The 72089-nt window shown below is 36.1% G+C and overlaps 1 protein-coding gene across 1 annotated transcript; it reads right to left on the minus strand.

Annotated features, from left to right (window-relative positions):
- Positions 1-27049: 27049 nt before the first annotated feature.
- On the minus strand, positions 27050-57748 carry LOC150105682 (polyprenal reductase). Its single transcript, XM_090395008.1, has 5 exons — positions 57231-57748; positions 33849-33997; positions 29658-29849; positions 28190-28327; positions 27050-28077 (listed from the first exon to the last, which is right to left on the minus strand). Exons 1-5 carry the CDS (start codon positions 57413-57415, stop codon positions 27815-27817), a joined length of 927 nt encoding a protein of 308 aa, XP_090251134.1. The 5' UTR covers positions 57416-57748; the 3' UTR covers positions 27050-27814.
- Positions 57749-72089: the final 14341 nt, after the last annotated feature.

A 72089-nucleotide genomic window follows, 5' to 3' on the forward strand; every position in this document is an offset into this window, starting at 1 on the left:
AATTCGATTTAAATCAAAATGGCTAAAAACACATAGAATTGAAAATTCTTACCAACCAAATTTCTTGATTACAGGATCCCCAAGTTAGACAGCAATATCAAAAATGCACAAACTTAAAAACGGAAACCACACATGAATCAAGTGACATAGGAGATGAATGGGAAATTTTGAAACAAATTCTCACAAAAGCAGCAACAGAAACCTTAGGAATAAAGCACAAATGGATTAGGAAAAGAGGACTACGAGACTGGAACAAATAAATAGAAAATATAATAAAAACCAAAAAGGACAGTTACCAGAAATGGCTAAATTCCGAAACAATAGAAGCAGAAATAGAGTATAAAAGAAAACGAGTACAATTGCAAAACGATAAGTAAGGAAAAAGATAGAGAGAGAGAGAGAGAGAGAGAGAGAGATGGAACAATTTCGTAACAGAACTAGAAAAGGATTTATTTAAGCCACAACCCAATACCTTTAAAGTAATGAAATGCATGAATAAAGAAATAAAAGAAAAGATCAAAATACAAACAATAGATTTAGAAAAATGGGTGACTCATTTCCAAAATCTCTGGACAGATGAGAACAACGAATTAAAATTTTAATCACCTATTAGAAAATATCACAATGTTAGAACTGAAAAATAGGAACACATCAGGACAAGACAATATAAATATAGAACTATACAAAAATGCAGGTGAAAAATTTAATGAAAGACTTCTGAAATTTTTTAATATGATTTGGATGTCCGGAAAAACTTCCAACTTTTGGAAAAAAGCACTGGTTATCCCACTCTATAAAAAAGGAAATAAAGACGATTGCATTAACAAAAGGGAATTAGTCTGCTAAATACAGGATATAAAATATATGCAGGAATATTAAAAGAGAAACTAAACAGCATTGTAGAAGGCAAACTACTAGAAGAACAAAATGATTTTCGGAAGGGCCGATCCAATTTTTAGTTTAAAATTATTAATAGAGAAGAGAAGAGAATTTCAAAAAGAAACACACGTGGCCTTTATTGATTATGAAAAAGCTTTTGACAAAATTAGTAGACAAAAATTGTTTAAAATATTAACCGATTTAAACATACCAAACCAACTTTTACAATCTATTCAAGAAAATTCTACACAGGAAATAAAATAGCAGTTAAATTAGAACACATCTCAGAATGGAAAGGGGAGTACGACAAGGATGCGCCCTCTCACCTCTGCTTTTCTATATATATAAATAAAATTATAACATTCTGGAAACAGCATAACCCATTTGGTATACAAATAACCCCAGAAATAAAGATAGATACACTACTATTTGCAGATAATCAAATAGTATTAGCTACATCAGAAAATGATCTACAAAAGATCATTAAAATCATTAAATAATACCTCAAAGCAATATAATATGACAATATCCAAAGAAAAAACAAAAATAATGGCATTCAAAGGAGAAAACCTAATAAGAAGTAAAATAGTGATAGATAATAAAATATTAGAACAAGTAAACACTTTCAGATACTTGGGATGTGATCTATCATACGAAGAAGAAAAAGACATAGACACTAAAATATCAAACTTTGTTAAAGTAAATGGCATAATAAATAATATATTTAAGCCATCTCCGGTACAAAAACACACTAGAATCAGACTATATAATGTCTTGTCAAAACCAACTCTATTATACGGAAGCGAAACATGGACCATGAAATGGAAAGATGAAAAACGAATTCAAACAGCACAAATGATATTCCTTGGAAAAACAGCTGGTTATACCAAGTAGGACCACAAAACAAATGAAGAAATCTTACAATCCCTGAAAATAAAACCAATTAATTACTACCTAAGACAGTATAAACAAAAATGGCTAGAACATTTAAATCAAATGGACAACAGCAAACCACCAAAAATATTATACAAATACAAAATAAGTGGAAAAAGAAGAATCGGAAGACCAAGAAAGAGATGGCAGGAGACCGGAACAGACCACATGGCCCAAAATCCATGTTAGGAAGAAGAAGAAGAAAGTATCCGGATGAAGTTGAATACTCTGACAAACCACGGAGTATGTAGAATCATACGTAGGCACTTCTTGTTTTGCACTCGTTGCAATTTGAGAATACGCTACAAGCTGGAGAAGCGTATGTAATTATAGGACGAATCACCATCTGGTAGAGAAGCAGTTTGTTTCTTGTGTTTAATTTACTGTTCCTATTAATTAGGGGTAGAGCTGGGCGATGACTTTAGATCCCTTTACACACAAAACATTCATGTAATGGTTGAAGGATAGTCTTCTATACAGCAATACACTAAGATATTTGGCTTCTGTTTTCCTGGAAATCTTAATATTAAACAGGAAGATGTCCACATTAGGAGATGCCGTTCTTCTGATGAAGAGCATAGCTATGCTCCTCTGTGGGTTTACTTGTAATCTCCATTTGGAGAACCATTGCTCTAGTATTAGTAAGTTTTGTTGAGGTTTTTTTGGTGACGATGTGTGGCTGAAGAGATCTGGTTAGCATCGCTGTATCATCTGTGTAAAAGACTATGATGGATGAATGGGTTGTCCGGAATGTCTGCTATATATATCAAGAACAGGATTGGGGTCAGTAAGGATCCCTATGGAACTCTTGCCAGGATACGACGCTGGGTGGGTATCGTGCCATTTATCTTGACCTGCAACTGCCCCATTTCCAGTGATATGTGTGCAGCGATAAGTTTGTACAGCAGTCCTTGGTGCCAGATCTGGTCAAAAGCCTTGGCTGTATCCAGAAATACAGCTCCTGTGTTGATGCCAAGTGATGATTGTTGGCAATTGATGCCAATTGATCTGTGAATTTGTTGGGTAGTGCTGTGAAATTCGTGGAATAAAAATTGTTCTTTTGGATGAAGGCTTGACTTGTTTACTATGGCTTGAAGTCTGGAGAGATTACTTTTTCTGCAGTTTTTCCTAAATTTGAGATCAGACTAGTAGGACGATAATTTTGAGATAGATGTGAATCTTTTCCAGGCTTATGAATTGCAATTATGTCGGCGATTTTCCATGATGATGGAAAATATTGTAGCCTGATGATTGCATTGATTTTAGTGATGCGATGCACAACAGCTCTGCTGTTGTGCATCGCATCACTTTGGACAAACTTACCAACAGATCACAACAGTTTTATGACTTTTTGTGATGCCATCAGGGCCAGGAGCTTTTTTTGTTCGTTAAGTTCTTGATGGTGCCATATATCCGCTGGTGAGGCAGGCGTGGTTTGACTACTACAGGTACCAGAAAGTTTTAATGAGTATCTGACATGGCGATGAATTTTACATATGTGGGTATAGTTTAGGTTTTCATATGTTGGTCTGCATTGCTTTTCTAGGTTCCTAGTTATGGCTTCCGCTTTTTCAGTGTCTGTATGTGCAAGGCCCAGATCTCATTAAATGGGGGAAGCGATTTACTCCTGCCTCTGAGATCCCTCAGGAGACTCCAGATGGAATGATCAGTATGTGCGACAGAAGTCAATTTATTCTTCCATTGTTTGTCTCTGTGTAAGTTAAGCACTTCTCTGACTGACTGGTTTAGTTTGTTAAGGATTTTCTTGTCTCGTGGAGCACACGTGTTGCGTGTGCTCCACGTGTTTGGTGAGGTTTTTCACACTTAATTCAATTTTATCTTTGGATTTGATATGAGGCACAGGGCCAGTGTGTTCTGGGAGTATCTTGAATAGCTTCTCCCAAGATGTGAAGGAGTGGAGGGTGAGAGAGCTGCTTTAGTTTTCCAAGTTGGAGAAAAATTGGACTGTGTTTTGACGATAGTTCATACAGAGATCTGAGATCGAATTGAAGTTTGACATTCTGTAGTGTGGCAATATCAAGAATATCGGCGGTGCCTATGGAACTGTGATGAGTTGGTTCGGTGGGGCCTGCCACGACAGCGTTGCTGGATCCCGTATAGTTGAAAAGGATACGGCCGTTTTTGTTGGTGGTTCTGCTATTCCAGGAAGGATGCTTTGAGTTAAGATTTCCAGTGATAATGACTGGCTTCCTGACGCCAAGTATAGCGTCCAGATCTGCAAACAATAATGTTTTTGACGGTGGGTTGCAGGCAGCATAGATCTTAAATTTGCCAGCTTTGTTTGTGAAGACTTCTATTCCAGTAATCTCGAGATTACTCGTTGAATGGTTGGTTAAAGCGTGATGCCTTACGTAATTTTTAATGAAGATGGCCGTGCCACCGCCTCTGTAATTAAGCCTGTCATTTCTATATAGCTGTCCTCTTAATCTAGGGTTGTCCGCTGCTCTGAGATGGGTTCGTTAATTAAAATGATAAGTGGATGAAATCTTTGTGTGAATTCTTGGAGTTCCAGAATTTTGTTTTTGAGTCTGTTTGGATTCCATGAGATCATCTGAAGTGAGTCAGGGATAATTTTATTCCTGTTAATTGGTGAGTGCATTTAGGATGGATTTGGTTTCATGCAAGAATCTTTTTGTAAAGCTCAATGATCGGTTGAATTTAGTGAAATCTTGGAGCATGTTTGCCAGAGGAAGCAGTAAGATACAAACATACAAATATATCCACTGCACTACTCAGGCCAGCGGTAAAAATTATGTATTATTTCTGGGAAAATTTCCATGTTACTCCTCTAAGATATACTATTACCAGGGTTGCTTGAAATTTTTGGTAAAAAAATAAGTTAAACACATGTTTTTGGACAAACTTACCTTTATTTCTAAATAGAGTGTCCATTGAGGTCCACACCTTTGATCCCGCGAGTTTCCAATGTTTTCATCCCATCCAAAAAGTAAGATTTGTAAAATAGTAAAATGGTCATTGACAACCTTAATGACATCCTCGTTCGAAGAACATTTTTTCCCACCGAGCCAAATTTTTAAGTTTGGGAACAAGAAGAAGTTATACGGGACCAATTTCTGAGAATACGGTGGATGTGGAACCAATTCGAATCTCAATTCGTGCTATTTTGCCATTGTGACGGCCGATGTGTAGGACGGTGCACTGTCTTGATGAAAGAGCATTTTTTTGCGCGCTACTCTTGGCCGTTTTTTCTTCAGTTCTTCTTTTAAATGGTCCAACAAAGACGCATCATAGACTCCTGTTATTGTGTTACCCTTTTCCAAATAGTCCATCATGGTGATTCCTTGAAATCCCTAAACACAGCAGCCATCACCTTCCCAGCTGACAAAACGGTGTTCGCTTTTTTTCGGTGCTCTTTCACCGGTATTGTCCAATGTTTTGACTACTGCTTGGGTTCGGGTGTGTATTAGTGATCCAAGTTTCGTCTATAGTCACGAATTAACGCAAAAAATCCTGTGTCTGTGAATTGCGATTGAACATCGCCAAACACCGCTTTGAAATATCTTTTCGCGTGCGTTTTTGATCGACAGTCAACAATCGCGGCACCCAATGTGCACTCAGCTTTTTCACGCGCACTTTTTCGTGCAGGATATTATACACCCATTCAGCTGAGATGCCTCTCAGCCGTCTCACGCACTTTCACTCGGCGGTCTTCCATAACGATACCATGGATTTTGTCAGTCATTTAATTCGTAATGACCTCAGTCTGGTGTCTGGAGCGCGCTTCGCCTTCGATGGACTTACGACCACGTTTCAACTCATTTATCCAAAAATAAATAGTCTTTAATGGTGGTACAGAGTCCCCATGAACTGCATCTAACTCGGCTTTGATCTACGCGGCCGTCCACTTCTTCAAATAAAAGGGTTTTATCACTGCACGAAACTCGTTTTTCTTCATTTTCATGAAAAATTCGAACACGGTCATTTTAAATATTCGCCAAGCGAGAACTAAGCGTCGCACGTGGCTAAACGTTTTGCCAGGGTTTGTGAAAACGATTATACGTGCCGACAATGGTATACACGAACGAAATATGTCGCTGTCTATTGGAAATGTACCAAACTTTTCAAACAACCCTCGTATTTGTTTGGCTAATATAGCCTACTTTCATTTAAAAAAAAAAAAAAATTTCGTAAGGGAAGCAGTAATGACTGCTGTTTGATTCGACTGTGACTTTGATTGGTTGTGTTCTGATGTCGTTCCTTTTCAGCGAGCCACTTCAGAATAAGTCCCTGTCTGAAAGGGAGGACCCATTTTCCTGGACACCTCTGTCTGCAGGGGTTGAACATCTGGGAGTAGTTTCCTAACAGCAGGAAACTGAGTTTCTGCAGATCGCGGAGAAAATAGGTTGTCTGGTCGACTCAACCAATCTATTTTTTGAATGGTGTGTGCATCCTCTGTAATTGGCAGGGTGAGGGCCACTGCAGTTTGCACACATAGCCCGTGGATTTTGGCTTAGTGTAGGTGTTAATTGGGTTGCTCTCACCGCATTTCAAACATTTGTACTCGGCTTTGCACAACTTCTGGGCATGACCGAATTTCTGGTACTGCCCAGGAGAAGCCTTTTCCTGAGAGGTTCTGGAGTTATCTTGAGTGCACATACGGACGTTAAATCATAAATGTTTTTGTATGCCTTATGAATCTCTATCAGGATCAGGACTAATGACATGGGGCTCTTTTCAGCTAGCTCTGAACATTCTGTTGTCCTTGATTGGTGGCAGGTCTTGAGGAGCGGAGATCGGCAGCTATTTCCTCAGGTTCTCTAACACACCTCGGAGCACTGCCTTCTAGTTTTTCCCCGACCAGCTGATTTAATTAAAATGTTTCAACTTTCAACTTTATTGGCTTAAAGGGTGAAGCAGATGCTTTTCATATTCCCCGCTGTCTGATGAGGAAAACTGTGAGAGGGAAAATATTAATGAGCCTGTTGCTCGCCCAGAGTGGGCCTGAGGATTAATCATTGAGGATGCAGTTTAAAATATCTTTTGGTCTGGAAATACTTTTATTGAGATTATATTGATCAAGTGCATATAACAACAACTAAGTTATACCAACTAGTTTCACCAACTAAGTCTGTGGGCATCGGCAGGGTACATAACTGATGTAAGGCACTAAAAAGTAAAAAAACTGTTACAAACTAAAATCAACCGATTCCAATTATATTGAACAAAGAACAGAGCGCGTACAATACATTCATAGTGCGTGCATGATATCACTTGTTGTTATTTAGGAACGTTCTATAGTTGGCACTGTAATTCAGTTCTGGCGAGTTGAAGGATCTGATAAGGGTCTTCCAGATCACGGGCAAGATTAGTCCTTGGTTCCTGTTAAGGTTTTGTGTACAGCGGGCAACTGTTGTGGCCTCCTTAAAAATTCGGGAGCGGAAGTCCTCCTCCATGTAAGGAATTGTGCTTCTATCCCACTCTATGGCATGGTTCGTTCTTGAGAAATGAAAAGCTAACCCGATTTTTCTTCTCTGTTATTATTGACGTCACCTATATGTTCTTTTTGCCTAATTTCAAGGCTCCTTGAAGTTTGTCCGATGTAATTCAAGCCGCACGAGCAGGTTATGTTATAACCTTCAACATATTTGGAGAAAGGGTGGCTATCTTTTGGAGATCTTAAGAATTGTCTAATCGTTTCTGTGAGTTTAAAGGCCACTCTTATTTTATGTGGTCTAAGGAGTCTAGCAATCTTATCGGAAACTGTCCCTAAGTATGGAATGACGATGGTAGAAATATAACGTACATCATCTTGCTGTCTTTGTCGGGGTTCAGAGAAAAGTATCTTGTGGACGAGTCTTCGAGGAAATCCATTCATGGTAAGGTTGGTGGATATCAGGGATACTTCTTCCTGGAGGTCTTGTTGATTTGTTGTAAGGAGAGAGGCACGGTTCTTCAACATGTGTACAATACTAAGTTTCTGAGAAATGTGGTGTGAGGAAGTGAAATGTAAATAACGTCCTGTATTGGTAGGTTTGCGGTAAACTGAGAGGTTGATACCACCATTCGGAAGCTTCTTAATTAAAGTGTCCAGAAATGATAATTGGTTATCTTCTTCAAGTTCTAGAGTGAATTTGATTGTGTGGTGTAGAGAGTTGATTTTGTTAAGAAAGTCGAACAGGTCCTTTTTTGTGTGGTTCCAAACGATAAAGATATCGTCCACGTATCTCCACCATACTGTGGGTTTAGGGTCTGTTTGGGTTAAGATTTTACTTTCAAAATCCTCCATAAAGAGATCAGCACAAGATGGACAGAGGGAGCTACCCATTGCAAGGCCAGTCAATTGCTGATATATGGTTTTATTCCATAAGAAATCCATGGGGAAACCAAAAGAAAGGTACGCCGTTTTGAATTCCTTAAATGTAAAAAAGCCAAACTATTAAATCACCTCACTTTTTTGAAAAGATGTAGAGATAACAAGATGATTCCAAAGTTTCTATTTTTAAAAGAACAATTACATTCAAGACGAGCGAAACATGTTTATTTTAAAACATCTTTGCCACTTCTACTTGGACGGATACAGCATACCAGATTTCTTTTAAGCCAAATAGATTTAGACTGTTATCAGATTTATGACGATATTTCTAGTACTTTAGATCAAGGCATATGGTCGCATTTGGACAGAATGGTTACTACTAGCTATGATAAAGCCTTTACAACAAGCAAACGAAACCAAATAAAAAAATTTAACGATCTTTATACAAAACGTTTTAAGTCAAAACCTTCTCTACCAGACAGCAAAGTTATTTTTAATTTATCGGATCATGTATTAACAAAACCAGAGATCAATATACTTAAAAAAGGGTTCAATTTTGCGATAACACCTCATAATGTCCCTAAAGTGGATATCATTTGTAATATAGAAAAGGCAGTCTCGTCGCTACCGGAACCCATAGCTAATGATATTAGATTAAAAAGTAGTATCATCCTCTCATCTTCCAGAACTGCTAACAAAAACATCACTATTCTGAAAAAAGAACATTGTATAGTTTGAAGAAAAAGAAAGACATTATCATATTGAAGGCAGATAAGGGAAATTCAGCAGTGATTTTAAATTCACTAGTGATTACGAAGATAAGATTAACAACTTATTGTCGGATACATCAACCTACCGTGTCCTAGTCACAGACCCAACACTAAAGAACCACAATGATACCAACGATTTAATACGTCACATGGTGAACTGGTCTATAGACTTAAAACGAAGATTGAAATCCATGCATCCACTAATACCAAGACTATATGGCACTCCTAAGGTACACAAAAATGGAACACCACTACGCCCGATTGTGGATGGAATCAATTCGCCAACTTATCTGTTATCTAAACACCTGGCAGGCCTCCTCAAACCACACATCCATAATTCGGATACTTATATACGAAATTCGCAACATTTCGTTGAGAACCTGAGCAACATCTTTATCTCCAATACGGGTTTACTCGCCAGCCTGGATGTTACATCTCTATTCACTAACATCCCTGTGGAGGAAGTCATCAACATTTTAGGAAGTTTGCTCCCACAAGACATCACTTCTCTGTTCCGTCACTGTTTAACATCAAACTTTTTCTTATGGAATAAAACCACATATCAACAATTGACTGGCCTTGCAATGGGTAGCCCCCTCTCTCCATCTTGTGCTGATCTCTTTATGGAGGATTTTGAAAGTAAAATCTTAACCCAAACAGACCCTAAACCCACAGTATGGTGGAGATACGTGGACGATATCTTTATCGTTTGGAACCACACAAAAAAGGACCTGTTCGACTTTCTTAACAAAATCAACTCTCTACACCACACAATCAAATTCACTCTAGAACTTGAAGAAGATAACCAATTATCATTTCTGGACACTTTAATTAAGAAGCTTCCGAATGGTGGTATCAACCTCTCAGTTTACCGCAAACCTACCAATACAGGACGTTATTTACATTTCTCTTCCTGCCACCACATTTCTCAGAAACTTAGTATTGTACACATGTTGAAGAACCGTGCCTCTCTCCTTACAACAGATCAACAAGACCTCCAGGAAGAAGTATCACTGATATCCACCAACCGTACCATGAATGGATTTCCTCGAAGACTCGTCCACAAGATACTTTTCTCTGAACCCCGACAAAGACAGCAAGATGATGTACGTTATATTTCTACCATCGTCATTCCATACTTAGGGACAGTTTCCGATAAGATTGCTAGACTCCTTAGACCACATAAAATAAGAGTGGCCTTTAAACCCACAGAAACCATTAGACAATTCTTAAGATCTCCAAAAGATGGCCCTCCTTTCTCCAAATATGCTGGAGTTTATAACATACCCTGCTCGTGCGGTTTGAGTTACATCGGCCAAACTTCAAGGAACCTTGAAATTAGGCAAAAAGAACACACAGGTGACGTCAATAATAACAGAGAAGAAAAATCGGAGTTAACTTTTCATTTCTCAAGAACGAACCATACCATAGTGTGGGAAAGAAGCACAATTCCTTACATGGAGGAGGACTTCCGCTCCCGAATTTTTAAGGAGGCCACAACAGTTGCCCGCTGTATACAAAACCTTAACAGGGACTAATCTTGCCCGTGATCTGAAATACCCTTATCAGATCCTTCAACTCGCCAGAACTGAATTATAGTGCCAACTATAGAACGTTCCTGAATAACAACAAGTGAGATCATCCACGCTCTATGAATGCATTGTACGCGCTCTGTTCTTTGTTTAATATAATTGGAATCGGTTGATTATAGTTTGTAACAGTTTTTTACTTTTTAGTGCCTTACATCAGTTATGTACCCTGAAGATGCCAACAGACTTAGTTGGTGAAACTAGTTGGTATAACTTAGTTGTTGTTATAATGCACTTGATCAATATAATCCCAATAAAAGTATTTCAAGAGTTTTTTGGTCAAGAAAATTAAACATTTTTTTAATATCTTTTGGTCTTTTGTACTTTGAAATCTGTTTCGTCGTAATTTGCAGCTAGTTGAATTAGATTATTAGGATGTACAGATGCTATTGAAAAGAACTTAGTTGCTATAGTCTGCGTGAAGGTATAAATATAGGGGACTTCTCTGTCCCGGTGAAGTTGTACAGTGCGTATGAACCATGGAGCGTTCAGGATTATTCTGAGACTTTTATTCTGCACGCGTTGTAGATTGAGGATATTAGTATTAGCAGTATGACTCCAAGCCGGAGAAGCGTAGATGAGTATAGGACGAATTATCATCAATTTATATTTATATCAATTTATAATTATACGACATAATCAAGGAGCTTAAAAACAAAAAGGCTCCTGGACCTGATGGAATCACAAACAGGGTGATAAAACTAGTACCCCACACAGCTATTGTGCATCTGACTAACATTATAAACTCCATCTTACACTACAAATATTTTCCTTCCCACTGGTGGTCAATTTGCTGCTTCTGTTTATTAGAGGATAGAGCTGTGCAATGCTTTTTGATGTCTTTAAACATTGAGACTTGATACGGGACCTGAAAGTCGACTTTCTATCTAACAATATGCCAAGATATTTGATCTCAGACTGCCAAGGGATTTCTGTGTTAAACAGGGGAACGTGTCCAGTAGGAAGCTTTGATCTTCTGGCGAACAGTACGGCTACGCGTTTCTGAGGATTTATTTTGAGTCGCCATTTGGTGAAATATTGTTCAATTATCAGTAGATTTTCCTGCAGTCTTTTGATTGCGAGGTGCGGTTTTAAAGATCTGGCTAATATCGCTGTATTATCTGCATATAAAGCTTTGATAGATGACAGTGGGTTGTGCGGAATATCACACATTTATATGTGTGATATTTCGCACAACAAAATAAATATCACACGTATAGTTTTGAGGTGATCGAGGGTCTTTTCCAGGTTTACGGATTGGGATTACATCTGCTAGTTTCCAGTGGGAAGGAAAATATTTGTAGTGTAAGATAGAGTTTATAATGTTAGTCAGATGCTCAATAGCTGTGTGGGGTAGTAGTTTTATCATCCTGTTTGTGATTCCATCAGGTCCAGGAGCCTTTTTTGTTTTTAAGCTTCTTGATTATGTCGTATAATTCTACAGGTGATGTGGGTGCAATTTGACTAGAGCATGTGACAGAAAGGTTGAGCGAAGATTTGACATGTCGATGAACCTTGTATATGTGATCGAAGTCGAGATGGTCATATGAGGGTTTGCATTGCTTTTCTAGAGATGTTACTATTGCCTCGGCTTTGTAATTAATTAATTAATTAAAATGTTAGTCCTTATAAGGACTGGCTTAAAGGGGCGAAGCAAGAATGCTTTTCATCTTCCCCGTTATCTGTAGAGAACAGTGTAGGGATAAGGTGTTATTGAGCAATTAAAGCTCTGATCATGGCAGGAGGGTAACAGCAATAGCCAAGCCTCAGTTAGAACTTCATTAACTACAGCATTGCCATACATTACCTTCCAAAGGTATCAATCACCGCATTTCACCAACTCTAATTAAAATGCAACTCTAATCAAAATGTTGCTTGTTTGATAATATTTAATAACCACGCTATTAAAATAAATAATTGGTGTAGTTATATTGAAATCGCAATTATTAAAATTTCTTAATATTCATAAATAATAAGTTATTGTTAAATAAAATATAAAATATTATTCTCATTTTATATTACAAAGTTAAATTGTTTAATATTATTGAATTTTGTAATTTTTTTTCATAGTAACAGTCATAACAATTTGGTTGAAGGAGCTAATAATGTATGAAAAATGTCGCAGAGTTAAAAAAATATCCGTCAAATAGCGTCACGATGTAATTTACATCTAACCTTAATCTTTATTTCATTATGTCGCAAAAAATGAACTATTCAAAACAGTATTACATTTTTTCCCCTTAAATCGTAATGTTGAATCTGTAAGAAAAACTGATGCACTTATCCATTGAGTATTATAAACTGGAATGGAATGCTCCGCCATCTCTTGTCAGTGTTTAGTACTACTCTATGAAATAAATCTTTCTTTTTGGTTTTGGTTTTCAGTCTCCTTTTTCCTATAATTCTTTCAGTACTAAAAATGAGCCATAATTAAAAAAAAAAAAAAAAAAAAATTCAATCTGCCCTGCCTTTTTTTCACACTTGTGTGTATGAAATCGGCATCTTCAAATAAAACTAAATTATTCATTCATAAATAATACCCGTAAATAATACAAGTAAATAAATATTCCTTGACTTTAATTTAAAATTTTACGAATTCGTTTTATGAAAGCAGTTTTTATTAATCCTAAAAGATAACGGAGTGATATAAAATAGGACACCTAAGTCTTAAAATGAAAAAGAGTTTAAGAAAACAAACTTTATATTAGGAAAGTAAGGTAAACGGTTTTGATAAATTTTAAAAATGATGATAATGATTGGCATAAGACGAGAAAGAGTTTCTGGTAGAATGTGAAACTGAAAATATTTCAATCGCTGTCTAGTTTTATACGCAGATTTGAGATTTCATATTTGGCTCTGAGATCAACAAATATTTTCTAAAATATCAGTCAGATTTTAACCCGAGTGTGAGGAATATCGCACAGCATTTTCTCGTGAATGGCGAGTTGTAATTTCGTGATATCTTGCAAGTGTAGTCATCACTTGGATTAACAAGGACCATCCCTTCTCAACTCTGTGTCCGCTAGCACTAAAACGGAGTCAATGGAAGAACCATTGTAATTTATTTTTTACTTCTCTTTGTCATGCTCCGATTATTCCTCCCACTCTTTCCGTCTATAAGGAAGATTGTCCAGGAGGTGCAAGAAACATTTTAGCTGTTTGTAGTAAAAACTTCAATTTCCCTTTCACTGAAGCTCGTAACAACTTCCGCTCCTTTCTGAGTCTACCGTCCGCATCTATCTTTTGCATCCAGGTGGCTGCACATTGTAAGAAAACCCAAAGAGAACTGACCTCCACTCTCTATGGACTCCTGCACAAATGACCTCCTGTGCTTCTGGCATTCTGTTGCATGCCGCAGCCTTTTATTGAAAAGACATTGGAAGAATCTTAAGTAGTTCGAGTATCAACAAGTCTTTCGATTCTCGTAGTATTCCATAAGTTGTTTTTTCTCAAAATGCATACTCCATAATTTAAGCGTCTCCTGTATTGTTGTCTCTACTTCCTCATCCACCGCCAATCTTTAGCTTAAGCAAACCTTTATTCAGTTCGCTCCGAAAGAAGAGAAAAAAGTCGACCACCAAATTAATGTGTTATTTAGCTAGTTTAATTCTTTTTCTTCTCCATTCTATGTGTTAGGCCTACTGGCCTGTTACAGAGCTGACTTGAGCTCTCCTAAGTCGTGCCGGTCCCGAGGATAAGGTGACTAGCCCTATTGTTGTAGCTGCGTGTGTTCACAGGGCCAATTTGCCTGCTTGCGGCAAATTGGCTCAGTTTATGAGGGAGAAAAATATCCCACATAAACTGAGGAGAAAAACCCTGCTTATTAACTACTTTAATATTTTCGGTAAACTTTAATGTTATTAAGAATGACATCCTGGATCTCCTAGCCCTTATTACTCACCTTTGATAAACCACCATTATTCCAGATCGTTTGTAAAATTTTATGTAACATCTGCCATCCCCCAAGAAATAAACCGAAAGCTTGAAGCTCTTGTTTCAAATCGCGTAAGGTCTCCGACGAGTAAATTGATCGTCTCAAGCGAGCGATAATTGATAGTTGGAGGATTCAAATTTTCATTTGAATCCTCCAACCGGTTGGTTGGAATGCTCTGTTATTCAACTAACAAGCTGGATATTCGAATCCATTTGATCAACAAGTGTTCTGTCAGGATGAAAGGTTTCTGCTTTTCAAATTTCCTCACCAATAATGGAAAAAGAATCATTAAATAGGGTGATTTTGCTCATTCACTTACTCCCTTATATAAACGATCTTCGCTCATGACTATAGAATCAGTTTTGCTGAGACTCCTTTAACAAACCTTTAAACGATTAAGCAACTTAATATTGAAGATCATCAGGGTCCAATGCCTTATAGGTTCAACATCAGTGCAGATAAAAGGTATTTTATCGTCTTCCGCAAGCAAAGATGAGATATTTCTTCTGGAGTAGAGGGTACACCTCTAGCTTTTCCTAACACAAACTGCAGTGTCCTTATTTAAATAATTTAAAAAAAGTGTGGCCTTCCTGAAGACAGGAGGAGTAAATCTCCTCCTCTTGAACTCAGTAGGAGGATGACATAATACTTGTCATGTTTCTCTGTACAACTACTTCTTCATCTTCCATAGTACTTCTCATTTGTACAAATTTAACACTACGCATATCCCCAGTCCACCTAACTTTAGAATATTGTTCTCACATTATGATAAAAATTTTTGCTCCATAAACTTCAGTAAATATAGAAGACCCCTCCACCCCTGATAACCTCCTCTTTTCAATCTCTCTCTCTCCCTCCTCTCTCTCAGTCGAAGACTGTCACTACATTATGGAGTTTTATAAGCATTTTAATGCGCACTGCTCCCCTGAAACTGAAGCAGCGCACAAATTTACGTTAAAGGAGAAAAAAAAAACCGGCTGCTGGTCAACAGCCATCCACAGTTCAGCTTCAAACTTATCAAATAAACTTGTCTTTCATTTCATCTGCCTCCGTTCTTTTGAACAATTATAAGGTTTTCCACACTGACTAGGATTTCCAGATGTTTAAAATAATAATAAGAAATAAATAAATAATTTGCCGTTGCATGGCGCTAATGTTCTATAGGTTCAGTTCTAACATTAATCTTCTGATTGAGTCTATTTTTAATATATATATATATATATGTTAAAGATTCCAAGCTATTTTAAAGTTGGTTTTCTTTAACATTTAAATTTTAAACTTTGTTAAAGTAGATTCAATGCCAAAAGAAATTCTTTCGAAATTCATAAAAGTTTTATGGGCAATCTTCTCCTTTGTTTTCGACAATTAAGAAATGGGCTGTCGAGTTTAAACGCGGCCGTACCAGCCTTGAATATGATCCACGTGAAGGACGTACAAAAAGTGTAACGACTCCAGAAATCATTGATCAAGTGCACGATATGGTATTGGAAGACCGGCGAGTCAAAGTGCGTGAAATTGCTGAGACTATAGGCATTTCAAAAGAACCTGTAGGATATAATATTTTGCATGAAGAATCGCAAACGAAAAAGCTTTGAGCAAGAAGGGTGCCGCACTTGCTCACAGCAGATCAAAAACGCACTCGCATGAAAATCTCTGAACAGTGCTTGGAGCGTTTTAACAAGAATAAAACTGATTTTGTGCGTCGATTTATTAGTATGGATGAGACTTGGATTCACCATTACACGCCAGAATCCAAACAGCAGTCAAAACAGTGGACAGAAACTGGTTGTTCAGCGTCAAAGAAGACAAAGTCGGTTCCAGCAGCAGGAAAGGTCATGGGATCAGTGTTTTGGGATGATAAAGGCATTTGGTTTATTAATTCTCTTGAAAAGGGTAAAACAACAACCGGAGAATATTATTACGATCTTTTAACCAGACTGGATGAAAAAATTCGTGAAAAAAGACCCGGTTTTCAGAAGAAAAAAATCATCTTTCAGAAGACAATGCACCCCAACAAAGGTGCTTTGGCAATGGGAAAATTAAGGGATTTGCACTATGAATTGTTGGAACATCCACTCTATTCCCCAGATTTGGCTCCCTCTGACTTCTGTCTCTTCCCAAAACTAAAACTCTTCCTCACTGGTCAGCGTTTTTCTTCGAATTAAGAGGTGAGTGAAGCTGTAGAGGAGTATTTTGTAGATCTTACTGAGAACGACTACGGGGACGGGATAGTGGTGCTGGAGCATCGCTAGAATAAATGTGTTAGTCTTAAGGGAAATTATGTTGTGTGTGTGTGTGTGTGTGTATATATATATTTATTTATTTATTTATATTTGGATCAAAAGCACAGATAGATTTTTCTGTGTGATTTGTTTTAGGATTCTGGTTTCTGTCCTCTGAAAATTTCACAAACTTTATGGCTTTGATCGTTCGTATTTTAAGTGAATAAATAAATCCTTGAGTCTAAAATTTTCTCTTCCTGGTGAATTTCTAAGGCCACTTTAGAGAAGCAATTGTTGTAGCAATTCACCTTTTTTATAGCATGGCATTTTTCACATTATACCACGAGATGGCAGCACTGTATTTTACTCTATGATCATCTCTTGCTTTTTATTATTACTTGACAAGAAACTATATTCTTATTTTAATATTTTACTCAAACGTAAGCAAAGGTAAAATAAGAATATAATTTTTTGTCAAGTATAATATACTTTGTAACTCTGTCGTTAAAACTTCACATCTCTTGTTCTGTGTGATGATACAAGTAACAAATACATTCTTTCAACCTCTGCTGTATCTATATGTAAACCGTGATCATTTTATGAAAATAAAACATGATTATGTGTGGTCATTAAGTGACGCTGCACCTTTTAAAAGCATATTCTTTTTCAGTTTAATTTAACGTGGAAACTTAATCAAACCCGATTAATAAATAAGGATATATCCAGCTGTTCAATAGTCAATAGTTCTAAATAGATGACTTATTAATTTTTTTTCTCCAGACTAATGATTAATGGTCATATTTATACTAAGTAAATTGCCGATAATGGTTGATAATAATATAGTTAGCTATGGATACAGCAGATGGCGCCACGTCTACCATTGGAAAGGAAGAACAGAAATGAAGCCTTACGACGATCCGTTCATACGACGATTTTCAATTATGAACAATTATGATTGGTTGACGTGTTCCCTTAAGGCTTTAGCTATTCAGATCTTTATCGTTTGCGAACTTACTGCTTAAAACGTTATATCCATCTACAAGTATGGAAAAAAAAAAAAATGTGATTCGCTATACGACGAAATTCGTTATACGACATAGCACAGAACCTAAGTCGTATAACCGGGGTATGCCTGTACCTATAACAAAGTGCCATTTGGTCTATAACTAGCTCTAAATAATTAACAAACTTAGCCTTACCATTATTTACGGGCATCTAAAGGCAATCGAAAAATTATTTTTTAGTTTTTAAAACAGATTTTATTCCAGCTGAACGAAATAAAATAACTATTTTGTGTAAGTGTCTATCCACTGCCGATACTGCTCGAAAACATTTATTGAATACAAAAATTCTATTTTATTTTTTTTTTTAAAGTTGACATTGAGATCCCAAACACATATTGAAACACTTATAAAAACAGAAATAAGATGCCTTGAGGCCCGATGTGTGGTGAAGCGAATTCTACTTGCATTGCACAACGTGTCCTCTATACGACCAGATATGAACGTGTTAAAAATAACTCCGATGGTCCAAGTTTACACTACATCTACCACTAAATCGTCCACTTATATATGATTTTCTTCTTCCAAAAATATCACGTAAGATGACGCTACCGAACAGAAAAAAAAAAAAAAAAAAAAAAAAAAAAAAAAAAAAAAAACCAGCGAGGAAGTTTATGTTAAATTTAAAGATTAACCAAAAAGATCAAAATGAAATTTCACTGCGCGACCAACAAAACAAAATTCTGAATATGTGAAATGTTTCAGTTTACTTTGTTCCGATTTTTAATACACTCCTCTAGCTGTAAACAGTAAGCTACTAAGTGGACGGTCTGTAGACGCGAAAGGAATCATGGGATTTGTTACTTGTAACGAAATATACCACCGCTTTGGTCCTGCAGTAATGGCTATTTAAAAATTAGAAATATAAAATAATTTGTTTTCCGCAAACTGTGATATTTAAAATCTGTTTTGAAGGCTTTTTTAAATTAAAACTGCTGAGTTAATTAACTGTAGTATGTTAATCTTTTTTTCAACGTTATAAACGATCTCTGCTTCGCCGCTAGAGGGAGCCATCACACTATTGAGAACTGCGTAAAGTGGACTATTGCGCATGCGCGAAAAGATGCATGATGGGTATTTGCAGCAAAGAACTAGATATATTATTATTATAATTATTATTATTATAAAGGTGTCTCATGGAGTCAAAAGACTCATCTCGGGAGACTCCACATTGACATACTAACCATTATTAACACAATACCTATCACACTTCTTAAATTCATTCACAACCACCTCCGGCAACGCATTTCATCCATTCACAACCCTCCAAGCCAAGAATCTAGTCCTAATGCCCTTGTTAACCACACTCTTACATAATCTCCAGGGATGGCCGCTCGTTCTCTCCCTTCCTGCACTTAAAAATATCATCAATATCAAACCTATAAAACCCTTTGATAATTTATATGCCTCTATCATACTCCTCTCTTATGCCTATCAACTAGTTTTTGCAGCCCAAAGGTCTTCAATCTATCCTCGTAGGGAACATCCCACAGACCTACAACAATTTTAGTAACTCGCCTCTGAATCCTCTCCACGATTTCTTAAGTCCAAATGCGGTCTTATTAATGCCTTATAGAGTGGAGCAATAACTTCCTTATCCCTGCTTGTTAGTGTGTTCCTCAACAACCATGCAATTTGATGCGATGTTTTGGCAATCTTTGCAATATGCCCTTTAAACTTAAGTTCTCTGTCCACAATGACGCCCAAGTCCCTTACCTCGTCAACTTCCTGCAGTTCAGTTCCGTTAATATAGTAAACAGCATGTGATCTCATCCTCCCGAAGTGCATCACCTTACACTTAACCACGTTAAACTGACAGCCATTTACCTCAGTCCATACCGTCAGCCTATTTAAGTCATCCTGTAAGATATCGACATCATCTGAATCAGCTATCGCTCTTTCTAATTTTGCATCATCAGCAAAAAAAAGTGGATATTTCCTTTCAAAATATTCCCAATATCATTAATGTGCAAATAAAAAACAGAGGACCAAGCACTGAGCCCTGAGGTACACCACTAGTCACCTGTCTTCTCCTGGACTCAGCCCCTCCATAAACCACTCTTTGATATCTATCCACCAGCCACTCTCTATTCAATAATGCTGACTCACAGAATACCGAAGTTAAGCGTATAGTCTAATGAAATTTATTTTAGCTTTGAGAACATTGAACTATTCTCTGAAATCATTGAACGAAATATTTTCAGTGTAACTTAAGATGTCCGAAGGATATTTAGTAGTTAAAATGTTATGAAACAGCTCTGCTTCGCCGCTAGAGGCAGCCATTACACTATTCAGAACTGCGGCAATGTCACTACTGCGCGTGCGCGAAAAGATGCATGATGGGTATTTGCAGCGAAGAATTACTAAATATATTCAATAAAGTTGACTTCACAGAATAGCGAAGATAATAGTCTAATGAAATTTGCTTTAGCCTTGAGCACATCGAACTATTCTCTGAAATTCAGTGTAACTTAAGATGCCCGAAGGATATTTATTAGTTGAAATATGATTATAGAAAGCATTCTTCACAGCTGTAGCTCATGAAATAGGAATTTTTATGCACAGAGGCCAAAGGGGGTATGAATAATATTACCCGTTAGTCAATAATACTAAAAAAAAAAAAAAAAAAGTTGGCTATCATACGAAACACGAAAATGTTATTGCAATGCATTCAGGTTCCTTTTTATGAAGCAGTTTTTCTGCATTAAATACTAAAATTAATTATTAAAAATCCTAAATGATGTTATGAAAGATGTTCTATTGTCAGTGAAGGGGTAGACCCGATTTTTTTTTCCTTTTTATTAAAGTACGTGGCAAATATAATATACAATAATAAAAAAATATAAATGTGAAATTATATAAAAAAATAGCGTATTTAGTTCAGAAAATCCATGTACTGTAAGAGTGAAAAATACAAAAAAAAATCTAAAAATTAATAAAAACGTAAAAAAAGCGATAAAAAAAGAACGAAAGTGGAAGACTGCACATGTGTATGTGTGTGTGAGAGAGAGAGAGAGAGACAGACAGACAGAGAGAGCATACGATTAATCTATTGCTAAGCAAATAAAATGGGTTATATTTTACGATGTGTAAAGCTATTAAACAGCAGTGGGCTGTGATTTCAGACGATTTTTCCTTCTTCGAGATTTCTCGTTTTCCTTTTTTTAAACACAACATTTCTGTAGGTCTACAGTCTACTCGGTACTGCAAACAATCTTCTCCGATATCGTATCCCGAAGAGTTTTCTCGTGTTAAACTGAAAGTCGAGTTGTCTTCTTCCCCACTTTAGCAGCCCTCCCACCCTTCTAGGAAATGGATAAGTAAATAAGACGCGGGTAAACGGCAGCGGGGTGTACATACCGCTCGTGGTTAGCGGTCAAGAAGACGTCCTATCTCCATGACGCTGGTGACAGATTGCAGGAAACTGGCCATCTGTCACTGTCAGAGGTGGTTATCAGCAAGCTACTAGACGTGCGATTGGAAGCGAATTTTCTGTTGACTTCACCGCGTTCTTTTCCCTCCCTCCCCTCATTTATTCACTCCCCTTCGGGGTTCTGACCGACCTTCTAACAATAGATGGCTACAGCAGCGGGGATTTGTGTCTCGATGTAAGCTGCCTTCTTTGATATTAATTATTCCGAGAGAAAGAATAAAAAAAAAAAACCGAGTCTATCCTGTGTCAGAAGGGCTCCCGGAGTTTGTCTACTTTGCAGAGAACTTAAAGGATTACGCTTAGATTGGTTAATAACGAGGAAAAGGGTGTGTTGTATTCATTACCTAAAGACCTACAGGGATGGAAGGATTTAAACAGTTTCAGGGATGTCAACGAAGGCAAGAAAAAAACACGAAGCCTTTGCGGTGAACTTAATGAAGAATAATGAACAGCGTTGGTAGAAAAATGTACCGCGATTAACCAAGTAACGCTATGAAGTGGCCCATCTAAGACAGGAAAAAAAGACAGACGATGGACAACAATACTAACCCATCAAGTGGACTTCTATTTATTACAGCAGCTTTCAGATAGTTGTAAACGTTTGTGAAACAGCCGGAATTACTGGATATGAATCAAATGGGGTACACAGCCATCAATTAGAGTGTTGATTAATTTACTGGAAGCTCAAAAGCATGGTTGAAATGACGCTAACAGCCTTTAAATGATTGGCCATCAAAAGCTAGCATCACTTGTTGGTATGATTTATGAAGTTACAAAATGCTTATTTTCCGCCCACCAGAGGGCACACCACTGCGACAGAACATTAATTTTTAAAGCGAACGTTAAAGATGAAGGCTCTCACAAGACAACCGAGTGGTTGAAGGTACGTAATCGAGGGTTATCCTGCAGAATGTGGCGGTTCATCATCATCCATTCATAGAAGAGGGCAATTCTTTCTCAAATTCATTATCCAATCAGTGACATTTAAGCAGGATTCGCCTACAAAATCAACAAAATCTCATCTATCAATTAAGAACCTCTACCGTTTCGCATAATAATTAAACTATTAATAAATAGTTCACCAATTGTATAAAACATTGTTGTAATTGAAAAACAAAAGAAAAGGTAATGAAAATAAAAAAATATTATACTAATTATAACAAACGTTTTATGCTAAGACCTCGTACACCTATAAAAAAATAGAACATATGAATTATTAGTTTATGACTTCAAGTAAGAACTGCGTGTAAAATGGTCGTATCCTTTCTAGCTACACAGGATTAAACCATGCTGTTGTGGCTGGACCTACCGAACCAACTCATCTCAGTACATCTGGCACTGCTGACATCTTGGATATAGCCATCCTGCAAGACATTAAACTACAGTACAGCCTTACATCACTAAACGAGCTGTCGTCGGATCACAACCCAATTCTACTGCAATTGGGAGAACAAGAATGCCTGTCTCCTCCTCATTCAGGCATATCGTGGGAGAGATTGTCTAAAGCACTTCGGGATCAAATAGGACCCGTCCCACACATATGCACACCAGAAGATGTGGATTCTGCAGTGACTAGCCTCACCCAACAGATTAAGTCCGCTATAATGGTTGCAACCTTCCAGAAACCTGTTCCCAAGCCTGATCGTTTGCCTGAGGACATTATGGACCTGATCAGAGAGAAGAACAGAGCTAGGAAGAGATTTCGTAACACTCGCGCTCCTCAGGATAAGACAGTGCTTAATAGATTGAATGGAGCAGTAAGAGATGCACTTAAAACGCATAGAAACGAAGTTTGGGATAAAAAGTTAGCCTCTATCTCACCTATTGATCACTCTATCTGGGGCCTACTGAGAAACATCAAAAACAAAAACAGATCCCTCCCCCCTATAATCTCAAACCAGGGCCTAATCCACACAGATGCAGATAAGGCAGAAGCCATACTTAAAAATCTTGAGGATCAGTGCAAACCATCTTATAACAACATTGATTTCAATCATCTGTATAAAATCCACAGACAGGTTAGACATGCACTAAACCTCCCGGATACCAGTGCTGATCATATTGCACCCGCATCACCTGTTGAATTATATGATATTATTAAAAAACTTAAGAACAATAAAGCTCCTGGACCAGACAGCATCTCAAACAGGGTGATCAAGCTGCTGCCTCGAAAAGCTATAGTGCATCTGACCAGTATAATAAATGCAATCTTAAGACTTCACTATTTTCCTTCCACCTGGAAACTGGCTGATGTGATTCCTATACATAAGCCAGGCAAAGACCCACACTTACCGCAGAATTATCGTCCAATCAGTCTCATCTCCAACCTGGGTAAGATTGCAGAGAAGGTCATCCTCTCACGACTCCAAACCTCAATAAATGACCTAAACATCCTCCCTAAAGAACAGTTTGGTTTTCGGCAACACCATAGTACTACCCAGCAAATCCATAGAATTGTGGAATATATCATCACCAGCTACAACTGGTGCCAGTACACAGGAGCTGTTTTCCTAGACCTATCTAAAGCATTTGATAAAATCTGGCATTTTGGACTCCTGCACAAACTCATCTCAGCCGGCATCTCACTAAAAATGGTTCATCTAATCCGTTCATATCTTCAGAATAGATCAATGCAAGTTAAAATTAACGGTTCTATATCGTCCCAGCGCCATATCTTTGCTGGAGTGCCACAGGGATCTCTACTGGCTCCATTGCTGTTTTCTGTATACATGTCAGACATCCCTCACAATCCGATGACTTCCATTTTAGCGCTGTATGCGGACGATACGGCAATACTAACCAGATCCCTCAGACCCCACTTCGTTACTAGAAAGCTTCAAGAAAACATTCTAAAGCTGGAGGGTTGGTTCTCTAGGTGGAGATTGGAAGTCAACCCCCTGAAAAGCTCAGCGGTTCTTTTCTCAAAAAGGCCAATGTCTCCTGCAGGAGATGTGTTACTATTCAATACTAAAATTCCCTGGCAGACAGAAACAAATTACCTGGGTGTAATTCTCGACAAAAAGCTATCTTTCAACCAACATATCAAGTCTGCATGTGCAAAAGCATCTAAAGCCATAGCTCAGATTTACCCGCTAATTAATAGAAATAGCAAGCTCAGCAACAGAATCAAATTGCAACTTTACCAGATGACGATTCGTCCCATAATCACCTATGCCTCTCCAGCCTGGAGCCACACCTCTAACGCTAACATTATCAAGATTCAGCGTGTGCAGAACAAGTGCTTGAGAATGATTCTGAACGCCCCGTGGTATGTTAGAAACAGCCAGCTCCATAGAGACACAAATATTCCATATATTCTCTCTTATCTACAATCCTTAGCTTCCAAGTTTTTTCTAAAGACGTCCACACACCCCAATGATTTGATTCAACAAGCTGCAGCATATGAGCCAACGGACATATTCAAATATAGAAGACCAAAAACTATATTAGCCTCCTATAACGATGCATAATCTCCATGCCCATTCAGGGCGAGCAAACTGCTCGTAAATTTTACCCTCACTGTAACCACGACAGATAGCGGGGAATATGAAAAGCATCTTGCTTCACCCTTAAAGACATAAATGTCAATTGTCAATTGAACTGCGTGTATATGTATATTTCATTACATATTTAAATATAGTTCATATTTTTATTTTTTTTTTAAACCTGAAGATGTTAGTTTAAAAAAAACACTGTTAGGGGGTGTTTTGATCATCCCTAGGGAATATTGATATTGATATGCGGATTAAGAGTTAAATAATATAATACAGAAATCATTTCAGAATATTAATAAAATAGCTATCTTGCAATCATGTTACATTTATAATTAAAGAGAGTTCCCAATAAAGTGTCCTGGTCAATGTCTTTACCCAATAATACTAGACTCTTCTTTTTTTTTTAATTTTTATTTTATTTTTTTTTAACTTCTGCAGTGGTCTCAAAGACTATTCATTCAAGAAGTTCGGAGATCTAAAACTTCTAAGAGACGTTCGCACGTAAAGAAAAATCTATAAATGGTGAAAAGAGGTCTACCCAGATCTTCACAATAGCTGAAGAGATTTGGAAAGTTAAAGAAACCAACATAAACATTACGGAGTTTCTTTGTTTGGCTTCCGAAGCCATTTAAGCATCTTTGGGCTGTTTCGTTTGTTTTTATTTGAAGTTGCGATAGTTTTGCGAATGGAATATCTTGCGAGGGGGGGGGGAGGAAGACACAATTCCTATTCCTAACATTACCAGAGGCATTCAAAAAGTCTCAAAAAGAGAAGAGGGTTATTAAGAAAGTACGTAGGCACTTGGTTTTGAAAGGATCGGATAATTGTCTGCCATCCGCACACGGTCGTTAAGAGGGGAATTTCAATTGCATCAAAAGAATCAGATTTAATTGTAAAACTCTGCTGAAAAGCTTACTAAAAAATTACTGCCTTTTGTCGGGACCAGAGGGACAATGGTCCTGTCAAAGACACGACTCCATATCAGCGTACACTAAGAAGGGAAATTTGCAAACCTATACCAATCTTAATTACCGTGTTTATTAGAAAGGTAGGGTAATTTAACAGAAACTGCTTCACTGGTCTTTGTTTCAAACTAGACAGTCAAGTATCTTACGCACAATGCTCTTCGGGAGCTTTTGCTAACAAGATAAAGCTATTCTGAAGTATGGTGCTGCCATCTCGTAACGGATGGTTGAACTAAGGAAAGACTTTAGTTCCGATTGATTCTTATTTTCGAATTGTTCGAACACGTCCCATATATCTAGAGTAGCATTCATGAAATATCTAACCCTTAATCCACCCGCTGTAATAATGTTCTATTTCAGTGCGAACTCATTTCTTCCACTTACCCACGTGCGAACATCACCACATCTAAATCTAAAAGCAATTGCTAGGAATCAATACTACCAGCGCCTTTGTTATTCGTTTGATGGTTGAGATGACATTCTTTCCAATCGACAGGCGAGAGAAACAAATTCATTCATTAACCAATGAAAACAAATTACGTTTTTATATGATTAATTCCTATTGGCTGGTGGGCGTGGCTACTAAATACCTACTTTTTTTTTCTTAACTCAATTGATGCACGTATTATTGTCAACATTATTAAATTTATTTTGCATGTAGATGATTATCAAAAATGACTTTAATTTTTTTTTCTTTTCACAGATTTGATTTCTTTAAGTTTTCTATAGTTACGCTATTTACAATTGTCTTTATTCTAAAAAATTTATACTAATATAACTTCCCCATTTTTATATATTACTCTTAAAAAAAATCTGCTAAACCTCATCCCCCGAGGAAGTAGGCGGTATTCTTTTAACTTTTTTTTTTTTTTTTTTTTTTTTGAAATCAACATGCAGTCAGTTTCCACCTCTCACCATAGCCAAGGCTGAATGCATTCCCACAGCTAACTAAATAAATAAAATAAAATAAAAAATGGTTAATTTTCACCAACATTTGTTTGCATGTCTATTGCAAACAAACATTAATTAATTAATAAATACGGACTAAAATAAAATAATCATGTATAGTAAGAGTTCTTTTATTAATTTCAAATTTTATTTATCTTTTACTGGGCTGAAGAATGTGGGTGATCCGGGAATATTTTTCTTGCGAAATGCACAAGAAAATTTGGCATTGCAACTCAAACACGCGATTTCCTAACACTTTTAACTCTTTGATGTTTTGAAAACAGAAAATTCTTGGAAGATTCTAGAGCACTAATTTTGATAAATTTGTTTACATACAAATTTATCAAAATTGACACTTGCGTCTTATAAGCAAGCAAAAATATTGTCGGGAAGAAAAACCGAAATAAAAAATAAATAACAATTTGAGCAATTCAGCAATATCGCAGTGGTTCATTTTTTTTAAATGTCCTTTTAAAATGTTTTAAATTTAAAAAAAAAAAAAGGTAAATAAGAAATGCAAACAACATAAAACAAAACTGTTTTTTTTATTTTTCATCATATAAATAAACATACAGTGGAATAACTTCTATTTAGTTATTGTCCCATTTATAAATATCTTCCTCCATAACTTTTAGAAGCCTTACATTCAATAATAATAAATAAAAGCATTAAAAAAAATGTTTTGCTGCAACATGAGCAGATGAGAAAGATGCGACTAAGCACTGACATCCCGGGATTACTGTCAACACATAGAGAATGAAAGCAAAAGAAAAACTGCCTTTAACTGTATTATTTCGCATCTTTTGTTTCCATTCTCCCATCAAAAACGCATTTTTGTATAGGATTACTATCATCATCAGGAGAAGAAAAAAATACCTTCATTTCTCTTCCGTATGTACCTACTAGCGTTATCATACGTGTCCAAACTAGCATAGAAAGAAAGCAATTGCAAGCTATAGCTTTTGAGCATCTCCCATTATTATAAGGATATTTATCAGGGTATTGCACGCGTATGTTTAAAATTGTTCCCCCATAAAACGCTTATTCAAATAAAAGAATGGAGCTGCCATCTTGTGACGATGTCCTAAATGAAATAAATTAACTGAAAAAAAAAAAAATGTTTGTATATTATTTCAAGCTGCTATAAACAAATACTTAGCAAAAAACAGTTCGACAGAACTCGAATTAACAGATTAATTAATTAATGTGGATATTTCTTTGGTAAATAAAGAGCACCTATATCACAGTATTGAAGCATACAACATAAATCTATATATACAATGAAAGTTGTTTACAAAATGAAGGGTATTACAGCATGACGATGCTTGGGATAGTCTTTGAATGTCTTTTGATACCACTGATGGGACAGAAGTCCCGATATCGTCTGATTTGACATCGTCCACAAACACACCAACCACCAGGTGATGTTACGTCCTCCAAAGATGAGACTGGCTGCTAAGTACATCAAAATTTCGGCCATGTAATGAGGACAAGACACAACATCGAACCATCCTCCTTCGGGTAGGGCATGCTTCAGTGTTACCACTAAATGACCTTAAAAAAGAAATACAATTTTAAGAAGAAATTGTATCACGTAATATATCATTGTAATTATGTTTAAGGTCGGAGAGGGTCGGTAATTCACGCTATTCTGATCGGTACTTACTTTTAGGGTCTTTACGTAAGTTGGCCAGGATGGCGTGACTCTGGAACTGAACTTTAAGCGCCCAAAGGAAAACAGCGACTCCAAGAACTTGATTCCAGCAAAACCAGCTGCTTGTAAAGTGTACCCTATGAGGAGCACCTAAGATATCAAAATGAACAGTGAATTTTGGCATACAATCAAATACGCATTGCCATGTTTTAAAAAATTTCGTACAGTCAAAAAAAAAAAAAAAAAAAAGAAGAAGAAGAATAAAATAAGCCGACGTCCTTTTTATTCCCGTAGGCGAGGCCGTTTTAGCCCTATCTAACTTTTGGAGACTGAGTGGACAGTTCAATCTCCACTGGCAGCCAATCAGAGATAGCTGGGCCCAAGGCTATCTCTGATTAAGCAGCCCAAAGTGAAGATACGACTCCACAAGTACCGCCATCTCGTGGTCCCTAACCAGGGCCGGATTTAGACTTGCTGAGGCCCTAAGCTATACAAAACCCAGAGGCCTCCTACTGTTTTAAATTACATCAGCTGGTCTCAGAAAAATTTAAAATATATACGCCTTTTTAATATATGAAAATATATTGTCTTTTAATTTTTATTAAAAAATAATAAAGTATGCGTTTATTTTCTAAATAATGATTTTAAAAATTAATTAGGTATTAAAGATAAAAATTTTAATTAATACGTTTTTGAGAGGGAAAAAAACTTCTTTTGTTATATTTTGTATATTTAAAATTATTTAGAAATTATCATCGTGATATGTCTGACTTCATTTGAATGATTTTTCTAGGAATATTTTTTTAATCAATTTTTATATTTTTTTGTTTTTTTTATTTTTTTGTTTTATTTATTTGAGACCCCGGCAGATTGCGAGGGCCTAAGCTGTAGCTTTTTTAGCTTATACGTAAATCCGGCGCTGTCCCTAACACAATATTTTTCATGTCTGAAATAGTGTAGGTTCTACAGTCGATTTTTTTGAGTTTACGGGACGAAAAACTGCGTTTCCGGGAGAAAAAACCCGCTTGCCCGTACCAGAGATCGACTAACTCGAGAACACGTCGAAAAAAAGGCTTAGTAAAAGTTCCTCCAGTCGGCGACTAGACTTGAACTAAGTCTATCTTCGGGCAGTTTAGCGCCCAGGAGCGGAAACACCACTTCTATCATACAGGATATGTAATAAATCTAGAAACTTGTTTTGTTGAAAACAGTATTTCTGAATTAATAACTTATTACATCCTCATTGATACAAAAACTAAACAGCTGGTTTTACAAAATAATAATGTACAAATAACCAGTTAAATAATTATTATACTGAGCTTTGGTGCAAGTACATTGCGGATTGAATCAGTCATTTTAAAAATATATATATATATATCATAGAACAAGATTATCATTTTAAATGAAAAAAGGCATTTTTTTAAAAAAAGTTATCTTTTTTCGTGCATTTAAAAATTGACTTCGGTTAGACGAAACTTACCTGTATGTTCGAAACCAGGAGCTTCGGCTAAAATAGACAGACTCATTCCAAAGTAAAAGGTCATCCCCATTACATAATGGAAAATGTTGATCCTCGCATTAGAATACACACTCACACTGCAACATTCGTAAAGTCTTTTGTATATCTGGAAAAGCAGCAACACCATCACTAAAGTTGTCGATTCTGCAGAAACTGCAAAGAACGTAAACAAAACCTGAACAAGAAAAATAAGTGTAATACGTTGCCGCTTATTTCTAGTAAAAATTACAAAGCAAGATATCGCCCCGCCCGCGCCATCTCAAATAACAGCATTAATCTGATAACCATATTAAAATCTTTCATTAGCGATGTAATCCACGGAAAAGCTGAGTTGAAAATTTGCAGAAATTCTCAGTTTTGAATGTCGTCGCCAACCTTGCTTCTCTTCAGTGATAACTTAAATGTCGAAAGAAAAAAAAAAGAAAAAAAAAAAAAAGAAAGAAAGAAAAATCGCATGGTGCTAGATCCAGGTAGTAAGAGCTCCATGCTAACGGTCGTAATATTTTAAGCCAAAAATTCCTACAGTATCATAATGAGCGGAAGCATTGTCGTGGTAGAAAATCCAGCCTTCACAGCGCGTTTTTTCCCCTCCCCACAGAACATCTGAAAATAAATGTCGCTTCACACCTTGAATTTGGGGATAGGAATTCGTTCCCTGTATTCAAAACATCGCCATACATTCCACTTCTGAACTTTGAAAGTGAAGCAAATAGACATTTCATAGGCCAGGGGTGTTCAACCCGTCGATCGCGGAGCGATGTTTGGTCGATCTTTTGTGTATTCCTCCTTACAAGTTTAATTAAAACTGGAAACATAATATTTTATTTATCATTATTTTGTATTATTTTTAATTCGCTTTAAGTGTATTACTATTGTTTATTTATTTTTCGTTAAAATTGTCAAATCAGTAATTTTCTTATAAGTCCGGGTAAATGAATTAATTTGGATCAGTGGAAGTCAAACACCGAGACAAGTGAATACAATTATGAGCGAAGTGTAAAAACTCGATTGTAGCTTAAATATTAAATATTCCAAAGCACATTACATCGATTTTTTACTTAGGTTAAGTCCCATGTGAATATTGTAAAAAAATAAACTTTGTTTGTCTCGGTTTGTATAGTTTGTATTAGATGTTTTTGTAAATTACTCTTTTGAAGCTAACTGTGTATACTGCTTTAAATGTTAGAGTGTTAAAAACAAAGGCAATGTTTTTGTCGACAAAGCTGTACATGGCGGCATTAGAAAGATTGTTATTGAAACTTGTATGTATGAGAAAGGCTTGCAGGCTCTAAGTGTAAACATCTCCGAAGTCAGTCAGAAAGAGTTCAAAACAACTTTCCGACGACGGCCGGCAACTTACAATCAAAAGAAAGCGGAGGAGAACAAAAGGCGTGCCGAACATGAAACTTAAGATGAAAGACTCATACCGATTCTTTGGGGGTTGCCAAACTTCATGCGAGGTCTCAGAGGAGGCCTAATAAAAAGGGACTGAAGCAAGCAGAAGGGGTCCCGGTTCCAGAACTGCTGTCAGAGAGGAGGCCGACCGGTCCACAGTCGCCGTCAGAGAGGCTGCCCGGATCCACGTTGCTTGAGAGAGGAGTTTCCCGCTTCCAGAAGGGAGCTTCTCGGTTCGAGACGTCGCAAGAGAGAGACTACTTCTAGGCCGCAGACAAGGTTTCAAATTGCAGAAAGGAAGAGTTCCAATTGCCGGAGAAAAGTTTCCAGGCCAGGTTAATGTCAGACATCCACCAGTGTGTTGCGTTTTCATTACAATTTGATGAATGAAACGACTTCACTGATATTGCTCAGTTAATGGTATTTATTCGCATGGTATTTCAAGATTATTCAAGTAAAGAAGAACTTTTGGAAATTATACCATTATTGGGAAGGACTAGAGGAGAAGACATTTTTTCGGCATTTGATGAATTTGTGAAACAACACAAACTTCCGCTTTTTAAACTTGTGTCTATTACTACTGATGCCGCTCCTGCAATGATAGGTAATAAATCAGGCTTCATTTCATTATGTAAAAACGATGACAAATGTCCAGATTTTTTAACGTACCACTGTATTATTCACCAACAAGTACTGTGTATTAAAAGATTAAACACAAAAGATGTTTTGGATATTACATTTAAAATTGTAAATTCTGTTCGAGGAAAAGCCCTGCAACGGCAGTTATTTAAATTACAGGCAGATGATGATAGGGAACTTCTGTTGTACAATAATGTTCGATGGCTAAACAGAAGTCAATTTTTAGAAAGATTTCTTGTATTAATTAACGATATAAAATTTTTTCTTGATGAAAAAGGAGATATTTATCCACGATTAAGTGATAAAAGATGGTTGTTACACTTATCATTTTTAGTAGATTTTTGTACGAAATTAAGCAATTTAAATTTAGAGTTACAAGGTAGAGAAAAAAAAAAATTGACATACTTTTATTAAAGAAAAATATAAATGACCGCGAATTTGGACATCTCCCATATTTATTAAACTTTTTTGAACAAAATCAAGAAATGCTTCGCTATGATTTAAAAGAATTTATTCGTGAAATAGAATTAGTTGAGGAAGAAATAAATTCAAGATTTAAAGATTTTAATAAAACTGAAATGATTGTATCTTTTATCAATAATCCATTTCAAGAAAACTTGAACGTCACAGAAATTTCAAATAAAATTAGTGGGCTGTTTGATATAAACCAAGCTGAAGTAGAACTTGAGATAATAAACATTCAGAATAGTTTACATTTAAAATCAATAAACAATGAAGTCATTTGGAAGTATGCACATGAAAAATTCCCAACATTAGCTGATATTGCGCGAAAAATTCTGTCGTGTTTCGGATCGACATATGTGTCAAAATCCGCTTTTTCAAATATGACCGTCATAAAGAAATCAATTAAGAAACTAAATTACAAATGATCATTTGGATGATTGTCTGCGATTGGCCACTTCTTCATATCGACTTGACTATAAAAATATTGCGAGGTCCAAACAATGGCAAATTTCACATTAACTTTTTTTTTTTTTTTATCAACGCATTTCCTGTAACTTGTGAGTTTGTAATCAATCTGTTGTTTTTTCTAACTTTGGTTTTCCAAAATAGAGAAATATTTTATTCCAATATATTTTTAGTTGTTTATTTATTTGTGTGTAATCAGATATCAGGTTGGGGGAAACGATCGATATAAGAGAGTAGATCGCCGAATAACTTTTTATATAGAAAAGTAGCTTTAAAAAAAAAAAAAAAAAAAAAAAAAAAAAAGTTGAACGCCAGTGTCATAGGCTACGTGTGGCAATTTTTGTTCCGGACTGAAGCAAAAAAATGATGCATTGATTTCATTATTTTTGATGCGTCAACACAAAAGAAGAGTCAACACAAAATCATACTTTACAAGGTTTTACTCACAGAATGAGAAAATAAAGGTAAAATGTGAATTTTTGGTAAATAAATAAAAATAAGTCATCTAATACCTTTTTATACACCAAAAAGGAAAACTTCTCCTTAAGATACTCTTCTTAGCCTTAAATTTTGAAAACTGATTGGCAAATGGTATCCACCCTTCATCACCATCTTGAGTTTTAAATATTGGCATACAATCAAACACTCATTCCTGGTTAGTTTAAGATGAAGTGGTCATGGAAATACGAAAAACTAGTACTGTCCGACCACAGATACGAGAAGAGTCAATTCATGTTGAAGGGGAGAAAGAAATGAAGGACGTACGAATTGATCGCCAACACGAGAAATCACGTGCTTCATGCGTAAAATTTTCCAACTGTTGAACAAGCCAAATAGTTACCACTTTAAAAACTACAATGATCATAAAAGAGAAGTTAATTATCCGACGTGTAATAATAAACAACTCATCCCATAATACGGGCTGATTACCCTATTATCGGAATGGATTCTCCTCCTTCTGACATGCGCAGAAGTGTCTCGTATCTGTGAGCGTACAGTACTGTCATGTGACGTACCATTATGTGTCAACTAATGGTAATTTGTTTTGAAAACTCAATTAGAATAACAAAAAAATCAATTAAAATTATGTTCGAGTGAGCACAATAAATTCCAATACTGTGTACTGACAATGCATTTGATTCTATAGTTAAATAAGGAAGGAATTATTATACAAAAAATAAATGTTACCTGATGACTCTCTTTGTCTTGTAGCGACGAAATCCAGTAGAGCAATAACAGGGGAAGGAACAGGTTGATGGAGGAAATACACTCTCCACAACGTAAAACTCAAATAAGAGTGGAAAACTGAACCGAAGAGATAGAAGTGGCGGAAATACCTGCAAGAAAAGTCCACACTTGTGAATGTAATATAAAACCGGAAACAACATCCCCAAGTTCCCTTTTTATCAAAAAGAAATTTGGGGATATTCCCAATAGATAAACTTCTTAAAAATCTTTTGTCAAATATTTTAAGACGTTTTTGAAGGTAGGAGGTCTGGGGTAACAAAAATCAATCCGTATAACTAATATGTGATTTGAAATTAAAAAAAAAAATGTCAAAAATTTTATCGTGAAGTCAAAGAAAGCTTACTGAAATACAATGGATTTCCTCTATAAAAACTAATTCTAGAAACGACGAATTTTTTATACTGTAAAATTCTCAAAGATTTTAGTCTTCCCATCAAGGGAGGGTAGAAAGTGTTAATTAGAACCACGGTTGTTGATGTGATGAATATTTATAGAGAAGAGTGTGGCAACATCTTTCCATGGATTTCTACCTTATTATGATCCTGAGAACGATACCCTCATATCTTGTACGTTGGGTTGTTTGAATCAAATTCGAAGTAACATGCTCTAGAAGCCAGTGTATTGTGTCCGTTCTCTAACCGGAAACATCGAAGTCTTCCAAAAGATAAACACTACCATCTCCATTTGAACTAGATCTGTCCAACCAAAGGGAATTATCATTACCGACTGCGAGATTACCCTAAGACGTCAAGGAAGAATCCAGACTAAATGCAATCTATGCCGAAATTAGCAACTGACCAAGCAAAAGAATATAATTTCTATTTCAATAGCTAGAATGATGGGAGATGGTGGAAACAGAACAGAACAGGAATTCCCAATCGTCTTAGTCTCAATGTGCCGATAGAATCAGATTTTCGGGTTGCCGAGTGACGGGCTAACGTTTCCACATTAAAAGTCGTGCACAAGCGTCATCCAAGGGAACAGGACCCGTGAATCTGAAAGCTCTCACTTACAAACCGGCTTGAGATTCGTGTTTGATTCAGTCGTCTAGATTTAGAATGGAGTCCGTCAAGTATTTTGACAGCTGCATTTTGGACATTCTTAGTAGCTCTTTCCTGATCCAATACGTCTACCCCAAATAGGACAGCAGACTAGAATAGGTAACTCCTCACTGAATAACTATTCAGCCAGATTGCCATTCACTGGTTGTAAACAACGTGTTGATGGACAAGAAAGGCAGATTGCTTCTGTTGCCTGTAGAAAAAACGTAATTTTAATATGGCTTCCCTCTCAGAAACTCACCCTGCTGGATATACACAGCTAAGAAGCATGGACGAAGCAACTTCTTTTGGAAAGGTCCCACAGAGAAATAAAATCGGAATGTGATTTGTTTTGCTATTAATAAATGAACTTGAATCAGCTATCTGAAATACTAGCTGGAATCCGTCAGCATCTCATGATTTAACGATCGAAGCAAATTAAAAATCAGCATGCTTCGGCCATCACTGCCTATTTTCTAATACAGTACTAGATACTGATGATGACTCAATAAATATTTTTATGCCTAATTGAACAGCAGGTGCCCAGGTGGCGACTCGATACCCTAGCAGAGAACTACTAGGAAGGAAGGTGTTGAAAATGAAACTCTGTTCTAAAGAAACAAATTCAGGACATCGCGGAAGCTCCCTCAGTCAAGTCATTGAAATTGTCTTGATTATGTCATTGTTCGTGATTGTTAATATTGTTCTTCTAACAAGAGCATAGCCAGTGCTATTGCCTGTTGGAATGATCACCGTCTTATTCGTTCCATAATGGCCATCAAGATTGCAACTAAGAGGAAGACTGAAATTCAAACCGTACAGATAGTTATACTGATACTCTGAAGTCGGTTCCAAACAGTTTCTGAACCACAAATTACTCATTGAGCACTCTGAAAGAACAGCATTGGCTAGTAATTATGCCTGCCATCCTGGTTATCGGCAATGAAACGACTGGCTACCAGGCTAGGAAATATCAAGATAAGTTTCGATAAAAATGGCAGAAAATCCCAGTTTCTGATCGATATGAAAGAGAAAGTTTTCCATGAATGGCAGAAAAGCAGACGTACAAAGAAGAAACTCGTGAAAAATCAGTGGCTGACATCTGAGATTCCCATGGCTTCTTTGGAGTCATCTTTATGAACCTTCTACTCATGGATCGAAGCCCTTACTAGCAAAGATAGATAAACCTTTATCAAGAATACTGTTGCAGTGAATGTTAAGAGAGAAAACTTTAAAAATCTAGTCAATCAGAAGACAACCATTAGTGAAGACTTTCTCCACATTCCTTAAGAGTCAATTAAGAATGACCTGAGTTGCCCGTCTTTAGGCTAAAGTTGGATATGCTATCAAACATCTAAAATCCATCAGACTTCTCGGTCTTGATTACATCTCCGCTGAGAATTCCAAAGAAAGCAGGTTTGAGACTCGACACCCAACATTAGCCTGTCTTTCTGTTCAGATTCCGAATATTGATTTTGAAGATGTCCTGACTGTAACTTTTCACAAAAAAAAAAAAAAAAAAAAAAACGTGATAAATCAGACTGCGGAAAATATTAGGGAATATCTCTTATTTATGGAAAGGCTTTTTCCTTTGCCTGCATTCCTATTAATGACTTGCGTGATATTTTAACAAATACCAAACAGCACAGAATACTATATAGCTAATTAGAGAATATCCCGTGTTATAATGCACAGAATTATAGTAAATCGATTGCACTTTGAAACCGATGGCTACTTTATCTCTGTAATCTTGATAATGGCCATTATCAACATCTCTCTGTAATCCGGACAGTTTACAAGATAGAAGCATTATCACTAATTCTTTGATGGCTGTCGTTGAGAAAAACTTCGCCACAGTATACCAAAATTCATTTTTTTTTTTTTACCTCCAGAGACACTTTCCAAGTAGATGGGCAAACAAGAGAGTTTGTTTTGAAATCATTCACTGGGATATCCGCTTTCCAAATCCACAACTTTCTCAGCAAACAGTGCTAAGCGATAAAACAAACATTCCATCAAGTTACACATCTCAGTTTTGGACTTCGAACTGCGGATCTACTTGTCTACTTGAAACTCTTAAGCAATTAGCGGAGACTGTTTGTGTGTTGAGGGGGGGGGGGGGAGATCTAAATCCAGAGTAGCTGGTCTTTTTCTCGCTATTATAAAGGAAAATAGCACAGCAAAGATGTTTAGCTTATTCTCAAAAAGCGTTAATGACCAAGTTTTAAATTAAGTAAAATCGACAAATTATTTTACAAATACTAGCTTTAATATATTTATATTATAATACTGAATTAAAAATATTTTACATACATTCTATTTTCGGAATTGTCAAAATTATTTTAAATACTGAATTAAAATGAATACTGAATTGAAAATACTGACCCTGTCCACTAGTAGTGGACAGTAGATGATGCGGTTTGCTGTAGTTATAGGATTGAGACAGAGAGTTGTAGAGTAGGCAGTGGTGCACCCAGAGGGGAAGCCAAGGGGGTCCCCCGAGCTCCCTCCAAAGAAAAAGGAAAAAAAACACTAGAAAATTTTCCAAAATTCTTTTTTTTTTTATTTGAGTTAAGTAGATGATTTGAGAATACACACTATGCATCGCATATGACCGAGCACCCGCAATGATTGCTAATTCATAAGTAGTATAGAAATACTGTAGAAGACACGACATATGAATTAGAGATCATTGCAGATGCTTAGTCATAGGTCGTATGCGATGCATAGCGAAAAAAAAAAAAAAATCAATCCTGAGTGCACCTGAGATTAGGTATCCTCCTTCGATGAGTGTGAAACTCCCTGGAGGTGTCAAGTAATTATAATAAATATATAAATATACAGAGTAATATATCATGTATTTAGTCTCACTCAGTCTACCACCTGCATGATAAATTGAAAATAATAATCATATATACTAACGTCAACATTCACAGAAATCTAAAGATTTATTTGCAGGCTCGGAAACTTCACATTCAAATTCTGAGGTTTCCTCATTTGTAGGTTACTCATATCTGACATTAGCAAATACTATACTGTACTAACAGTACTCAATAACTAAGAATAAATGTAGATATTTCATAGAAGAATTCCTCAATACTTCCAACAGTTTCCTTGTAATGACAAGTGAATTTGAAGTCAAAGTAACACACTGTTACAATCTTCTTTCTTCACAACATAATAAAACTCCATACTTTGACACTAGAAAAATGTGAATGATCCATTGCCACTATACAAATTGCAAAGCATTGTAGAATAATAATAATAATTGTGAGGAACTGACTTGACAAGTCTGATCACACAATTCTCACACACACATCTGAAGGCAGTGATCTCACTGTTTGAGTGGGGTATAATGTCCCACTGGCATCTTAAAATTGTCCATAAAAGATAATTTAGGATGCCATATTAGTTGAAGTCAAGAATTATAGAAATTCATTGAGGCATTGTGAATCGTTTTTAAGACATTGTATTGGTTGCAGTGAGGTATTTTGGATGATATCCAAAGGGGAGAACAAGCTAATTTTGGAAGGGAGTTTTCCGGACAACAGCCTATCAAATAATGAGATGTAATCTGAAAGAAGCCAGCTGATGGTTTCAGTAGAGAATTAATTATAGATAATTTAAACATGCCATATTTATTGAAAGAGATATTGTAGGTAATGAGAATCCATCAGAGGAGTGTGTGTGAGTGTGTGTGTGTGTAGTTGTTGAAAAATGGCAACCCAAGTTTGCCTTAAATAATCTAAATCTAATGGATTTCAGTGATTACAAATTAAAGTCACCTCTAACTTATATTTTTACCTGAAACAATTTCATTCACATCAACTGACAGCACCACACTTATTTCTTATAATGTCTGGATAATTGTTCTATATATAGGAATGGATGGCTGCTTATGAAAGTTTAGATGGCAGATGATTTTTGCTGCCCACTGTGAGATCATTATGTTGCTGTATATATATCTATATATATATATATCTATATCTATATCTATATCTATATATATATATATATAGATAGATAGATAGATATATGTTAAAGATACTAAGAAATTTTATATATTTTGTTTTAATTGGTTTTATATATATATAAGAGTAAGAGAGAGTGAGATTCATTTTTAGTTAATATAGTTAGGCAGAACTGATGTTTCAAATGATTTGCTGAAGTCTAGAAAAAAAAGTCACATTTCTTGTAAGCATAAATTAGTAAATGTCTTTCACTCTGATTTTTGAAAGCTTTTTTAAAAACTAGGCCTAATAAAATTATATCTCTTTTTAATGAATGAACCAACCAATAATAAAAGGTATGACAGGAAAAATAGACGTATGAATGTGAACATGAACAAAATGAAGGATAGAGTGCTGTATGGAGACTCGTTAGTACGAGGTGTGTTAGTAGAGGATTTGACAAAATCGTACCAACCTGGTGCGACCATAAAGGACGTAACTGCGTCTATTAGAGAGCAAAAGGAAAGGGTGAAAGAAATGATTGTTGTGGCAGGTACAAATAATTTGAAAGGAGATAAAATGGAAATGATAAGACCTGAATGAATTGTTTGAGGTAGCAAAAGAAAAGAGTGAGAGAGTTAGAATGATTAGTCTTTTGCCACGGTATGACAGTGAAATGTTTAAAAGGAGGGCTATAATTGCAAATGACTTCATGCGTGGGTTATGTATGACGAGTGGTGTGGAATTTGTGGATGTGTGGAGTGAGTTTGATGGGCGAAAGGATCTATATAAGATGGATGGCTTGCATTTGAATGGTTACGGTGTAAGAAGACTTGAGAAAGTGTTGCTGAATGTAGTGGATGTGCAAATTCAGGGAAACTAGATTTGTTAGGGGGGGGGGAGTAGAGATACAGTCCTTATGGAGGCAGTTGAATGTAAGAATGAATATAATATGTCAGAGCAAATAAGGACAACAAATCTGAGTGGGATAGTTAATATAAGGCATCAAGGTAGGGTTGGGGCTAATGGGGGTCTTAAATTCATGTACACTAACACTAGGAGTATTAGGAACAAGAAGGAAGAGTTTTTGGCCATGGTTGGCACTTCCAGACCACAGGTTATAGGTATTAGTGAAACATGGCTGACTGTAGATGATATAACTAGTGGGATTGAATGTGATGGGTATAGTGTGTTCAGGAATGACAGAGAGAATAAAATGGGGGAGGAGTATTGTTGATGATAGCTGATGAGCTCCAGCCAAGGAGAATAGAAGTTGAATTACAGGATAGAGAAAAGAGCACATTTGAGGCCATTTGGTGTGAGATTGTGGCTAGCAGAACTAAATATACAATTGGGTGCTGCTGTAGACCAGGTGAGGGAAAAGATGGTGGTGACAGTATGCACAAGCAAATAAAAGAAATGGGTGTAAGGAGGGTGATTATTATGGGAGATTTCAACTATGGTCGCATTGATTGGAGTGAGGAGAGGACACATGGGAGGAAGGAACTGGATTTTATGCGGTTATTAAGGGATAACTATCTGCAACAGCATGTAATGGAAAATACTAGGGGTCAGCGAGTGCTTGACCTAGTAATTACATCTGAGGATTTGGCTGTAACAAATATGACCACATTGCCACCAATCGGCGAGAGTGATCATAGGGTCTTAACTTGGGAGGTGGCTAAAGGTGCAGAATTTTCAATTAAGACAGGGTACATGTGGAATTATCGGTTTGGAAAGTATGACAAGCTTAGGAATTTGATTGGTTCAGTGCCATGGCATGTACAACTGCAAGGACTAGAAGTTGATAGTGCATGGGAGGTAGTTAAGAAGTGCTTGCATGAAGCAATGGCTGACTGTATACCTAGAGTCCGAATAATAAATCAAGTAGGGGTTAAATGGATGAATAACACCATTAAGCTTGAGGTTGCAAAAAAAGAAACAACTATGGAGGGAATTTAAGGAGAAGGGTGACCGGCAGGCACATGAACGGTATAAAGTGCAGGCCAGAAGGGTGACGAGTGTGGTAAGAAAAGCAAAAAAGGATTACGAAAGAACATTGGCCATGCAGGCTAAAGAGAATCCTAAACAGTTTTTTAGATATGTAGCAAGTAAAAGGAAAAATGTACATGGCAGATTGATTTTAAAGAATGCCGATGGTAGGGAGGTAACTGAATCAGTTGAGATAGTTGAGTTACTGAGTGAGCACTTTGCAAAAGTATATCATCCAGGTGGTGACATTGCAGAAACGAATAAACTAGTAGATTATACGGGAATTGTGGTTAATGAAGTGGAGGTGAGTAGTCTATTGCATAACCTCAATGTCAATACATCTGTGGGATTGGATGGTATACCAGCTCGTGTTGTACGAGAAGCAGCTAAAGAATTGTCAGTACCCTTGACCATTTTGTTTAATTTGAGTCTCGAGTCTGGGTTAGTCCTGAGCGGGTGGAAAGAGGGGAAAATAGTTCCACTGCATAAAGGTGGTTCCAAGACTGCTGTTGTAAATTACCGACCGATTAGCATATCAGGAATCATTGTCAAGGTCTTAGAGAAAATAGTCAAGAGGAAAATACAAGATTGGATAGAAGAAAATGGGATACTGTATCGGGGACAGCATGGTTTTTGTGAAGGGTAGGTCATGCCTCAGTAACTTGCTCACGTATTATAACACAGTGACGGCTGAACTGGATAAGGGTAATGGGTTTACGGTGATTCTACTGGACCTTGCCAAGGCCTTTGACAGGATTCCACATGGAATTCTAATCAGTAAATTGCAGCATATGGGAATGGACATAGGGTTGGTGAGATGGATAGGAGGGTGGTTGACGGAGAGATATCAGAGAGTGGTTTACTCGGGAGTAGAGTCCACAAGACGGCCTGTGACTAGTGGTGTGCCACAAGGATCTGTTCTTGGACCACTGCTGTTTAATTTGTTCATAAATGATATAGGAAATGATCTGAGAGGAACAGTTCATTTGTTTGCGGATGATGCGAAGTTGGGTAGGGCAATAGTGAATGCAGATGACGTCAAAATTTTGCAGGATGATTTGGATAGATTGGAGGTCTGGGCTTAGGAGAATGGATGTCAGTTTAATGTGGCAAAATGTAAGGTTATGCATTTTGGGGTGAAAAGATTGGCGGCAGTTTACTGTATTGGTGGAACCATGCTCCAGGAAATTGATGAGGCACGAGATTTAGGAGTGTTGGTAGATAAGGAATTGAAATTTAGGGGACACATTGCAAAAGTGACCAAAACAGCTCATCAAATCACTTGGTTGCTGAAGAATACGTTGACAAGCAGAGACAAGCAGGTTATTGTTCCTCTGTATCGAGCCTTGATAAGACCCCATCTAGACTACTGTGCTCAGATTTGGTCACCTAGGTTTCTTCTTGATGGGGAGGAGGTGGAGAGGATCCAGAGGCGAGTGACCAAGATGATAGCAGGTCTGTGGAATGAACCGTATGAGAACAGGTTGAGGATTTGTGGGTTGCAAAAATTGGTTGATAGGCGGAGAAGGGGAGATATGATTGAGACATTCAAATTACTGAAGGGTTTCTATAAAATTAATTCAGAAGATATTTTTGAGAACAGGGCTGGTTGTGGGAGGACTAGGGGACATCCATGGAAACTGGGCAAAAGTGTGGTTACTAAAGGTGTTAGAGCTGGGTTCTTTACTTTTAGAGTAGTGAATGAGTGGAATGCGCTCCCTGAGTCTGTGGTGGATGCCGTGACAGTGAATGAGTTTAAGGCGAGGTATGATAGATACTGTATGAATGTCAAATAGTTGTGATGAATATGATTTGGGGCCTCCCTCGATGAGTCTAATTACTCCCTGGAGTTGCCCGTAATAATAGTAATAATAGTAATAATATGATTAAGCAGAATTATGTGATCTATTATTTCAAAAGAATCAAGTTCCAATCAAAATAGTTAAGTATATGTTGTAACCAAAATATTAAGGGCATATTGATGACACACACAAAAACTTATTCATGGTGGATTCTGTTTAGACAGATAATTTATAGATAAGAACACAACATGGCGGGGAAGAAATTCAAAAGATTCTTCAACATCTTAGCTGACCATGTTTTTTTCGCATTTGAAAACTTCAGTGATCAATAATAATAATAATAATGCATGTCTGGTTTGCTCACTGTAACAGTGTTTCCCATATGATGATGCTAAAGAACACAAACATATTTCACTGAACAACGATTACTAAAATTTCAATAACACTTGATACCTGGGAAGAGAAAAACTATCCATGGGAAAGTTGGAATATTATTATAATCCTAATATAGTGGGTAACTTTGGCAGTATCAAAACTTTACAAAAGCATACCAAGCTCCCACACTGAACTGAGAACATCTAGTTGGCAACAGAGAATAAATACTTATGTCAGACAATAAATCCACAAGAAAAAAAATTTAAATGCATTCAAATTAAAATCCCAACATCTCTAAACATATTTCACTTGGGACTTGTAAGAGTCAACCCATAAAAGAGAATAGGGATCTGTTTTTGTCTTATTTACATTGAACTATTTTTTTTTTACAATGTGTGGGTTCAAACTCTGCAGGGGGGGATCACATTTGAGTTAATTTTTATAGATGTGCCAAATTACATGAATACAGGTCAAGGAATGGATTTTTGCAATAAGAAATTTTATGCATTATTAAAGAAATATAATATTTATTTCTACTCACAGTTAGATAAAAGCAGCTGTTGCAGAAAGATTTCTCAGAACACTGAAAAGAAAGATCTCCAAATGGATAACATATACTAAGAACAAAATTATGTACACGTATTGGTATGTCCTATCCAAATTTATAATTTCATTCCACATCACTCAATTGGAATGGCTGTTTCTAAAATTAACCTACACAATCAATATAAATTGTTTATAATATTATATCCAGTTATGGGATTTAGATTATACAGATTGCGAATACGTGGATTGCAGACTTGGGTTAACAGGAGAAAGAGGGGTGATATGATAGATGTCTATCAACTTTTGAATGAATGTTATAGGATATTATTGATGGAATTGAGCCTCTATAGCTCAGTCGGTATAGATGAAGCCCTTTGGTTGGAAAGACCTGGGTTTGATTTCCATCAGTGTTGTGAGGAACCTTTATCTGGTCTCTTTCAATGAAAGAGCCAGTCTCATACAGAAGTAGGAGGGGGGGGGTCACCCAGAAACTCAGGTTTCCCCTGGAGCAGGCAAACTGGGCCCATGAACACACACAGATTACAGTCAAGAATACTTAAGATGATCCCTCCAGCCATAGGTCTGATTCATCAGATATGCTGGTCCCAAGCCCAGATAAAAATAGGGGAGGACTGAGATGGTGCCATACCTCCCCCGTAAAAGGGGCTCACAGCCATTGTATCACCATATGAAATAAAATAAATTTGATGAAATTAAATTGTATTTTCCAAAATTCACATTCCTGGAGAATGTAATGACATTGATTGCGGCTAGAATGAGTTTCAATCTGATATATAGGGATTAAATTAAGTCACACAATCTCTTTATGACATCTATTGATTATTTTGATATCAATGTCTATAATATGTTATTTTATAAATCCTTACCAGTGATGAGAGATACTAAATAGTATTCATCCAAATATTGTGTTTTGGGTTCCACATAAGTGATGAGGGTGGTATATTTCTTTGAAGATAGATGGTGGCAATGAACCATTTACATAGAAATTTGGCACAAACGTGCTTGGCCTTTACAATACATTTGGTGCAGTCGGTACTGATGAGTTTTACACATTCGTAGGATATACTGATGGATTATGCATATCTTGAAGGACTCATCAGTTTTGCCAATCACAGTACAGGAAATGTTGTTTTCGAAAAACCTAAAAAATTATCTTAACATTGTGCATGATTTCCCATGGAAGTTCATTCTCTGCACAATGCCTGAAGTTTTTCATCTTGAATTTCTGAAAAAAATATGTCATTTCAACAGTCTGAAGACTATGTCTTCAGACTATTGAAAGATAGGCGCTCCAATCACAAAGTACTGGACTGATATAAAGAGGGGTGAGCTGTGTATTTTTTTTATTCTCATTTCATCTAGTAACAAATAGTTGGGGATACTTGTGCTCCACTGTTCAGATTGTCCAGTGCAAAACAAAGCATTACTTTGCTTTTGATCATGCCGACTATTTTCAATTATAACAAAATTTTTGTCAATTACCAGAAAATTTGGAGAACCTCCATGTCACAGTCAGTTTGATGATGCTTGAAAAGGCCTAGGTTTAAATCCCATTTAGGACGTGAAGAACTTCAACTTCTATCAGAGCCTCAACTGAAGCTGGGTTAGCTGATCTCATACAGAAGTGGAAAGGTTCTATCCAAGCATTTAACCAGGTTTTAAAAATTGTCCAATTACTTGGATGTGACAGGAACAATTGAGTCTAAAAAAAAAGGGAGAAGTTGGGATCAATTCGGAACAGCAGTGAAGTCTATCGTGGTGGAAATATACTAGTCAAATTGCATCTTCAACAAGTGATAGATGATTATCTCAGATGCTACGCCCTCCAGTTTTGCTTGGTCCCCTGTGTAGCATGAGCAACATATTCAAGGAGATATCTATTTGCCATACTTTATAAAGAGAGCATCAGAAGCTGGAAAAAAAAAAGAAAAAAAGCTCAGAAGTTTCAATACCAGAATGGTTAAAGACAGAAGACATAAAGTCAAAGAAAGAAGAGAGATGACATCTTTGACATCATATCCACATGTATAGTTAGAGTGAGATCTGTTTCTCACCACTGTGTCAACCTGTGTGTGAAACAGAGTTCATATATCACTTACCAATTGCTGTTTAGTATTGACAGTAGAGCTCTTGTGAAATGTTTCATTCTAAGCACGTCTGAAGAACTAATAATAAATCAACATTGCAGAAAAGCTTCAGTCACTCAACTTGCAAATGACTTCTTTGTTTAATAGATGAGAATGCCAGATGCTCACATAAGAAGTCCAAATTCTTCACTGAAAGCACATTGGATACTGGGACAAATCTACATCGATATAATGCATGAAGGCTTCTATATGATCAAAAATATTTCTTTCACATTCATCTTGTTGACAATTCCTTTAACTTTTGTATGCTGCTATAATGCCAGATGCAAGAGTAAAACACATATTCATGAGTCTACTCTTTTTGTCAGCAAAGTGAAATTAAACCCTAAAATTCAATTGGTCCATTTGTCAGTATTGAGAAAGGTCACACATGATATATCATCAATCAAGAATAAGCAAGTTATTTTTAAATTCCTGACATCAGATGCTACACAGGGCAACCTGTCTTTTTTGTAAAATCCTATCTGGATTAATAATTGGGCTGTATGGTGATGGATTTAAGGCATCTGTTAACAAAAATCCATTTATTTTTGCTCATTTTGGTGTGAACCATCTAGTAGTGACAACTGACAGTCAATGCCCATTGCAGCTGCTACCTAGCTAAAAGGAAGGCCTTTATACTACTACGTGTCAATGATCACATTATCACTTGACAAGTGAACCACAGATTGTGTAATGACATTTCTTACTGAGAGTATGTCAGTGTTCTTGAGGAAATGCTTGTGTCTTGAAGTAAAATGTGCTCAAACTTGTTCCTAAAACATTGATGTGGGTCATTTTGCAGATTTTGAATGCCTTATCCATCATAAAAGACCATTAATATTAGAGTGTTTATACTTTGGATTCAATGTTTTCATGTTATTGGAGTATGAACAATGAAGAACTGGTAAGCATCCTGAAGTTGTAACCTAGCATGAGAAATGCACCTCTGCGAGTTTGTACTTGTGATGACTTTTGCCTCATCCAGTCAGAAGACAACCTCTGATATTTATCACATAGATCCAGCTTGGTTGCCTGGAAAGCACTGGTTGGCTGTCTGTATCAAAAATAAACATAGTTTTTTTTTTTTTTTTTTTGACAGCTTTGGAAAATGATGAGTGTTATGATACAATAAACATCCATAACAATAATAATAATGACCTAAATATCACATTAAAAAACTTTCTAAATTTCCATATCAAGGCATCATAGCAGTGTACCTGTTAAGCTAATAAATCTATAACTCCTCTTCTTCTCTTCATGGATTGGGCATTTGCCTGTTCTTGCTTCACTGGTCTCTCTCTCTCTCTCGCTCTCTCTCTCTCTATATATATATACCTCTTTTGGTAGCCAATATTTATCTATCTTGATAGATGTTCTTTCCATTTCTCTCTTTATTCCTTGATCTTTACATTTATGTTATAAATATCTAGTTCTTTTCTGATATCTTCATTTCTATATGGTCCAATTTTGTGCATCCTTTAATTGTTCCTAAAAATCTCATCTCTGCAGCTTATATTTTATTTTCAGAAACCGTCCATGTTTCTGAATCATATAAAATTTTAATTGAGTTTCTCGTCTTGTTTTTTTTTATTCAGTCTCCTTTTAACGGGTCCACAGACTTTCTGAAATGTCTTTATTTTTTCATCTGTTTCTTTTAGATATGTTATTATGCAACCTAAATAATTAAACTGTATCAACTGTTCTATCATTTTATTTTCTATAACTATTTTTGATCTAACATGATCCCAACCTTTAAATGTCATGATGTTTCAAAAGATATATTTCGGCGATTACACCACATTTTTTATTCAGTTATGCAGTTATATAAAACACTGACATAATAGTTAGAAATAATAGTTCATAAAAACTGAAATAATAGTTCATAAAACTCAAATAACAGAATGCAGATATATAACGTTATTAATGTTGAACAATACTGGACAATGTCACGTGTTCTTGTTCTCGTTCATACAGTCTGAGCTCAGATTGAGGTAGATTTTTAATTAGAGCTGACCACACTTGATGGAGAATTAAACCTTGATTTTTAATGCATTGGGTTGGGTTTTTTAGCATATTAGCAGCTCGGAGCTCGTGACATCGTCCAGTATTGTTCAACGTCAATAACGTTATATATCTGCATTCTGTTATTTGAGTTTTATGAATAGCCAGACGGTTATGAATTGTATTTATTAATTCTCTTGTGTAAACTTTAAGTTATACTATTTACCCCCTGAAGATGTAAATCCTACGATTTACAAAACTTGTTGGGAACTATTATTTCAGTGTTTTATATAACTGAATAAAAAATGTGGTGTAATCGCCGAAATATATCTTTTGAAACAATTAGCCACAGAAGTCTACGCCTGCAGTCATGATGTTTGTTTTCTTTAGTGAAATTTTTAAACTGTATTGTTGGCTTATTTTGTTTAATTCGTAAACTGATTTTTGAAGGTCAATGCTGTATGCAGATGATATTGTACTGACAACAGTTTTTCTGCTTAACTGGATACCTTGTTTTATTGTTATTTTCTATATTTTAATAATCTGATCAATATATATATATTGAATAAAGTTGGAGATAAGCTACATCCCTGTCTGACACCCTGATTTATTTCAATCTCTTCTGTTAATTTATTCAAAAACTGTAACTGTATCTTTATATAAACTTTGTATAGCTTGTACCAAATTATTATTATTATTATGTGAGACCTCCAGGCATACTCTCCCTCAATGAGTCTTTGGACTCATTGAGGGAGAGTATGCCAACAGTATCGAACGATTGAGTCCGTTCCAACTACTAACCATGTTCAAACTTGCTTAATGTTTTGTGTGAGCTATTAGTAGCAGAGGCTCTACCAATCGACTAACCTTTGGATATCCTTATTTTTTCATTATATTCCATAGTTTTTCTCTGTGTATTTTATCAAAGCTTTCTCATAACGTATAAAGGCCATATGAATCTCTAAATTAAATTCTAATCTTTTTTCAATAATTTGTTTTAGCGTATAATTATTGTCTATACATGAACTTCCATGTCTGAAACCATTTTGTTCTTCTCAGAGTAGATTGTTTGCAATATTTCTAAGTCTTTTATTCAGGATTTTATTGCAAATTTTGTAACCTGTATTTAATAAATTTATTCCTCTGTAATTTCTGCAATCATCTATGTCTCCTTTCTTAAATATAGATATAACCTTAGTTTTTAACCAATCTGATGGAACCTCACATTTCCTTCAACAGTTATATTAATTTTTGACAATCTGTGGTGTAAATATTCTCCTCCATATTTCCAAAGTTCTGTATACTTGTACCACCTAATCCAGTTGATTTTCTATTTTTTGATACCTTTATTGCTTCTTTTAGTTGTTCCAGTTTCATTGGTCCTATATCAGTGTTGATTTCTTCATTATTATTTTCTATTATTAAATTTGGGTCATACTATAAATTCTTATAATATTCTATTGATTGTTTCTCTTGTATTATGTTGATTTGTGCTGTATCTCTTTCTTCGTTGTTTAATTTCCATAATATTTTGTAGGCTATGCCTTGTCTTCCATGTATAAGACTTCTATTTTTATTAAATAAATTCTGTTGGAACAGAATTTATTTAATAAAAATATTAAATAAATATTTTATTTATTTAATATATATTATTTAATATTTATTTAATACTTACCCCAGTCCTGAAGATACTTTCAGGCGCAAACTTTGTGTTTGCTCACACTTGGATAAAGGATTAAACTAAATTTATTATAGAAAATGATGAGTCTTATGATATCCATTGATGTTCATAATAATAATAATAACAACTAAAGTATCACATTGAAAAACTTTCTGAATTTCCATACTAAGGGATCATAGTGGTGTACCTGTTAAGCTAACAGGTACACTTCATGTGGTTTGTTCTCGTGGAAAGGCTTAGACGTTGGTTATGCATTTTCACTATATTATTTCAGGAAATTACAACGTACTAGGATATACATTAAAAAAATAAATTTTAATATATTTCTATATTTCGGCAACGTCACGCTGCCATTTTCAAGAACTTAGGTACAAGATACGTGCACGCAGGCACAGCAAAACAATAAATGAGCAAGAAGTATGAAGCTATTATTTCTCCTAAAGTCCTGATGGTGCCCTCTAGCGGGCAATGTTGGTATTCTTGGGCTGAAGGTCTTCTGATGTACGTTTCCCAAATTTGAGGAAGTCTCATGCAGCCAAATTTGTTGAGGTTTGGCTCGTTTCTTAAGGCTGAAGATGATTCTATGAAAAGCCTTTCATATCTGTATTTGCTACGGTGTATTATCCTGGCTTTTTTCCACCGTATTCTATGGCAGGTATCCAGAGCATGGTCAGCAAGACCAGAGTGGCTGTATTGGTGAAACCAGATGTAGTCCTTGTGTTCTGAAATTCTGATATTTGCTGTCCTGCCGAAGTAGGACAGCTTATAGCTGCAAGGGACCTGGTACACACCAGGTAGGTCTAAGGGGGAGGTTGGTCTTTTGTTGAGCGGATAAGGGATGCCAATTTTTTATAAGGTTTGTAACAAGAAGTTATGTTTTTTTAAGGTTTTTGTGATTTTTTCTGAGGTGCCTCGGATATAGGGTATGGTGATGGATTTAGAGTAATTCTTGTTGTGAGGGGGAGGGGGGGTTGTGGTTTACTGGTTTTAATATTTTTTGGATTTTTTTGGGGGGGTAGCCATTGGCTGAGAACGTGTTGAGAATGTGGTTTAGTTCTGTGGTTAGGGCATTGTCATTTGAGCAGATAAGTTTAGCCCTGTTGTGTAGTGTCTTAATGACTCCATATTGTTGTGAGGGGGGGGGATTGTTGGTGAATGTATCTGCCTGTATGGGTGGGTTTTCTATATACTGAGAAAACCAAGGTTCCATCAGGCTGGCGGGTGACTAGTGTGTCTAAGAACGGAATGCAGTTGTTTTTTTCTTCTTCCAGGGTGAATTTGATTCTGGGGTGTTGGTTGTTTAAGTGTGTTAAGAAGGAGAGGAGTGCATTGGAGCCATGTGGCCAAATAGCGAATACATCATCTACATAGCGAAGCCAAATGGTTGGTTTTTGTGGGGCAGAGTTCAAGGCTTGCTCTTCAAAAGTCTCCATATAAAAGTTGGCCAAGGGTGGGGAGAGTGGAGAACCCATGGCTGTCCCCTCTATTTGTTTGTAGAATTTTCCTTGCCAAACAAAATAGCCTGAGTTCATTGTGAACTGAAATAGGGCTGTGATATCGGGAGGAAATTTGGCTTGGATTAGCTCTAAGGATTCTTTGAGTGGGACATTCGTAAATATGGAGGAGACATCAAACTGACCATTATGTCAGTGTGTTTGAGTGTAAGGTTTTCTATGCTGACTTTGAAGTGGGCTGAGTTTTTTATGTACGAAGGTGTGTTGCCAGTATAGTGTGAGAGAGCTTTGGCCAAATGTTTTGCTAGTTTGTATGTGGGGGAATCAATGCCATCCACTATGGGACGTAATGGCACATTTTCCTTGTGAATTTTTGCGAGTCCATAAATACGGGGGGGGGGGTATGGAGTTATATGGTTTTAGTTTGTTGGACAACAAACTAAAACCATCTCATCTGGATACTTGCCATAGAGTACAGTGGAAAAAAAGCCAGGATAATACACTGTAGCAAATACAGATATGAAAGGCTTTTCATAGAATCAGCTTCAGCCTTAAGAAACGAGCCAAACCTCAACAAATTTGGCTGCATGAGACTTCCTCAAATTTGTGAAACCTACATCAGAAGACCTTCAGCTCAAGAATACCAACATTGCCCGCTAGAGGGCACCATCAGGACTTTAGGAGAAATAATAGCTTCATACTTCTTGCTCATTTATTGTTTTGCTGGCCTGCGTGCACGTATCTTGTACCTAAGTTCTTTAAAATGGCAGCGTGATGTTGCCGAAATATAGAAATATATTAAAATTTATTTTTTTAATGTATATCCTAGTATGTTGTAATTTCCTGAAATAATATAGTGAAAATTCATGTGGTTTGTATTGCGTGGTATGCTGCTGAGTTGTTAGCACATCCACTCTCCCATCAACCATATGTAGATTCGAATTCCCCTGTGCATGGATGTTTGCGATCATCTTCAGATGAGAGATGAATTTCAATTCTCTGATTGGGTATTGAAATTCATCTCTCATCTGCCTATACAATTGCTGGAGGTTTGAAAAAATAACTTTCATATTTGGGTTCTCTATAAAAAGGGTTTATGGACTATGTAAAAAAATAAATCATCATCATCATGCCTATCAAGGATTTAGGCCTAGAGTAGCCTGTTCGAGCCTTAGAACTCATCATTGAATCTTTGAAGAGGATGTCCTGGTTTTCTTTTTCCTAATGGCTTGTACTTGAACCACCTTACCGGCCATTATGGATCAAATACGCATCCTCATACGCTTTGTATCCATCATATATTTCAATGAAATATCAATGATATTACAATTTTAATAGGCACTTCGCATCCATGATAACCTTGACGTCTGTAGACGTCTTGGCCGGTAGCATGGTTAAGGCTTATTTTGGTAATCTTTCTGTTTTCATTCTTTGAACGTATTCCATCCATTTAGGTTTATATTTTTTAAATTTTTTCTATTACTGATTCCTGGTTTAATTCTTTCATAATTTCTTCATTTTTTTTGTGATCAAATAGAATATACTTTGCAGTTTTTCTCATAAACTTCATTTCAGCTGTTATTAACTTTGTTTGTCTTTTTGTTTTATTGTCCAGATTTCACTTCCATACATTAGGACTGATAGGGCTAATGTATACTTTTAGTCTGGTTTAAAAAATAAAATAAAAATAATAAATTATAATAAACAAATAAATAAAAATACAAAAAATTAACAAAATAGAAAAAAAAAAAAAAATCCTTAGTCCACCCAAAGTATGAATGTACAATAGATATAGATTTAAAAAAAAAAAATGTTTTGTGGGTGAGATTTCTTAATATTATCAACAAATGATTTATTTATTTATTCCTCTTATAACAGATCATTTACTGAAAATCAAAAAAAAATTTAAATACATGCTATCTTTCTGAAATAAGCTTTGCTATATTGATTATAAAAATAGTTTTCACTGACCATTTTTTTCCTCATGCAGTTTTAGAAAATAACAAGGCAAAACTGTCAGTGAATCTCCAGTCTTTTCTGCAGCTGAGGGATGAGGTACAAGTCCTCCCTCTCCTCTCAGGACTGACATCAGGCCTTTTTTTAAAAAAAACTGAGGAGAATTTCAATGTTTTTTTTGCTCTATTTAGCCTGCGATCAAATTCAACACAGCCAACAATTTAGTCTTTAATCTTGGACAAATTCTGTGTTAGAAAACTTTTGATTCCACTATAACAATAGTGAGTATCTTGTGAAGTTATACATGTTGATGAATGTCATTTTGCTAATGATATGATTAATAACCAGCATGCACTTTAGGTACAGTAACATTACTGAACATTCAACAGTAAATAAATGATTTTCTTTTCTTTTCTTTTTTTTTAAATCCTGCCATGTAATGTTGCGTATAGTACATTAGTATTATACCATGAGTGGGCTAACAATTAGATTGTGCAGAATGCTGCTTCCAAGAGCAAACTGAACTTTTTCAAGCTATTTTAGGTCTCCAGTAAGCAGGATAAGTGGTCTCTCTCACACACACACCAAACAATGAAATTCGTCTACCAACCAAAGCCATTCATGTCCAGCCTGTTGATGGGTGGATGGATATGCAAACTACCTTAACTGAGACAATAGGCCAGCAATATCTGGTCCCACTGTCCCAAAAAGATATAAAATATCTTTTTTCTCACCTTGTATAGCAGTTTCAGAATGCTACATTCTGAAAGTACAATATGATTTTTTTTTCCAAAACAGACATGGAAATTATGTTGTGTTTGTTTAAAAGGTAGTTGAATTTCATCATCTTATGTGAGATCACCATACTAACAAATGATTTTCTTTTTATTTTATGTAAATCTCACCATGCAATGTTGCCTATAGTACATGAATAAAGTAGCATGAACTTAGTATTGCATGAATAAAGTAGCTTGAAAAAGCATGGTTTTGAGAGCAGTATTGGTTATTATTATTATTGCATGGGTACCTCCATGGAATCCCAAGACTCATCACATAAGACTAAAACTATCCATACAATATCTGTATGTACCTTTCCTTGAATATATTAACTAATAAAGCACTCATAACTGATTCTGGCAACCCATTTCCACTCATTCAGCACTCTCAAAATCCGTCCTCACATACCCTTACAAACTACACTTTTAATGAATTTTTATGGATAGCCTCTTATTCTGCTGAAATATCTCCTCTGTATTATTATTCTAAATCTTTCAGTAATTTAAATATTTCTATTATATTCCGCCTATCTTTTTGGCTGTTCACAAAAGTTGGTCAGAAAAACAATTAGTTTCCTGCGTTTCTATTCTACGCGTAGCGACGCGTCAATCACGTATACGTCACTTCCGGTGACATCTAAAGTGTCGCCCGCTAGGTCGCGTGATTTCGCTGATGTAGCAAACATCGGAGAGCAGGCTATTGTCGTGTAGTCAATATTCAGTTGGTCTGCAGCAATACCACCTGCTGAATAAAATTATAAATTGGTATTCTGGAATATTAAACCTCCCCAACTCTTTTTTTAAATCGCACCTGGCGTCTATTTCTACATTATCAATATATGAAAACACTCCCAGAATAAATACATGGCCCATGCACAATTTCTTTTACTGGCAATTTCCATAACGCTCTTTTAATTTTTTTTTGTTTTTAAAACTTCCTCTACATTTACTAACTGTTCTTTTTTTTTATGTTTATTCTTTCACTAACTGAAACTATCACATCAATGATTAAATCGTCTGCGAAAATGAAATTATTTTTGAATGGCTGACAGTATAAAGATGTTAATATGCGTAAATGGCAATTTATACCTTTTTTTTTTAAACCCCAAGAATAGACGTTCTGATAGTCAGCCATAGTGTGTAACATATTCTGAGATTCAAACGATTGATTTTCTTATTAAGTATAAAACTAAACATTTAGAGGGGGGGGGAAAGCTTCTGGTAAAAAAAAAGAGTTCGATTTCCTGAAATGTTATCTGATATTCCATTTGCTACTTTTTTTAAGAGAATCGTGACTATCATCGGCATGGCATTAAACTGCCAAAAGAGTGTGTTAAAGGAAGGGATGGTGCTACCGCCTCCAAAAGATGGAACTAAAATTTGAAGGGGATCCTTATCTACCTCTGATCTCCTCAGTTCAAAATGATCGGTTGGTTCCAACTTCTTCATTTGAAGTTAAATCAGTTACTCAATAATATCAAGTGAGATCAAACCAACTTCCCCCCACACACACACACACTATAATTAGGGCATGATTATGAATTCGCAATCTCCATACCTAATTACGATGGTCACCTAATAATGAAAAAGAAAAAAAAAATACTAGTTTTTTGGGAGGAGGGGAAAGACTTCAGAAATATTAGTGAGCAAAACAACCATTTTAAAAATATGTTTTAGAAACGTGTGCATTCTAAAGCTTTTATGCAGTGCAAACTATTATTTGAATCAATTTACTTCGATTCCACTGACATCCTTGAAGCATGTCCAAAAAAATGGCAATGGCTAAGTCACTGCCATTTTTCTGGACATGCTTCAACAAAAATAATTTAAATTTTCTCTGTTTCCAGGAAAATAATAGCAGATAAAACACTTCACTTGGCATTTTAATCACGGCAGCTGACGGTTACTTTGGAAGGCTTTACAAAGCAATGTGGATATATATAGGATATAGGAGTAAAAAGGGGAAAAAATGGAAAAATATTCTGAACTACCTACGCCCCTTTAGACCATCTACCTACCGTTGTTGGTAGTTCAAAAGAAGGGAAATAGGAAATCCACGATTGCGTCATGATAAGTTCATTGTCTTGGCTTTGAAGCGGAACAGAATCTCCTATTTTTGGGAGGAAAGCCCACATGCAGGGCCGCGCCAACCCGAGAGTGCAAGGGGTGCACCGCACCCAGGAGACAACACCGACTTTAACACGACATTAACTAATATAATATTAATAACCCCTACTTTTAGATGTCAGACGGGCGACCGATAAAAATTTGCCCTCGGGAGGCAAATACCCTTGGCGCGCTCCTGCCCACATGAGTTAGCAACTCATGTGGGCTTTCCTCCCAAAATAGGCAAAAACCAGCCGGAGAACACACGCCACTTCATACTATAGGTTTACAACTTTTTGTGGATGGGAATCGCAAAAACAAGTTAACAGCCTGACCTCACCGCCTTAGTAACTTAGATGTAATTCTGAAATCGCAATCACTCACAATACCTCACTTCAACTAATGAACTTTAGCCGAATTCTTGCGGTGGTAACAGTTTTTTTTTTTTTTTTTCAGGAAATTCGGGTTTTTCGTCCTGCATATAGACAAATCGGCCAAACAATGCACAGAATTTACAGACAAAAAATATTATTAGTCGGCGATAGTTGCCACTGCGAGTACAAGAAGAGACTGCGTGTGTGTGTATGGAGGGCACTGAGGCCTTGGAATCGTCACGTTAAAATGCACCTAGAAAATTCAACATTTGTAGCGGTCTGACTCCTGTTTCTTATTTAATCATTAATAATAAAAAAAAATCATTCTAATAATGTAATACTGTGATCTCCATTTAGTTCATAAAACAATCTTTATTTCTTATAAATTTTATTATGTACCCAATTTTAGTATCGTCTGCAAATTTTGATAATGTATCTGTAGCCATCAAGTCTACATTATTAATAAATGGTAATAGAAAGCATTTCCTCTCCACAGCCCAACCGAAACTTCTACTCAAGAAAATGAACTCATCATTGGTAATTTAAACAGTACATTATAATTTAATTTAATCATCTGGACTTCGTGTTGGGTTAAATGTTTGCAAATAAATGCCGAATATATTACGTGAGAAGTTTAAAATGATGATAGTTTTATTTTTACTCGGGGCACGCACAGTTCTTTCTCAAGTATTAAGTCTCCAAGGTTCAAAATTAAATAAGAATTTCATTGCGTTTATATAACACGAAATAGTTATCCTATGGATTAATCACGTATGTAAAAAATATTACAGAACGTGACCATAAAAAGGCATATTTTAATCAAGAATACAGCTGAACTGATAATTTACTTGGTCATCCTCTATTTCAATTACGCAATCTTAAAAACACAGCGTGTTACAAGTAAAATTAGTATGGTAGCGAGAGTACAAGAAACAACAGATAGGAGTGACGTTCAATACATGCGCGAAGGAGACGCATAAATGATATCACTGCGCTAAAACATAGTTCCAAAACGAGGCTTATATATCGATAGCAAAATGTGCAAAAATGAAGATAAAATGATGCCATTTATACTTTCACCTACTAAACATGTTATTCGATTACTTACAAAACACGTACCTTTTAGGGATTTCAAATGCTTGAAGTAGCTTTAATTTCTTTGATGCCGCTGACAGTTTGCCGTATCTGAATGTGCTATCTAGGAACTGTGGGATAATATTTGGCAAGTAAAGAACTTGTATACCTAAAACTGTAATTGCAGTAGAGTAGACTAACCACATTACCCATAATAACTTCCATTCCATGTTTGTAATGCTGTACACACAAAGCCAAGGTTGAAAAGCCGTTGAAGTAAAACGTACTGTAGGGCGCTACTAGCGCCGAATGCGACTTACCTAGAAATGTCGATATGCTCTGTACATCAACGAAACATGCCACGCGGGGATGAAACTTTGTACTGTATTTATATTTAGGAGTTTATAATTTATATAAGGAAGTTATAAAAAACATTTAATTGGAAATATATGTAAAGTTTATTTACTTATCGAGAAAATATTATGGGCTATTTTGTTGATATTATGTTATGTTTTAAACATTGCAATGTGTTAGCATCAAGCAAAAAAGTAGAATATTAAGTTGAATAAAGAATTGCGTTTTTATGACTGTTTCATATACTTGTACGTCATCCAGTAATTATGAAATCGCTATATTAAAAGCGATTTCATAATTGCAACATGAAAAAAACCGCAGTAAGGCTTTATTGAAAATAATATATTGGTATAGGAAACTATAGGGGCTGTTTAGAAAAAAAACACTAAAATTTTGCTATGTATAGTATAGCTGCTTGCATTCTCAGGCCAGTTTGTCTTTGGAGATAAATGAAATACGAGTTTGCAGTAGTACAAATCCTACTGTGAGACCTGCAAACTCACCTTCATTTGAAGAACCCTCATAAAGATTTTTTTTTTTTGTCTCCTAGTCGGGATTCGAACACCTGCCTTTCCAAATTCTATAAATAAGACAGTGCTTGTGGAAAAAGCCTGGAGGAAACTAAGGTCTAACCTGAATAAAACTACTTAATACATATGATTGCTTTAAAATTAAAAGTACACATAATATTACTATTGCAAGTAACTTTATAAAATGTTTTTTTTTTTTTCAGTCACTTTAGCAGATCGAAACATTACAAGATAATCCGACATCCTCTGGTAATATTATAGTTACTAACACAGGCCAAATTACACAGTCTGTACTGATGGAACTAGTCTAGCTATACGCGGTCGCGCGCAGGGCTAGAATAGTATGCACGCGCGCGTGCGTGTGTGTGTGTGTAAAAAAAGCCAATTTTTCCGCTGACTAAAAGTAAATGGGAAAATCGTGGGTGTCTTTTATAAGGTGGGAGAGCCAAAGCATGTCACAAAAATCTTATTTGTTTTCTTTATAGAAGTTTTTAATAACACTATCTTATAAGTATTTCCATATTAATTATATGACGCACTGCATTTGTTACAGGTTCTTATCATCTGGATATTACAGTCAAAATAGCATCACACTTTTACGACAGTGGTTTCCCGAACTTTCGGTAGTAGTTCACCCTAGCTGAGCATCATTAGTATAGTGTCCTCCTTTGAATTTATTATTATTATTATTTTTTTAATTTTTATATATATTTATTTATCTCAAGAGCCTTTAGAGCTCAGTCTGTATCGACGATATCCTTTTGATGGAAATACCTGGGTTCGAAACCTGTATGGGACGCGAATAGCTTTTATCAGGGCTTTTCGCCTGAAGGTGAGATAGCTGGTTTCATACGGAGACATGTGGAGGGGTTTACTCCCGGTGTCCCCGGTTTATCATCCCGTAAAATAGATAAATAGACCAGAAGCACATACAAAAATAACAGACATGTATATTCGTAATACCAGATATCGGACAAAAACAACTAAAATATAGATGGAAAACTATAATCATCACCAGTGAGATACAATATAATCATAATCGATGGAACTTTAGAAGCACAGGTGGAAAAAAAAAATAAAATGAAATAAAGTTCGTGCCCGTTTAGTTTGAAAAATCATCGTTCTAATCTCGTGTAAGACGCATAAAGCATTATTAGCTTTTCCAGACAGTCTCGCCTAGAAATGATGAAACAAGCCAAGAGCGCGCGCGCACACACACACACACACACACACACACACACACACACACACACACACACACACACACACACTATAGACATAATAGATATATTATGATATATAGATACAGACACAGTAGACATAAAATACTATCATCACGATGTTTAGTTTCCCCTTGATGGAATGAAATCACGTGGTGTGAAGTGCATACTGTTTCTTTCCAGCTTTACATCTATCACTGGCATGAAATAGTGCAAGAAATAACAACGCCCTAAAGTGATTTTTTTTTTAAAATAATAATTTAAGCCTGTTCGGTAGTAGATTAATTTCATCTCTCGGTGGCAGACTACTACCCTACTCAAAAGCTGGGTTCCGGATTATTTATCTCTTAACTCATCCACTCTCGTAATGTACGATAAGATTTACGACCTTTCATGTGTGGAATTCACATAAATAAAAAAAAAAAGCAAAAGTTGTCGAATATGAAATAATTTTTCTCAAATTGGCAAGGGTTTTAAACTTTTAAGCACAGTAAATTAAGATATTTAGTGAAAATTATTTTCAAGTATATTTTTGTAACTGTTTTCTCTTCCTGCCATTATTCTTCATGCAATATTCTTTTAATGCTTCTCGAAAAGCATTCTTGATAGATAACCCATCAAGAATCCTTTTTACTAAAATAAAGAGCCAAAAGGCTTCAGTTCGGCGATGCAGAAATTATAAAAATCAAGTGGATATTAAATTCAGCGTTATTTCAAAGCCGAATGTAGAAACTATAAAAGCTTCGTATGAGTTTTGACCAGAGAGCTTATGGGAATACACTCCAACTGCGTTTACGAGAAACTTTTATAATTTCTGTATTCAGCTTTGAAGTAATGCTGGATTTAATATCCACTTGATTTTTATAACTATCAAGAATCCTTCTTAAGATGATGCGATGGCAAGGCCAAGGAAGTAATTAAATTACTTGATTTCTTTTCCTGTTGTATTATTTCCTCGAGGAGTGGGAGTGACGAAATGATATAACAAGTTTTCATCGGATGATGCCGCAAGTGTATCGGTGACCTCCAATGAAGAGCTGTAAGTATTTTATTATTATTTATTATTATGTGACATCTCCAGGGAGTCCCAAGATTCATCGAGGGAGAGTGTGCCAACAGCATCGAACGATATATAATATATAGCCAGATCGTTGGGAAGACATTTTGAATTGGCAATGATTCATATTTTACTGTGAATCATTCTCAAGGTAAACATGCTGTAGAAACAATTCAAGATTATTCACTTTAAACTGTTTTCATTGGTGGGAAGGGGATAAAATTTTCGTACGAAATTGGCATAATTTGCATAAAAAGACATAAAGCGACAATTCTTTCGATCTAACTTTTTACGTGGTTTGACAGTGCGCACCTAGTGGTGATTTTCGGAACTAACTCCTTCAATGCTGGCTGCACACGCTTCAGCTTATTATTATTATTCCTGATACCTCCAAGGAGTCGAAGACTCATAGCGGGAGGACAACTGTCTCCACACTGCACCGAACCTCTACTACGGTGTAGTGTTGAGACACTTCCACACTAGTATTTTTTGTCTGTAAATTGCGTGCGTTCTGAAGGGACAATCTGTCTGTATGCGGGATGAAAACCCCGAGTTTACGGGAGAAAAAACCCTGCTACCTCACCTTCGATTGAAATCGTCCAAATAAAGATTCCTCCCGTCGTTACGAGAATCGAACTTAGGCCTGTTCCAATCGAACGGCGCAATGTATCGTCGTTCTTCCAATTGCGCTACGGAGGCGCTAATAATGCCTCAGAATAACAAAGCGCTTCATAAAAAAAGATACCGGGAATTTTTTGCGTCTGAAACTCGGAAAAATTTACCATAGACCACACACTCTGTTAATATTCAGTAAGAATCCTAATCCTAAAGGCCATCTCATATTCATCCATCCACGCTAACTATAGATCGCGCGAATCTTTCTGACAATGACAATGGGATAAATAGGCCCCGAATTTTCCTATAAACTATATGAGCACCTCGTATACCCCTCCCCCATTTGGCATAATTTAAATTAAAATCATAATTTGAATTAAAAAAATAATGACAGGATTTATTCATTGATTTACTCTTAATTTTTGCACTATATTGTCCTTATATCAGTTTTGATAGTATTTATACCTAAATTGGCTACGTGAATGGTTTATTTGAAGACTTTCAAGTTCACTTGTTTGTGGAAACGAACTGTGACATAACTGAAGAATTCCCCCCCCCCTAAGGGTTTTTAAATTGGACAGGGAAGGAGAAAGTAATGTTCACCTTAGCAAATATTAGAACGGTTGTGGAGTTAATGAGGTATCTCACACTTTGGCATTTCACCTGCTACTGGCCAGGTTTAGTGAGAGCCATCATTAGTCATAATGACAGCTTTATTAATTGTCTCCCTCTGTGGGCCGCAACGTCTTGAAACTTTCATTTATCGAAATGCTAAATTGTTCTCACCACAAGTGTGGGACGAGAAAAACAGCAATTAGTTTTAGGAGAATGTTTTTCTGTTTCTAATAATATTAATGTTTCAGCCATTTCAGGTTCCATTGTGTCGTTAATGCTACAGATTAAAATAGTCTTCATTGTATTTGTTAGTGTTATTATAAAGATTATTGTCGAATTTCTAAGTTTTGTAGCGTGCTTTATTTATTCTACCGTTTAAAAATATAACGCAAAAGTAATGGCATAAATATCTGTTCGAATTACGTTATACCTATTACATTAAAATAATGCGTTTCATCTGGAAACGCTATTCTTTTGTCTGTTTGGTTTTTGCATTCAACGATCGTTCAGGTAATTCGATCTTTTTGTACCTTTCTTGTTTCGGTGTATGTGTATAAAACGTAATAAAATAGTCCTAGATGCATTTAGGATATGAAGTAAGATCTAAGCTATGTACAAGTTATTTCAAGCTTGTTTTTTCATGAAATTCAGAAGAAAAAAAAAATCAGTAAATTCCTAACAATAAGCTAACGCTTGGCGCTTTTAAAAACTTTTAGGCTGAAAATTGCAACTCGCGTTGCCATGGAAGCGCGCGAGCAATGGCTTGCTAATGGAAGTAGGTAATACGAGAAAATAAACTAAAAGGCAAAAGAAAAAAAAAAAAAAAGCAAGATTCGCTACTCTTTATTTGAAGTAGATGGGAAATAAAAATATATATTAAGAATATTTGAAGTTTCTGTTTTCTTTGACTAAAATCTCCCGTATAAAAATGCTGTCTTCGAAAAATTCTTGGACTTCCATAAATATAAGAGTAGCTACTGAAGTGAAACTTTTATAGGGTGATTTTTTTTTTTTTTTGGTGTATGTGTGCGTGGACTCACCCTACCAAAGACATCATTTTTATGAGAAATCGAGTCGTTGGTGATTCTAGATGCAACCCTCCGTAATTTTTTTTTTTTTTTTCGAGGACAGTCTTCCTTGGGGATGAAACTCGGCATCCATGAAAAAGCTATAACTTCATTTTGCCTTGCTCTCGCGGTAAACGAAGTCGTCTGCCTGATATCTGGTCGCCATAACTTCCCCCGTCACCGCTGTCAGAAGTGCTTGGCGATTCATTTCTTTATGCTCTGTGTAGTCACACTTTCTGCAAAGGGCTTCTGACAGTTATTAGAATCGGCATACTGTCGAATCCAGTCAAAGGTTCAAAGACTTGGAAAAGCACTTGGCACATTGCCAAGAAACTCAACTATTGTTTATGACTGTTATAGAAGGGGGGGATGGCCAGGGGGGGGAGAGAATTGGTGTTGGCTACTAGGGGAAGCGTTTCCACGCCTAACAAAAGACATCCGTGAGCTGGTGACGGCACAGAAATGAACGCCGCGTAAAGAGGAACCAAAGGACATATATTGTATACATATACATACATGTGTTTTAGCCTAAGGCTGATTAAAATGGTAGTCGATGTTTACGCCGTTAAACAGGACAACAGAATAAGGGAGACTCATGTTTACTATGAATATAAACGTTAAGGATAAGATATTCTTAATAGAAATCTCTCTCTCTCTCTCTCTCTCTGAATATATATGATCGTAATCGATGTCCAAATGAGCATTTCTGTTATTGGATCGCCATCTTGGGAAGCATCTCTGGTTGTTAACTGGAAGAATCAACGTACAGATACCTAAGGAGCTATTATAATGAAATAGGACACATTAAACTTACTGTCCACTGAGCTTACATGAAATGAAATTACTATTGGCTGCACATAGTTGAGATCCCTTTATATTTAAATATTAAAAGTAAGATTGCGAAATTAATTATAAAAAAAAGTTGGTAATCAAAGAGTGGGGATAATTAATTACATATAGTAAGCAATAATTCTATTTTTTAAATCCTGGTCTGTGTCTGCATTGGTGTGGTTACTTTTTTTTGTGGGGGGAGGGGGGATACATCTCTCTCTCTCTCTCTCTCTCTTTTTTTTTTTTTTTTTTTGTCCAATATTAAATCAAACCAATGCGAAATGAAATATAACGTACATTCTATACTTATGTAGGAAGTTTAAAAAAATCCGCTAACGCTTTTTTTATGTCCGTATAGGACAGGGCCGACTCAGACGTCGGTTTGTTTTCGGGCCTCAGACCGAGTCCTCACGCTCAGAGGGGATCCCGCACTTTCAAATTTCTAAGAAAATTTGATAATAGAATTATTTTATTCTATAACAGAATTAAATTAATAATAGAATTATTAATTATTTTTGATAAAAGCAAACGGAAATAGTTTGTAAATGTTTAATAAAATTATATGATTTTTCGATTAAAAAAATCTTTTTTGCAAATATTTTGGAATATCTGTGGGACTAATAACTTTTTTCCTGAGGTCCCGCAAAACCTACAGCCGGCCCTGGTACAGCACGCCCACGGATTCGAGACTCTTCGACACTTCTGCGCATGTCACAAAAAGGAGAATCCATTCCGATAATAAGGTAATCAATCCATCTTCTGGCATGACTTGTTTATTATTACACGTCGGAAAAATTAACTTCTCTCTTATGATCATTGTCGTTTTTAAAGTGGTAACTATTTTGCTTGTATAACAGTTGGGAAATTTCATCTATAAAGCACGTGATTTCGCGTGTTGGCGACCATTTCATACGTCCTTCATTTCTTTCTCCCCTTCAGCATGAATCGACTATTCTTGGCAACTTGCCAAGCAGAGATCCACAAACTGTGGGCGAACTATATTGTGAGTAAGCAAGTCCGTTTTACCTCTATCTAACATTTGGAGACTGAAGGGCCAGCTCATTCTTCGGCGGTAGCTAGCCAATCAGAGATAGCTGGCCCAAGGCTATCACTAATTATAGCATCCGGTGAAGCGACGGCAGACAGTGCTGCCATCTATAGAAAGTTATTTATATTTAAACCGCATTTGTCCTATTTGTGGTATAAGTTGGGCTGGAAATAGGCCAAAAAGTGGTATAAAGTCAAAATAGCTTGTAATTTGTTCTCATAATGCAACGAACCATTCTGAACTTTCCAATTTCTTTCTTTAAATGTTAATTTTCTTCAGTCCAAGTTTCCTAATAAATTTCTATCTCCATGAAAGAGCATTTTTTGCACATCTTCCATTGAAATTTTAATTTTCATGACTTCAACTGACTTTACTCTTCCAGAAGAAGAAGGAAAAGAAACTAATATCGTATTAGTTCCTTTTTTTTCTTCTTGCATGGATCAGTACTCATAATAAAAGAATGTCAAGTAGGTTAATCTAACTTCTATACATCACTTTATTGGTTGGATTATTGATTCAGCCTTCGGAGCTGGAAAAAAAAACATCAACACATCAAAAATTGATTATGAAAAGGTTAAAACTAGGAAACTCCCCTCGTGTATCAATGGCAGCCATGCTTTCTAGAAGAAATTTTTTCCAGCCTTGTTTTCACCTATTTTGCACTGAGAATAATTCCATTCTATCTCTGATAATAATAATAATTGTATGATGATACACAGTCGTGAGTCCCCTTTATGGGGAGGTATGGCACCATCTCAGTCCCCCAAATTTTATCCGGGCTCCGGAACCGGCATAGCTGACGAATCAGACCTACTGCTGGGTCAGTATTTCTGACTGTAATCCATGTGTGTTCACTCGACCGGTTTGCCTGCTTGCGGGATGAAAAACCCCAGATTAACTGGTGGAAAAACCCTGCTGTCCACGCCCAAGACCGGCTAACTTGGCTATAGCCGAGGAAGAAGATCCTTAAGCTCCTCGCGTCGTCGATGGGAATCGAACCTAGGACACTCCTTTCCCAGTCATATGGTTGCGAAGCGCATAGCCACTAGGCTAACTGCGCGAACTGTATCTCTGATATCTTACCCAGACTCTCGATGATCCAAAGGAATTTAGGTAGAAAAGTTACAGCAAAACAATTGCTGTAATATATGATAGCTTTCTCTTATGATATATTATTGTCTGAAATAGTGTGAATTCTCCGGTCGTTTTCTTGAGTCGTGGGGGTTAGAATCACTAGGTTATGAGATAAATTCCTACTTGCCTGTATCAAAAATTAACTAATTTGGAAACTGACTGGAAAAAATTTCCTCTAATGATATTTCTTCTCTGACAGCCTGTCAGAGAAGAAATGCTACGTAACGTATCATCACAACCAGTGTTTCTGTAATGCTATAGAAATAAATGCTATTTCCATAGCGTTACAGAAGCACTGGTTGTGATGATAACTCGTTAATTGCAATGTCTGGAAAACTCAATTCTACCTTAATTCTTACAAAAATAACGCTATAAAGCATTATTTTTGGAAGTCTTTCAGGATAATAATGCTACAGTACTGAAAGAGTGCGTTTGCATTGGGTCCATTTAAGACTTTGTGTCAACTTGCAATTATTAACTGAAAGATACGTTTCCAATATATTGTTGAGTTGAACTGGAAGTCAGCTTGGATGTGATATGGAGATTTTAAACAAATCAAAACACATTGAGATCGGATTTTATCCTCTCTCTCTCTCTCTCTCTCTCTCTTTCTTACACTCACGTGCGCGCGCACACACACACATATGGAAATGGAATGGGGAAATGATTGTATTTTTTAAAACCGATGTAAGTTGTTAATTCAACATCCAGGTCGAATACACTTATATTATTTTTATATTATAATAAACTGATAACAGATTCAGGTTCCATACAATAACTCAGCTACAACTAGTAGCACACCCGGGGGGGGGGGGGGGGACAGGGGGACGGGCACCCCAAAAAAGAAAAAGGGAAAAAACACTAGAAAATTTTCCAAAAATCTTTTCCTAATTAAAATTCTTTTTTTTAATTTATGTTGTGCCGTGTCTTCTATTTCTATACTACTTATGAATTGGGGTCACAGAAGGCGAGAATACCCTACAGCTCTCGGGAATCATAGCCTCTGTAAATGCAAGGTGAACGAGTTAGTGCTTGGGCAGACCAACACTACTTCGTTTGCCCAAGCCAGGCCAGAGGAGATCACGGGTATTATGTATTGGCGATCGTTGCAGATACTCAGTCATAGGTCGTATGCAATGCGTAGTGTCTATTCTCAAATCTTCTACTCAACTCATCCCCCTAAGATTAAATCCTGAGTGCACCACTGCTTACAACTGTACATGCAAAGATCATACTCTTTTCTCACTGATATCCTACAACAAAAATGAGGGGGAAATAATTATATGTCTGTATATTTATTTATATATATAAATAAATATACTAAGAGCCTGTGTAGCTCAGTGGATGTGGCGTTTGCCCACCACGGCGCTTGGCCGCAAGAAGGAAAACTTCGTTTCGAGTCTAGTCGGCGACTAGAGGAAATTTTTCTAAGCCTTTTTTCGACCGGTTCCCGAGTTAGTCGATCTATGGCACGGGCAAGCGGGTTTTTCGTCCCGTAAACTCAAGAAAATCGACCGTAGAACCCACATTATTTCAGACATTAAATATATTGTGTTAGGGTTATGGACCACGAGATGGCGGCACATTTGAGCCGTCTCTCTTCACTGTGTATCGCTTAATTGGTAATAGCCTTGGGCCATCTATCTCTGATTGGTACCAGTGGAGATTGAACTGCCCACTCAGTCTCTAAAAGTTAGATAGGGCTAATTGGCCTCGCCTACTCCCTTATTCGGGAATAAAAAGGCGGTAGTTGATTTGATTTGATTTGATGATAAATATACTACTAATAATATATATATATATATATATATATATATATATTTGAGGCACGACTGTTGTGTAACCCCCCCCCTCTGCAAATGCATTTGCTCAAATACAGGGTTTATCTCTTAAAAACTTGTATTTTTAACCTCTCAATGCATGAAAATCGACAACAGAACTCATGTTAGTTTAGACAATAATATATACATTTTAGCATTTAGATTCAGTTTATTGTTCTCTCACTCCTGGTACTTAGTTGGTAATAGCTTTAGGCTCTGCTTTCAGAAATGGACTAAGGAAGAATGCCTGTAACTGATTTTCCAAAATGTTAATTGAGGTTAAAAGAACGCTGCCTATTCCCATTGGGAATAAAAGGCATTAGAGATTTTATTTAATTTAAATTTTATTTTCAGAATTTTAATATTTATATCAGCATTTAAAGCTTATAAAAGTTTTATTAATCATAAACCTAAGAATATCCTGCAAAATGCTGGCCTGGTTGGCTGCGTGGTTAGCCTATCCGCTCTCCAGCCAAAAGGCTGCTGGTTCGAATTCCACCGTGGACATGGATGTTTGTGATCGTCTGTGAAAATACTAGTTGTGGTGGTGGTCAGTAGATGGCGTTGGTGTCTAGATCAGTGTTTCTCAAACTTCAGATATCTACGTACCCCTACTTAAATTTTCATTACCAAGTACGCCCAAATTAATTAATTAAAAAATAAATTAATTTAAAATATTAATTAAAATTTATTATCTATTTTATTTGAATTTATATGTTCATGTAAACAAAAAATATGATTTATTTTAAATTTTGGTTCTCTAGAATGTCAGCCGACACACTCTTATGAATTTCATTTGATCCAGATGCAAAATCAACGTTTTCTTGTTGCTTACAGCTACTTGTATTTGCTAGATTGTTCTCTTTTGGGACTTTTATAAATCTAATCTTTAACCGATGATCCATACGTAAGAATTTGAAAGCTAAAAAAAATACTGTATTTACTCGAATATAACTCTAACTTTTTTTCCCAAAATTAAAGCTAAAAAATCGTGTTGCGAGATACGTGAGGGAATTTTCGGAAACTAAAGTTTTCAGAAAAAAACTGAAAATGGTGCGACTTACCAAGAAGCTCCTACTCGCTATCACTACTTTTGGCATCGAGAACAGTTTCTTTGTGTGCATCGTAAAAGTTATCTACCCAAATAGCGTCATCTTCTTTCCCATTATTTCTAGCAAAAATTACCAGTAATTTACAAGACTTGAGATACGTAGAGCAGTGAAGAACTGCATGTGATTGGTGCAGTATTAATAAAAGCTTGCGCGAACCAAAAACAAATTAGCATCTCAACAGTTGAGTTGAAATGCTAATTCCCTTTAACCGAATTCCATAATATCTGAAACACATTCACTATATATTTCTTAGTTTTAACACGTTAACGACGGGGGGGGGGGGGTGGTATCAAGCAAAACCATGTGTTCCACCGGCAACATATGGTTTTGCTTGGTCGACACAGCAGTTTCTGTTGGAGAGGGGATGTGATTCATTAGTTAGTGCCGTTTTATCCAGGTTGCCTCTAATTGCACTGTTTGTTGAAAAATATAATGACTCCTTTAATTATGCATAGCCGAAAAGTTCCACGTACCCCCTAAAGATGTACCACACTGAGAAACACTGGTCTAAATGATGTGGTTGGTGAATTGAATGGTTGAGACAGCTGTAAAGTAGGTGCCCTCCATCGATGAGTCTTTCTACTCCCTGGAGGTGTGCGTAATAATAATAATAATAATAAAATCTTCAGACTTATACTGACTTTATCAGAAGCACATTCAGATATAAACAAGACATATCTTTATTAATGAAAATTGATTGTGTTTTGTTCCTACTTTAGTCGTAATAACTGCTTCAATGCATCGTATAAAAGACTTTGTACTAGTGTATGGTGGAGAACTGGTATTCCACTCCACTCGTAAAAAATTAAAATAGTCTCTTGGCTATTTTTAATTTTTGCATTTCGTACCACATATGTTCTTCTGTTAGGCACAAATGGTTATTTGTGCTAGCCGTCACAATGTTCCGATAGCTAATAGTTCTGATACAATTGTTTAGAAGTGGCTTGTAAAACCCAAGTTTGGTTCCCCGATTCGGGGAGATAGCAACACATTCTCCTTTGAAAAGATTGCACAAAAGAGGATATTTCAAAAGATAATTTTTATTTCGTGTAGAATAATAAATAAACCTATATATTTCATCATATTTATTAAGAAAGTTGAAATATTCTGAAAATTTTTAAAGATAAAGAAAATTTAATTATACACCTTTTAGAAAAAAATGTATCGCTTTTATAATTTTACAATGGATTAAAATACCCGTGTGGGAGGGGGGAAAAAGTCCCCTCCCACACGGGAGGACATATATCTGTAGATATGTCCTCCACAAATATATATATATCTATGGAGGACAACTCTCCTCCACAGATATCCTTACACTGTCCTCTACAGATAACGGGGAAGATGAAAAGCATTCTTGCTTCACATCTTTAAGCCAGTCCTTGTATTGTATATTGTATATATATATATTGCTGTTATCTCCTGCCATGATCACAGCTTTATATAGCTCAATAACACCTTATCCTTACACTGTCCTCTACAGATAACGGAGAAGATAAAAGCATTTTTGCTTCGCCCCTTTAAGCCAGTCCTTATAAGGACCGTTGCTTTATGTTTGTTTTCGAAATGAAAACGTGAAGTATAAGTATCTACTGTGATTTATTTACGATAAGAATATCAATGTCATATTTATTGGAAAATAAATATTGATTTATTTGAAATAACTGGTTAATTTGTTCTACTTCCCTAGACAATAATAACAAAACGATTAAGATAGCAATAATAATTCACATGATTTGTGGGTACAAAATGAAAATGTTAACAAAATTATATTTAATGTTATTTTTATATGAAATGGATTTTTAAGGACATAATTTTTAATATCTATCTAAGAACAATATAACGATATATAATTACTTGTAAATTATAATGTTCTATATAGTATTTACAAAAAATTCTAAATTTTTGGGTTGTATTTGAAGTTTATCATTGTTTTTAAAAACACCATTTAGATTTTAGTATAAGAATTATGGACGTCATTTCTGGCAGATAAAATTTAATTGCTAAAATAATATATTTTTTAGAATGTTTTTCATGTCGATAGCTCGCACTTTTTTATTTTATTTTTTTTCCACACGTGCATGATTTACTGATGAGAAAGGTAAGGTGGTGATTTTCTTTTGGTTACCAGTTGCCTTCCATATCCATATATAGATATTACTCATGGTCTATAGGGCGTAAACGACTTTAAAAATGAAGTGGAAATTAAATTCTATTCATTGTGACATCGCTGAATTCAAGTACTAACCGTGAAATGACATTGTACTTCATCCTGACAAGCAAAGAGTACTTACCACCAAGTTTCGATATATATAATAAACACACACACACGAAAGCATTTTTGTGGTGATAGATGCCAGATGTTACCTACTAGAATGCTGCAAATATCCCGCAAATAGATGTTTTAAGACAGATGGCGATACACATTACGATAGAAAAGATCGGAAATATCGCAAAGCAGTATATTTTCGGAACAGGCAACTTCACGTGTGAGTTGCTAGCGAGGCCACAAACGACTAAATAAATTATTGCTTGGCAATTCTATATATATCTGGATTTAATGTTAAATAACAGTTACCGCATCCTAACTCACCGACCACCTCCCCGCTTGAAATCCCTAACGTCACCTTCGCTATCCGAAGGAAGTAGTTTACTGAATAGCATCGATTAGTTTGGAATTACTTTGCCTAAACAAATCCAGGAGTAATTTCTTTTGATTATTATGTTGTATTTTTTTCCCTCTTCTTAACGTCCAGGCAACGCTGTCCTGGCAGAAAATTAAATGGAAATCTATAAGCGCGCGAATGACTCTTGTCCGCCTAGGCGTGAAATTTAGTTTGATAATGTACTTCCAACGTTCGGTTCCTTTGTGTGCGATTACGTTAAAGCAATAAAATTCATTGTGAACTAATAACGCTTCCCACATAAAGATAACTTCAATTTTCTTCACTATTATATCAAATAAAACCTACAGCAAAAATGGCTGTGAGAAGCGTGTATTTAAATTCAATAGAAATAATCATTAGCCCCATGGGGAAGAGATTGCTCCGTGTATCTGTTGTCAGATCTATCGCTTTTCTATACAAAGCGTGAATTCAGACAAAACTTTCCAGTTAAACATCATCCTTTTTTTTTCTTTTTTGTGTGTTTATTAAATACGTAATACCTCTTAGGGTCCACTGCGTCTAAGACTACTTGTGGTAAGTAATCACATAGTTTTAAATGTTACCCATGAGGTCGATAGGGTAGCAATAGTAACAAACTCAAATGAATTAAATTTATATAGGCAGTCATCTTTATCTAACGATTCACGTATCAAATGTTTCTCGCTTACAAAATGTAAAATTCAGTTAATGTGTCATAGAAAAACGTTCATCGATTTTCTAACCGATGAAGTTGGTACGTTAGTCGTAACACCGTGAGGTCACATTTCCAATCCATCATCCACAGTTTCCACCCATTGTAAATAATCCTTGTTAACTATTTGCATTTTCGTTTCTATAG

The sequence above is a fragment of the Typopeltis vanoorti genome, chromosome 6 (assembly GCF_054136105.1).
Source record: "Typopeltis vanoorti isolate ZY-2024b chromosome 6, IOZ_Tvanoo_1.0, whole genome shotgun sequence".
NCBI lineage: Eukaryota > Metazoa > Arthropoda > Arachnida > Uropygi > Thelyphonidae > Typopeltis > Typopeltis vanoorti.

Bases quoted from the DNA above. Each gene is read 5' to 3' on its own strand.
- LOC150105682 (XM_090395008.1), bottom strand. From the start codon at position 57,415: ATGGAATGGAAGTTATTATGGGTAATGTGGTTAGTCTACTCTACTGCA. The intron at 28,328-29,657 runs GTAAGTTTCGTC...TTGATATCTTAG, and splicing joins TCCTGGTTTCGAACATACAG to GTGCTCCTCATAGGGTACAC. The intron at 28,078-28,189 runs GTAAGTACCGAT...TTCTTTTTTAAG, and splicing joins CTTACGTAAAGACCCTAAAA to GTCATTTAGTGGTAACACTG.